The 72,089-nt window shown below is 41.9% G+C and overlaps 3 protein-coding genes and 1 pseudogene across 7 annotated transcripts; 2 read left to right on the top strand and 2 right to left on the bottom strand.

Annotated features, from left to right (window-relative positions):
- Positions 1–32,947: 32,947 nt before the first annotated feature.
- LOC147864048 (protein S-acyltransferase 10-like) lies at positions 32,948–39,020 on the bottom strand. 3 transcript variants are annotated; one of them, XM_087319669.1, is made up of 11 exons: positions 38,886–39,019; positions 38,633–38,747; positions 37,326–37,400; positions 37,061–37,135; positions 36,447–36,524; positions 34,806–34,839; positions 34,599–34,708; positions 33,836–33,928; positions 33,654–33,737; positions 33,453–33,518; positions 32,948–33,348 (listed from the first exon to the last, which is right to left on the bottom strand). In XM_087319669.1, the coding sequence occupies exons 1-11, from the start codon at positions 38,896–38,898 to the stop codon at positions 33,177–33,179; spliced, it is 915 nt and encodes a 304-aa protein (XP_087175795.1). In that variant the 5' UTR covers positions 38,899–39,019; the 3' UTR covers positions 32,948–33,176. The 3 variants fall into 3 exon arrangements, with proteins under 3 accessions (XP_087175795.1, XP_087175796.1, XP_087175797.1); XM_087319670.1 differs by having other exon boundaries at positions 38,882–38,977; XM_087319671.1 differs by lacking the exon at positions 36,447–36,524 and having other exon boundaries at positions 38,886–39,020.
- Positions 39,021–42,597: 3,577 nt separating this feature from the next.
- LOC147864047 (flagellar radial spoke protein 4-like) lies at positions 42,598–47,724 on the bottom strand. The gene is made up of 6 exons (XM_087319668.1): positions 47,558–47,724; positions 46,739–46,893; positions 44,769–45,008; positions 44,400–44,643; positions 43,884–43,994; positions 42,598–43,512 (listed from the first exon to the last, which is right to left on the bottom strand). Exons 1-6 carry the CDS (start codon positions 47,657–47,659, stop codon positions 42,916–42,918), a joined length of 1,449 nt encoding a protein of 482 aa, XP_087175794.1. The 5' UTR covers positions 47,660–47,724; the 3' UTR covers positions 42,598–42,915.
- A 5,569-nt stretch (positions 47,725–53,293) lies between these two features.
- Positions 53,294–58,722, top strand: LOC147864046 (uncharacterized). Of its 3 annotated transcripts, XM_087319665.1 has the most exons (6): positions 53,294–53,506; positions 54,880–54,999; positions 57,192–57,435; positions 57,544–57,736; positions 57,870–57,956; positions 58,045–58,722. In XM_087319665.1, exons 1-6 carry the CDS (start codon positions 53,318–53,320, stop codon positions 58,328–58,330), a joined length of 1,119 nt encoding a protein of 372 aa, XP_087175791.1. In that variant the 5' UTR covers positions 53,294–53,317; the 3' UTR covers positions 58,331–58,722. The 3 variants fall into 3 exon arrangements, with proteins under 3 accessions (XP_087175791.1, XP_087175793.1, XP_087175790.1); XM_087319667.1 differs by having other exon boundaries at positions 54,880–54,946; positions 57,192–57,736; XM_087319664.1 differs by having other exon boundaries at positions 57,192–57,736.
- Positions 58,723–67,184: 8,462 nt separating this feature from the next.
- Positions 67,185–70,189, top strand: LOC147864045 (ABC transporter G family member 10 pseudogene; annotated as a pseudogene).
- Positions 70,190–72,089: the final 1,900 nt, after the last annotated feature.

Below are 72,089 nucleotides of genomic sequence, written 5' to 3'. Positions count from 1 at the left end.
TGCCGCGAGTGCCGTCGTTCCTTTCCGGTCCTGCCCTCGCCGATCCGAACCTCTCCGGTCCGTGGCTCCCCGGTATGCACCGTTTCGCTCCGGTGACTTCTTCGAATCGGTGTCGTCGGCTCCGTTGTCTTTTCGGTAATGCCGACAATTCTTCCGGAAGTGCCCCGGCTTCCCACAGTGGAAGCATGTGGGTCTTCCTCTTGACTGCGACCGGGTCCCCGACTTCTCCCGTCTTTGCGGACTCCGGTTCCATTGTCTTCCCCGTTCCGATTCGGTAAGCAGCGCCTTCGAGTCGGAGGCCGGTTCTTTATCTCTCCGACGCGCTTCTTCGTTCAAAATACTTGTCTTTACCGTTTGTAAAGACAAGTTATCTTCGGTGCAGGAGGTGCTGAGAGTCACCACCAAGTTCTCCCAACTTTCCGGCAATGTACACATCAGAATGATGGCTTGCATTGCATCCTCCAGCGGGAACTTGATCGCCGCAAGCTGGTTCACGAATCCCATAAACGTGTTTACGTGTTCCACCATACTCTCGCCGTCCCGGTACTTGAGGTTCACAATCTTCCTCATCAGGGAGGTCCGGTTCAACGCATTCTTCCTCTCGTAGAGGCCCGACAGCTTCCGCCACATCTCGTATGCGTTGGTGTCGTTCGCCACATGTTGCAGAACACTTACATCGACGTATTGCCGAATGGTTGCAACGGCTTTCCGGTTCAGAAGCCTCCATTCCGACTCAAGTACCCCCTTCGGTATTTCCGACCTGTCAATCGGTTCGTACAGGTCCCGAACAATAAGAAGATCCTCCATCTTGATCTTCCAGTCGGCGTAATTCTGCGCATTCAGCACCATCATCCCCGGCTGCCCGCTGCCGCCGCCTTCCATTTTCTGTGTTACCGTCGCTCTGATACCACTTTGTTGCACACGGTGCTCGGCCACAACCGATAAGTAGGATTAACTCACAGAGAATAGGAAATACAAAGTACCCGAAGACAGTAGAGAGAAGAGTACACAGGATATTTTACGTGGAAAACCCTAAATGGGAAAAACCACGGGAGTTCTCAAACTCCAACTATCACTATGAACAGAGATGTACAATGGTGAAGCTTCAAGGCAACAACCTTGAGCTCACTATCTTCGCCACAAGCGGCGGTAATACACAGAGGCAACGACCTCCTCGTCTCTCTCTCTCTCTCTCTCTCTCTCGGCTGCTCTCTTCACTCTCTCTAAGTGAAAACAGAAAAAAATATGAGCAACAACTTAAACTGTTTGCCCTAAGTCATATTTATACACATATGACTTTCGGACTATTTACACATATAGCCTCAAGGGCCCTTGGCAAACATATTTATAAATATGTCCCCGCATCCGGATCTCTCTCTGGGTACATTCATCATCCGGCTCCGTAGCCGGGTCTTCGTCATCCGGCTCCGTAGCCGGGGTCTTCATCATCCGGCTCCGTAGCCGGGTCTTCGTCATCCGGCTCCGTAGCCGGGGTCTTCATCATCCGGCTCCGTAGCCGGGGCTCCGTCATCCGGCTCCGTAGCCGGGTACTCTTCATATCCGGAGAGTGCGCTCACCGGGCCTGTATCTTCATCCGGTTCCGTAACCGTAACCGGGCTTGCCGTCATTCATATCCGGACATCCCATCCGGAGGGACCGAAAATCCCAACAGGACCAAGGTAGGTTACAGTAGTCGCCAGCTGCCAAGCCGCCGGTCGGGGAGCTCACGGGCTCGTCGCGCCGAGCGGGGTCTTGCGTAGGAGATGAGCTGAAGCAAACCCTAAGCGAACACGAAGGGGGAGAAGAAGAAGAACAAGAAGCAGAAACTAACTCTAAACCTAACGGTATACACTCTAATGCAAAATGGGCAACCCTTTTCACAAAGGGCGTTCCCTTCCTTTTATAGAACAAGGAGAGGGATGCGTTACAATGTGGGATAAATCTCGACTTACATGGCATCGTCTGTCCCGACTTGACTACTCTTCGGCGTGATAAAGGAGCCCTCGTTATTCACCCTAAATGTACATGGGTGCGTACACACGCTACACCCCGCCGATGTAGCCAATGTTTCCCGGTTTCCGCCTCTGGCCGAAATTCTTCACGACAGCGTCTTGGTCCTACAAGATGCACCAGTACCTGCTCGGGCACGGCTACTGGAGTTATGGCGAAGGAGCTAATGACGCGACACCCGAATCGACACACAAAGACTTCCCGTCGTGGGAGCAATCGGTGAGCAGGGTATTATACTGCTTCGCGTCATGTGTGGGGGAATAGCTATTGAGCTATGTTCGGGATGTAAAGACGCCGAAGGGTGCGTGGGAAAATCTGAAGAAGATTTTCGCCACGAGCACCATAGCCAGGAAGCTTCAGGTCCGACAGGAGTTGAGCAACCTACGACAACGCGACTTGTCGGTGGCGGACTATACCTCGAAGATCAAGGATATCTGCGACTCCCTCGCCTCCATAGAGGTGAACATCGAGGAGAGTGAGATGGTCCAGATCTGTCTCGGAGGTTTGGTGTCGAAGTTCGGAGCGTTCCGAACGGCTGTGTGTACCCAGGAGAATACGCCGTCCTTTTTCGATTTACAGTCAATGCTCCTGGTAGAGGAGAACCACGCGGGTGCGTCTACAAGCACGCACACCGACAGTAGAATGTTGTACATGGAGGGAGATAGGCCCCGTGGACGTGGAGGACGAGGCGAGTCGGCGCGCAATGGAGGCGGCCAACGAGATCAAGGAAGAAGGCACCGAAGTGATGCCGACAGCAACTCCGAACCCTCCAGAAACAGGGGGAGTCGAAGCGATGAGAACCGGCAAGGGAAGGCCATCGCCGAGTGTTGGTACTGTGGCAAGAAAGGCCACAGGGAAAGTGAGTGCTGGAAGAAGCGCGCCGATTCGGAGAGAACCGGTTCCGGAAACGGCTCCGGACATACTGACAAGGGAAATCAGCAGCGATCGCACTACGCCAAAGACTCCGGGAGAGCCGGAGAAGGGTCTGCCTTCGTGACGAGACACGAAGCAAACTCAATGAAATGGAACACCCCGAGATCGGACGAGGTGTGGTACGTAGACTCCGGCGCGTCAAACCACATGACGAGCCATAAGGAGTGGTTCTCGTACCTTGAAAAACCGATACAACCTGGATTAGTCGCAACTGGAGACGACACTCCACATCCGATCGCGAATGTCGGAGAAGTTCCCCTTAGCCATGTCGGGCAGAAAGGGAAACTCATGAACGTGCTGCACATTCCGACAATACGAAGAACTTGGTCTCGGTCGGATAGATCGTCGACCAAGGGATGGAGGTTCGGTTTACACACCTCGGGTGCTTCATTGAGGAAGAAGGCCGTGTGATTGCACAAGGGCGCAGAGACGGGAGGATGTTCATCCTCAACTCCACTGACGGCGGCACCGCAATGTTCGCGAAGGGGCAAAAATCCGAGTCGGACATCGACTTGTGGCACAAGCGGATAGGCCACGTCAACTATTAGTGGCTTCAAGATCTGCAATCGAAACAGGTAGTGTTCGGATTGCCCAAATTTAGTGGTTGAAAGGCACAAATTTGTAAAGCCTGCCAGCTCACGAAGCAACACCGACTTCCTTTCCCCAACGAGCGAAACCGGAGCCGGAACAAGCTTGACCTTATACACTCCGATAAATGGGGGCCGACACAAAAGGTTAGTCTTGGCGAGAGCCGATATTTCGTCTCCTTCATCGACGACCACACGCGGCACACGTGGATCTACCTCATTGAGAGGAAGAGCGAAGTCTTCGACTGTTTCCGGGACCTCAAAGGGTTCGTGGAAACGAAAACGGGACAAAAGATCAAGTGCCAGCGGTCGGATGGCGGGAAAGAGTACTTTTCTGGTCAATTCAACGGTTATCTACAACAAATGGGAATTCGACGCGAATTCAGTTGTAGATACACGTCGGAGCAGAACCGCGTGGCCGAGAGGAAGAATCGGTCAGTTGTGGAAGCGGCACGGGCCATGCTGGAGGAGAAGAGCTTGCCCAAGTTCTGCTGGGCCGAGGCGGTAAGGACCACGGTATACATCCAAAACCGGATCGGAGACAAAGTGTCGGCGCACGAACTATATTTCGGAACGAAGCCGAACTTGCGACACTTGAGGGTGTTCGGTAGCATTGCGTATGTGCATGTACCGAAGGAGAAAAGGAGGAAGCTGGACGCAAAGGCCAAGAAATGTATCTTGGTCGGTTACTCGGACGAGCAGAAGGGTTATAAGTGCTATAACCCTCGCACCAAACAAGCGCATGTTAGCCGCGACGTTGTGTTTGACGAGTCCGCGTCCTGGTACCAGCCCCCGACTCCGAACCCCGACTCCAATCCGAGTTCTGACGATGAGGTCAGCGAGGCCGAGGTGCCTCCGGAGGAGCCCGAAATCGAGACCCGCGAAGAGAGTCCGATTTCAATCCGTTTAAGTGGACCGATTGGACGATTGAGTCGGTACGACCAATCCGATGAAGAGCCGGCGAGTAGTGGAGACTCGGCCGTGCATTCCCCGCGTAGGAAGCCGAGGAGATGGCTTATGCGCAAAGAGAAAGGGAAGAAGAAGGTGTCGGATTCCGGCACGGATAGGAACGAGTCAGACTGACGCGAGTCCGACTCCGAGGGAACTGGTGACGGGACTTTAAAGGTGAAGTCCGCGTCGACCGAGAAGGCCTCGACATCGGCTGATGTGAGATTACGCCGATCTACACACCAGAAGAACCCTGTTTTGCGGTTCTGGTACAACGAGTACATGGCGCATCATTATGCGTACATGACTCGTATAGCGGAAGTGCGTGAGCCGGAGAGCTACGCAAAAGCGGCGAAGGACGCGAATTGGCGCGCCGCGATGGAGGAAGAGATGCACGCATTGGCGGAGTACGAGACCTGGGACCTGGTTGACGCACCGAAGGGTGTGAAGCCGATCGGGTGTAGGTGGGTGTACAAGGTCAAGTACAACACCAATGGCTCGGTCAACCAGTACAAGGCACGACTAGTGGCAAAGGGCTACACGCAAAGGACTACGATGAGACGTTTGCGCCGGTCGTGAAAATGACGACCGTCCGTGTTTTGCTCGCAGTAGCTGCGGTGAAGGGGTGGCACTTACATCAGATGGATGTAAAGAATGCATTCCTGCAAGGTGACCTTGAGGAACAAGTGTACATGGTACAGCCCCCTGGATTTCACTCTGGAACAAACTCCTCGGTAGTATGCCGACTGAAGAAGTCCCTTTACGGACTGAAGCAAGCCCCGCGTGCCTAGAACGCGAAGATCACGCAACAACTGCGTCGGATGGGCTTCGTCACGTCAAAATCGGACTCTTCCTTGTTCATCTGGGAAGGTCGACTCGGACCGATTAGTATTTTACTATATGTTGATGACTTGGTCATCACCGGCGCTGACCTAGGTGAAATCGACCGCATGAAGCTCCAGCTTGCGGCATTTTTCGACATGAAGGATCTGGGGGACCTTCATTACTTCCTCGGGATCGAAGTGATCCGTACCCCCGAAGGCATATTGATCAGCCAACGTCATTACGTGTTGAGTATGCTCTTCAAATTCGGGATGGCCGACTGTAAGTCCGTCTCGACTCCTCTAGACAGAACCGTCAAGCTTCGTCCCGATACGGGAAAGGTATGCGACGCGACGAGGTTCCGACAAATTGTCAGAAGCCTCATATACTTGACCATCACCCGACCCAACCTCAGTTACCCGGTCGGAGTGATCAGTCAATTCATGGCGCGACCTACCGAGGAGCACCTTCAGTGTGCGGAACGCATACTTCGGTATGTCAACGGCACTAAGGACCGGGGACTGCTATATCGGACCGGTGCAGCCGCGCAGTTAGTCGACTACATCGACGCTGATTGGGCTGGCAACGCCGCCGATCGCCGATCCACGTCCGGATACGCGTTCTCCCTCGGGTGTGCCGCGATCACGTGGAGCAGTAAGAAGCAGCCGACAGTTGCGTTGTCGAACACCGAAGCTAAGTACCGAGGAGCGGCTGTCGCGACATACAAAGCCATATGGTTGAAGCGGCTACTTAAGGACCTGCAAGAGGAGGTGTCAGATCCGACGACGATCTACTGCGACAACCTCAGCAGCATCCAGCTCGCGAAAAACCCCGTTTTCCACGCACGGACCAAGCACATTGAGGTGCACTACCATTTTGTCCATGAGCGTGTCCTTTCCGGTGAAGTCGAACTTCAGTACATTCCGACGGATCGGCAAACTGCCGACATCTTCACCAAGCCTCTTGGTCTGGACAAGTTGCGGCAATTCTCAGGTGCACTCGGATTGCGTCACCTTGGCGTGCCTAACTTGAGGGGGAGAACAGTCCCGAACGACCAAGCAAGACAGCAGGAAAGTAGTGGAGACCGCAACACCGAGTCGGTTGACTCAGTTGTCGAGTTCGACCTCGGATCGGCTGAAGAAGCCGAGGGCAGACCCGCGGAAAAGTCCGGAAGTGGACAAAAGGGGAGCAGTCGAAGGAGAAAGCCGAAGCCAACCACGCATTGGGAAGATGACGCCATCGAGGGCGAGAAGACCGAAGACAAGTTGGAGACAACCAACTCGGACGAGAGCGAAAACCGATCGGAGGTAGCCGAGTCAGTTCGGATGTTTGATTAAGATACACTGAATCAACCGAGGCCCAAGCGGAAGAAAAGGCAGCAGGAGAAGCGTCAACACCGCAATAGCAGAAGAGCTGATAATGGCCAAATGAGCAGACAAGCCGATCGGAAGGGTCGAAGCGCGCCGAGTCGAACAGGTCGAGGAGCGCGAGCGAGGCGTGAAGCCAGGAGGAACCGGAGCTGTGAGCCCGAAGATCCAGAAGAGCCTCAAGTTGAGCTTGAGGGGGAGTCTTGAGAGACAAGCTCAACATCGGCCGGATCGGCTGAAGAAGCCGAGGACTGGATCGGTTGGGACCGATCGGTTAGGCCGAATGCGTAAACCGGTACGCAGACCGGTGCGTAGGTAGGGCCGGATCGGTGTGTAAACCGAGAGGCCGTTAGGAAAGATATTCCGTGAGGAATATATTTGGGAGTTAGTGTAGGAGCTCTCAATGAGCATTGATGTACTGTCAGTACTTCTGTCAGTCCTTCTAGGACTTGTATAAAAGTGTTCATTGAACACACATATGTATAGAGTCGTGAATAGAGGTTGAATATAGTTCTTGTGTTTTCTCTCTCTCACTCCCTCTGTCTCTCCCGCGTATACTGCGTAAGCTCAAACTCTCCATTAAACCTGAGTTTTATTCCCTCTGTTCGGTCTTCACACTCTCTTCCGCATGCTACTTTTTACGCAATATGTCTCGACTAAGGCTGTGTTCAGATCTGGCTCGGGTGTGGAAGAGGGGCTAGTGGGACATCGTTACTCGAGGTAGTGAGGCTTAAGAGCGGTTGTTCTTGATGTTGCTGCTCTAATGATGCTAGTTTCTGCTCGGCGGTTTGCCATAGCTCGGTGGCCCGTTTGGCTTGTTGTTGTGTCGTTTTGACATGTTGGGTCATGTCCTTGGCTGCCCGAGTTGTGTGGTGCAAATTGCGATATGCCTCGAGTAAGGCCGTGTTCAGATCTGGTAACTCCATGAGGAGGGAAGTATTCTGTGCTTGCTTCTTCTGCCCTATCTTTTGTAAGGGTCGATCCTCGTGAGGTCCAATTTCTCCCATTAGAGCGTGTTAGATCATCTTTGTTTCTGCGTGCTCCTTGGCCATACGAGCAGCGGCAACTACTTGGGCGTGCGCGAGGAAATCCATTAACTCATATGTTGTGCCCAGCCGAAGTAGTGCACTGAACTCGTATGCCTCCGCGGGAAGATCTGTGTAACCAAGGACTTCCTCCTCTGATATCTGACTTGGAACCATGACTCCACTAGTACCATGGTCGTGGAGGTCGTGCTGGCCTCTTTTGATTTCTGATGCTAGGTACCTTCGGTTTCTGTGGTTGACTCTCGCTTGATGCGGCGTCTCTTTTGCGGCTGATCTTGTGAGTCCGGGGCTGGTGGTGTTGGCTCCTCAGTTTGTTTCCTCTTTTGTTGCTGTATCCCGAGGGCTGCTGGTTTGTGGAGCGTGGGCTCGGTTGTGGAGAGGGCATCGATTTCCTTGGTGGCTTCTGTTGTATGGTGACATCCTCAGTGATGGGCTCCTCGGCCTCATTCCATTTGACACGGGTCGTTGTTAATGCCCGTTGCTTCTGTGTTTTTGGTGGGGGTGGTGCCGAGGCGGAAGTAGGGTTCCGAACGGCCGAGGGAGGTGGAGAAGGCGAGGGGTCTTCCCATTCTTCCTGGGTTAACGCCAAAATCTTCTCCCATTGTTTCCGTGGTGGTGGTGGGGAGGTCAGGATGTGACAAGGGGAAACCGAAGGAGGTGGGTAGAGGACTGTGAGGAAATGATTAATCACAGGCAACAATCGCTTATCGGTTTGAAAATATTTGAGCGCCGCACGGACTCCTTCACCGGTGATGATTCCCCAATTGATTTTGTCGCCTTCGTATGCTCTGATGAGGATGGCAGCTTTATTATGTGGCATACTCGTGGGATTTGTATGCACAAATGCATATTCCATCAAAATCAGGGCGATCTCCCCAAAAGCCTTGTTTGGCCCTCCGTATGTGCGGTAAACTTTTCCTGACATCGAATACATCCCAAAATATTCCTTGAGGGTCGAGTGGGGAGGGATTTCGACCTCATGTTCCCCACCTCGCACAAGGTCCAGAGCAACATGAATCATGTTGTTGGTTACGGTGTCAGGGTGGATTCTGCGTGTTATTGCTGGGGCGTTCGGGTGCGCTGGGGTCGATGACTCGTAAGTACCCGCCCAGTCCTCGTTGTTGTAGCCAAGAACGGGTTTCCTACGATGTTGCAAGAGGCATGGTGGAATCGAAGGTTTGCTGACAGGGGGCGTGAGGGGAAGTGAGGAGACGAGGGTGAGACAGAGAGATGGAAGAAGATGGTTGGGGAGGACACCGTTGTTCTGTGCAGGGACTACGCGGGCGAGAGGAGGCCTGTTTGTAGGAGCGATTAGACCAAGAGAGAGCTTGGGAGCTTGAAGGCGGTGAAGGCAAGAATGCTTCTGTGTGAATGGGCGCGTTGTGTGTTGGGTAGTTTCTTTTATGTGACTGCCTAGGGTTTTGTGCAGGAAGAAGATCCTTTCGATTCTTGGTTGTGGCTACCATAATAAGGTATTATGGCCACACATCCCAGGATTGCTATGTCTGGTGTGCATGCTCCTTAAATATTCTATTTTAAAGTGAAGGTGAATAGTTGGTGCGCCTAAGAAAATGTCGTGATAAGGGGTGGTTAGTTAGGTAGTTTTAGGTAAGGCTAATTTAACTGCTAAAAACCATTCCTACTATATACATTTGGTGGATAGGTCATTATTTTACCGAGGGGGACACGTGGCCTCCTTCGTGACGTCATCCGTGCACTGGTCTGTGCCGTGGGACTTGGCGAATGGATTATTTGGGGTAGTTCCATGGTAAGGTCGACGTCGGAATCCATTTACCCAGCTTTTGATGATGTCTCCGGCAAGTGTGCCGAGTTGGAATGTGCCGTTAAACTCGTCAATTATCCAGAAGGGGCCTGTCCACCGGAATCGTAATTTCCCCAGCATAGCACCGAGTCATGTTTGGAAGACTAGTACCAGTTTGCCGATGATCAGTTTTGTCTCCGTACCTTTCCGGTGACGATCGACAAAGGCTTTGCGTTGTCGTTGGCGTTGTTCCAGTTGAGCCATGCTGGTCACTCGATGTTCGCCGAGTTCGAGGAGTTGTTCGAGCCGATATTACTCTGATTGGGCCTCGGGTAGCCTTTCCTTAACCTGAACTTGGAGATTCAGAACTTGGAACTCGATCGGCATGACTGCTTCCAAACCAAAGGCCATCTGAAAGGGTGTAGATTGAATGCTAGTTTTAAATGTGGTGCGATACACCCATAATGCACTCTAGAGCTTGTCATCCCAATCGATGCGGTTCTCATCAATGATCTTTTTCAGGATTGTTTGCAAAATTTTATTAGTAGACTCCACCAATCCGTTTGCCTGAGGATAGTATGGTGACTTTTCTTATGTACGACCACGTATTGTGTAGTGAGCTCGCGAATTATGTGGTTTATAAAATGCCCGCCTTGGTCACTAATGAGCTCGATTGGGCATCCATATCGGCACCATAGATGTTTGTATACGAATTTTGCCGTGGATGCAGCTGTGTTGTCCCTCAGTGCCTTAGCCTCGACCCATTTTGTGCAATAGCCCGTGGCCAATATTATGTATTTGTTACCGGTGCAGGCCGCGACTAGTTTGAAAGGTCCCACAAAATCTAACCCCCACTTTTGAAATGACTCTAACGGAAGAATGGGTTGGTGCAGCATCCGGGCTTGCCCGGTCGGTTGTCCCATGCGTTGACACAGATCGCACTGTCGATAGAATTCATGAGCATCTTTTTTAGTTGTGGGCCACCATAAGCCACTTTGCCATATTTTTCTTGTCGTGGCTTCTCCAGCGTAAGGTCCCCCCGAGATTCCATAATGTGCCTCCTGGAGGATTGCGTGTTTCTCGAATTGACGGATTGCACGGCGCCAGTTGTCGTTCGAGCCTTTGTGGTAGAGGGTGTCGGAGACCAAACAAAAGTTTTGGCTCCTAACCGCTAGTCGTTTCCGAGTGTCGAGGGTCAAGTGGTCGGGAGGAAGGCCGGTGCTAAGAAAATGGGTCATCTCCGTGAGCCATTCATCTTCCTATTCGTTTGGCACCGTTGCGAGACTAAAAAGGGCGGCGTCGGGTAGATCATCGTACGTGGATGCGGTTGGTTCTCCTGACTCGAGACGGCTCCGGTAGTCAGCTACGGCGTGTTGGATTCTGGGCCGGTGCTGGATCTGAAAATCAAACTCTTGTAGCAAGAGCATCCATTGGGCCAGGTGACCTATAAGAGCCTACTTATCAACCAAGTAGAGGAGAGCCGAGTGATCAACATGGAATGTGAACTTCTGGCCCAAGAGGTAATGCCGGAACTTGTTGATGTTGTAGACCATACGGAGGGCCTCGCGTTCCGTTGTTGAGTAGTTCTTTCTGCGGCCGAGAGTCGTCGGCTAGCGTAATACACTAGCTGGTATAAATTTGGTGGTGTGCGTTGCATAAGCGCGCTGCCTATGGCTATATCTGATGCGTCTACGAAGACGTGAAAAGGTTCCGACCAAACTGCTGGCTGTACAACAGGGGCGTGGGAGAGCATGAACTTCAAGGCTTGGTAAGCGTCGTTTTCTTTTGAAGACCACTGAAATGGAAGTCGATGCACAACCGTGTGTAATGGAGTCACGAAATCGGCCAGGTGTCGTAACATCCGGCTATGCCATCTGATCTGGCCCAGGAATCGGTTGAGAGCCTTCGCGGTAGAGGGCGCGGGAGCATTCAGAATGGCATGCACTTTATCCGGGTCCATGGCGATACCTTCTTGGCTGATTATGTGCCCGAGCAGTACCGCTTGTCACCAAGAACGCGCATTTTGCCAAATTTAAGCTCAATTGAGCTTGTCGACATCGCTCGAGACAGAGGCGTAGCTGGGTCATATGCTCCAGCCGCTGGCCATAGACAACAAAGTCGTCGAGGAACACTTGCATGAATGTTGGGATATGCTTGTTGAAAATCTCTGTGATGATGCGTTGGAATGTGGCCGGTGCCATTTTTAATCCGAACATCACTACCTCGGCCATGAAGACACCCCATTCCGTGACAAACGCCGTTTTCTCTTGATCGTCCGGGTGCATTCTGATTTGATTATAGCCACTGAACCCATCGAGGAAACTGTAGCATTCATGACCAGCCACCGTGTCGAGGACACTATCCGTGAACGGGAGAGGAAACCCATCCTTGACTATCGCGGCATTGAGTTTGCGGTAATCAACGCAAACGCAGATTTTCCCGTTTTTCTTGGGGACGACTACGATTGGGCTTAACCATGTGGCTCTTTTTACTGGGCGTATAAAACCTACTCTTTGACCTTAACCGCGTAGTTGGGGTTCATACGGTATCGTCGTTGTTGGACCGGCCGAGTGTCAGGCAGGAGGTGTACTTGGTGTTGGTAATATTGGGGATCCAATCCCTTCATATCAGTGTAAGACCATGTGAATACATTCTGATACTCCGTTAGCAGGCGTATCAGGGCTGAGTGTTCATCGACCGGTAAGTTGTTAGCGATTTGTAATGTGCGTGGGTTCTCGTCGGATCCGAGGTTCAGTGACTCGAGTGTTGATGCTTTGACTCGCTAGGAGATATCGAGTTCTCATTCAAACGCGTCCCGAGCTTGTCGTAATTCCGCGATAGTTGTGGAATCAGCCTCGTCCTGGGGAAGTGAATCTGCCATGACATCCTCGTCCGGTGGTGTGCCGCAGCCCGAAATGGCGTTTATTTCGAAGAGGGGTATGATAGTGGGATGATCTTCCAGGAAGTCATCCACCTCTTCGTCGGCTAAGCCGTCGAGCATGTGTACCCCTTCCGCGTACAAGGGTGTCGTTTTGTGGAGCGTGATTAGGCATTCTTCTGTTATTACCCGTACCTTGGTCTTCCCCCGCCGGAAAGAGATCATATTCCGCTGCCAATGTTGTTTAATATTCGTGGTGCGCAGCCAGGGTCGGCAGGGCAGCATTGGGTAAGCGCTCGGAGATTCAAGGCGTAACACGACTGCCGAGATAGTGAACATGTGGCCTCCTAACGTAAAGTTGAGGTGGCGGATTAACACTATGGGACGAACCGATCGTGTATCGGCCATCATAAGCTGAAAGGGGCAAGGTTCCCATTAGTTTAGACCGAGTGTGTGACATGTGGCCTCGCTGATGACGTTCACGCCGGAGCCACCGTCGATTATGCATCCATGAAGGTCGCGTCCTTTAAGCATAATTTTCACGGCTGGATTCTAGGAATCCATGATGGGTGGGCTCGTCCTTGGGTCTGCAAAGTTGACAAGGGTTGCGGCCAATTTGTCGTTAGTCATGAGCGTAGCCAAGGTACCCTGAAAGTGCGGTAAAAGCTTATGCAATGGCAGCGAGATCCTAGAACTGGTAAGGGCTTCCCACAGATTGTCATCTTCTACCACGGTGGATGGTTCTGCGGGTCGTGGTGCGCCGATGGTCACGTCCTGCATCTCTTCGTGCATCCGCTCCACGTTGCTTTTATTGGCGGTGTCCATCCATTCCTTGGCTGCTTGTCGGACGTCATCTTGTACTTGCCATTGGGTGGCTTGGGTCTTGCTGCGTGTAGTGACATGTTGAACGCCAGCCATAATAGTATTCATAGTTGGGGCTTTGCCGCGGTTTGTGGTTGGACATTGGGTAGCGTACTGGCCGGGTTGGTTACACTTAAAGCAGGTAACTGATGCCGAGTTGTTGGTGTCACCGTGCTCCATGTGTGGGAGAGGGTGTGAGTGGTTCCCAGCCGCTGGTGTAGGCGTGTTGGCCCGTGGCGCGTTATGGTGAAGAGAGTTGTCTGGTACGTTTGGAGGAGGTTCCCGACGACGATTGTCGTTATGCCGTCGCTGGTTCCGCGAACCTCTGTAAGAGTTTTGCCTATCGTTGCGTGAATACAACTGATCGTACCGGTTATCCCGATCTTCTTCATACCGGTCATACTCATCGTTTGCTCTATACTGGTCATCGTGGTATTGGTCACGACGGTCGTCTGATCTCCTACGATTGTCATGACGGTAACGGTCGTCATCACGGCGCTGGTGATCCGGGGTTCGTGGTCACTCATTTGCCTGATGTCGGTATGACTGACGTTCGTCCTACCGTGAGTATGTATTTCGAGGCTCGATCTGGCGAACCGGAGCCATCGTTGTGCGGTTGAGCATGTTGTATTCACATTGTTCGATCGTGTGAGATCGGGACTGACATATTGGACAATGCGGCCGGTGAGAGCACTCGAGAGCCAGATGGCCTGAGCCTGAGCAGGCTGTGCATTGGAGGGCTTGTCGGAAACGATTGTCCTCCTGAGGAAGGGTGCTTTGTAGAGAGCCCATGGAGAAAGCCGTGTTATTTTGTGTCTGATCGATGGCGAGGATGCGTGCGATGACTTGCTTGATTGTCTGGTTAGAGAAATTGGTAAGTGCGAGAGTCGTCCATAGAGGCTCTCGTAGGTTGGATAGGAAGGTATCCGGAATGTGATGAACGGAGACATCATTGGCCAATTGTCGGTAGAGATCTTGAAACCAAATTGTGAACTGGGCGACCGTCTCGTGAGGTTCTTGGCTCATGGAAAAGAACTGGCGGAGCAGTTCGCGCTTCGGAACTTCGCGGTGAAATAATTCTAGAAACTTTGTCCGGACATCCTGGAACGTTGTGACCTCCCCCATGTCGAGGCGGGAGTACCATCGAGCAGTCGGGCCATCGAGGGATAGAGCAAATTCCGTGAGTTTGGAGGACTCGATCTCGGCAGGCGATAACCGCTGCGTCGAGTGTTTGGCCTGCCATGTGGACACGAAAGCATGGGTGTGCGATTCCGCATCAAGGCTGTCTGTATATCGTGGATAAGGGTAAGGCATGGTGTCGAGATCCGGTTCTTCAGGTAAAGCCAAAAAAGGGTTAGGAATCGGTTGGGTGACCTCTAGAGAGCTTGGCAGGGAGGTCGGTGCGGAATCTACTCGCGACTAGGTATCGGGTGGTGAGGATTGCAACCGGTGAGCCTCCGATAGTTCCTAGAAAGATTGGTCAGTGACCGCCGAGTCGGAAGTTCCTTGGACTGGTTCAGGGCGTCGGGCAAGTGGCCGAGACCGCGTGATGCGATTGGGCACTGTAATTGCGGCTGAGGTTTGCCTCCGACGTAGTTCGTTGTGACCTTACAGTCCCACCCGGCGTGCCAAATTGTGTTAACCATTTCTGGGGAAACACCTTCGATGAGCCCACAGGCTATCGGTATCAAGGGATCGTGTTACGTGGAAGCCTCTTCTACAATGAGAAGACGATATGAGAACGAGGAGCGTACACGGGCTACAACCCGTTAGGAATAGACGTAGCTTGGTTGCGAGTACCAGGGAGAATACACAGATGAAGGAACAGTAAGAGCGAGATTTATATTAAATGAAAAGCTCACATTGATTACAGTACACGGCGCTCGGCTGGAAACAGGTCGTGCAGAGCTCAATGCTACGATAGTAATCTTACTAAATATTCTATATCCTCCCCCCTTTGAGGTATGCAGATCTCAGGTTATATAGTTTTCCTCTTCAGACAAAGCCGAGCCATCGGCTGATTGTGAGGGCTAAAAACTCGACTATTTCTAGTTCTACCTATTTCCTCACCTACTATTCTACCTACCGGCGAGTTTACATAATGTATTTATATTTCTGGCCTATGGACAACAACGATCACAGTTCGAATTGTAGTCATCTTTGCCACCAGGGCAAAGGTCTCTTCGTAATCGACACCGTGCATCTGTGCATAGCCCTTCGCCACAAGTCGGGCCTTGTACCAATTGACAGTGTCGTCGGCATTGTGTTTCACTTTGAAGATCCACTGACATCCAATTTCCTTTTGGTGGTGTGAAGAAGGGATGAGATCCCATCTCTCATTCTTGGAGAGTGCTTGCATCTCTTCATGACGCGAAATATGCGGAATATTACTCGGCCACAACCGAGTCTCAGATCGTGTCGTTTAGAATTGAACACCGAGAATGGGAATGGAGGTGAATACATGTACACATAGACAATATGAGAGAGGGTACATATTATGTTAACGTGGAAAACCCTAAATGGGAAAAACCACGGGAGCCCACGAACTCCAAATTATCACTATGTCAAAGAATACAACAGGGGGCACAGAGGCAACGACCTCGTGCTCACACTCTTCCCCTGGCGGAGTTTACAACAGAGAATCTCTCTCTCTCTCTCTCTCTCTCTCTCTCTCTCTCTCTCTCTCTCTCTCTCTCTCTCTCTCTAATGTCATATTTATACTAATATGACATTAGGACTATTTACAGGTATAGCCCCAATGGGCTCTCAGAAACATATTTACCTATATGTTCCTTCATCCAATGAGAGGTTCTCTCCGGGCCTGCATCATCCGGTTCTCATGGGGTCTTCCTTGCCGGGTACTCATAATCCGGGTCTTCCTTGTTGAGTAGTCATCATCTGGTTCTCACCGGGTCTTCCTTGTCAGGTACTCATATCCCATCAGGAGGGACCGAAATCCTAACAAACTCCCCCTTCACTCTGGCATGGGGTGCCTCGTCAATCTGATCTGCTTCCGGCATGCATCCAGTCAGCATATTTGACCCGTTCTCCTCCGTGTGGATCTTCGTCAGCACGAACTCTCGATCTTCTACTCGCTCCCGGATCCAGTGGTACCTGCGCTGGATGTGCTTCGTTTTGGAATGGTATGCCACGTTGTCGCATGGCGCGTGACACACATGCCAAACGTCGAGATGTGCGCGTCACAAGCGTGGACAAGCACCGGGCCTCTATCCGCTAGTGGTTATGGAGGATTGATGATGGGATTTCGATGCCTACGGGTCGGTCGAACGGGACCACCAAGGTCTTTGACTGGCAAGAATGAATCGGGTGAGTTGTGCTTGTAAGGAGTTGTGCTTATCATCTGGTCATCCTTTGTTGTCGAAGACGCACCCGAACCAGACTCAACAGCGAGATGGATTGACGTATAGGCAGCTGAAGTGATGCATTAATGTGGTTGAGAGTGAGAGAGAGAGAAATGAAAATTGAGGAAGTGTTTAAGATAGATAGATAGATAGAGCTGAATTCCAATTTCGGGTTTGAACCCTTGACTTCAATTTCGAGAGACAAGACACGTCATCAATAAGATTAAGTAGGTTTTTTATTATTATTAATTTTTTATTTGATACATAACTTTCTTCCTCCATCAATTGATCCCTTTCTTTCCTTCTTATATAGATGCCCCCATGCATAGGTGCATGTGAGGGTGTAGTACATGCAAACAATGCATGAAATGCATGCGATGCATGAGCGCCATTTGGCGCTCATGCATCACATGTGATGCATGATGACCATGTACCTTATCTAAGCTCTCATGTGCGAGCAGTTTCGTGTGAAATGTACAATGAATAAAAATAACTTTCAAATGAAACAACCTAGTCTAATGGTATGTCTATTGCCTCCTATCTTGGAGGTGTAAGGTTCAAAACCCTTAGTTACACCTCATTGTATATGTTAGGCTTATTATATATATGTGTGTGTGTGTGTGTGTAATACACACATTACATGTGCACATTAACCATCACCCCTTTCATACATGTGCATATTGCACCTTCTCGATTTTCCTCATTCCACGTGATTTTCACACCATTGCCAAAAATCTTCACGACAGTGTTCTTTGCAAGGTGGATGGCACTTTGACTGTCGCAGTAGAGTCGGTATTCCTCTTGCCGGATCCCTAGCTCTCCGATGAATTCCTTCATCCATAATATTTCCTTGTTGGCTTCCACGGCTGCCATGTACTCCAGCTCTGTGGTTGACAACGCAACCGTCTTCTGCAGCCTCGACTATCACGAAACAGCTCCCCCTCCATATGTCAAAACATATCCCAATATTGACCGGTTGGTATCCGCATCAGCCGACATATCTGAATCGGTGAAACCATCAAGTTGGGGTTTACCGGAGCCGAATCGGAGACATACTTGAGGTGCCTCTCAAGTACCGGCGTATCCATTTTACCGCATTCCAATGCTCCTTGCCGGGATTGCTCATAAACTGGCTCACCACTCCAACTGCGTATCTGATATCCGGTCGGGTACACAGCATTGCGTACATTAAGATCCCAAAGGCAAAGGCATATGGTATCTTCATCATATCCATCATCTCTGCCTTCGTCTTCAGGCTTTGCTTACCGGATAACCTGCAGTTTGCCGAGAGTATCAATCCGACCGGTTTCGCATCTGACATGTTGAACCGTTGAAGCACCTTTGTCACATACTTCTCCTGTGACAGCCACAATTGCTTTTTTGACCAGTCCCAGATGATATGCATCCCCAGTATTTGTCTTGCTGGACCCAAGTCTTTCATTGAGAAGATCTGGTTCAGAGCCTTCTTCAGCGTCCGTATCTTGACTTGGTCTCGTCCGACGATCAACATGTCATCCATGTACAGGAGGAGTATCAGGAAGTCTCCACCTTCAAACTTCTTCACAAACACGCAATGATCGGCATGTGTCTTGTGGTATCCTTGATCCTTCATGAAGGAGTCGAACTTCCGGTACCATTGCCGGGGAGCCTGCTTCAAACCGTAGAGGCTCTTCTTCAAACAGCAAACCACGTGCTCCTTCCCTTTCTTCACAAATCCTTCCGTCTGCATCATGTAGATCTCCTCTTCGAGGTCACCGTGGAGGAATGTCATCTTCACGTCTAACTACTCTACCTCGAAGTCCATGCTTGCCGCTATGCTTAGCACCGTCCGGATGGAAGTCATCTTTACTATTGGGGCAAATATCTCATCGAAGTTCACACCCTTCTTCTGTTGGAACCCCTTCACCACGATCCTGGCTTTGTATCTCGGGGGGTTGCCGGCATCTTCTGGTTTCAGCTTGTACACCCACTTGTTTCGGAGTGCCCTCTTTCCTTTCGGAAACTCCACCAATTCATAGGTGTGGTTCTCATGCAGGGAGTCCATCTCATCCTGCATGGCACTCAACCACTTGTGGTTGTGGGTGTCTCTCTTAGCTTCTTCGAAGCTTTCCAGCTCCCCCTCATCGGTTAGCAGTACATGCTCTGGATCCGGAAATCTCCGGGGGACCCTTCTCTCTCTGAGAGGATATCTGCGTCCTTGGTTTCCGGCAACCGACTCCTCTATTTGTTCTTCATCCGAATCTGATTCGGGATCTTCGCCGGTTCCGGTTTCTGTTTCCTCTTCTTCTTCTGCCGGTTCGATGTCCTCTCCGTAACCAGTCGGTTCTTCGAGTGTTAACCGGCTCTTTGCCGGTTGAGTTTGCATCTCATCAAACCGGTCTTTGCCAGTCGACTCGGAGTTCATTATCTTCTTCTCCGACTCCCAGTCAGCAAGTGTCTTGTCCTCCATGAAGATAATATCTCGACTCCGGAATACTTTCTTGTCGACCGGGTCCCACACTCGGTAGTCGAACTCATCATCGCCGTATCCGAGGAATATGCATGGTCGGGTCTTTGGATCCAACTTTCCTCTCTGGTTCTTAGCAACATGCACGTACACGAGACACCCGAACACCTTCAAATGTCGGTAGGACACTTCCTTACCGATTCACACTCTCTACGGCGTGTCTCCATCCAAGGGTACTGAGGGTGACCTGTTTATCACATATGTCATTGTCGACAGCGCCTCAACCCAAAACGTCTTGGGTAACTTTGCATGTGCCAGCATACTCCGGACCCTCTCCATTATGGTCCGGTTCATCCTCTCGGCCAGCCCGTTTAGTTCTGGCGTCTTCAGCACGATAAATTCGAGTCGGATTCCCTTCGAGCGGCAGTACTCCTCAAACTGTCCCCGGTATTCTCATCCGTTATCTACGCGAACCGCCTTCAGCTTCCGACCGGTTTCTCTTTCCACTCTTGCGTTGAGCTCCTTGAAGACGGATAACACCTGGTCCTTCGTCTTCAACGGTGAGACCCACAGCTTCCGGTTGTGGTCGTCTATGAACGTTACGAAGTACTGCGATCCGGCATGTGACTTCGTGTCCACTTGACACACATCGGTATGCACTAGCTCCAATGGTCCATTATGTCTCATCGGTGGCCTTGAGCGGAAGGAGGTCCGGTTTTGCTTACCGACAAGGCAGTCGGTGCACTTCTCAAGATGCACATCTTTCACCAGAATGAGGTTGTCATCGGCAAGCCTCCTCATCCCCTTCTCGCTCATGTGACACAGTCTCTTGTGCCACAGCTCACCGGCAGTGTCGGATGCCACGCTCACTTCTGTTGGGATTACGGTCCCTCCGGATGGGATGGTCGGATGTCCGGGAGCCGGATGATGAAGACCCGTTTCCGGATCCGGATGATGAAGACACGGTTCCGGATCCGGATGATGAAGACCCGGTTCCGGATCCGGATGATGAAGACCCCGGCTACGGAGCCGGATGACGAATGTACCCGGAGAGAGATCCGGATGCGGGGACATATTTGTGAATATGTTTGCCAAGGGCCCTTGAGGCTATATTTGTAAATAGCCCGAAAGTCATATGTGTATAAATATGACTTAGGGCAAACAGTTTGTTTTTTTTGTTGTTACTCATTTTTCTGGTTTTCCACTTAGAGGGAGCTAAGTGAGCAGCCGAGAGAGAGAGAGAGAGAGAGAGAGAGAGAGACGAAGAGGTCGTTGCCTCTGTGTATTACCGCCGCCTGTGGCGAAGACAGTGAGCTCAAGGTTGTTGCCTTGTAGCTTCACCATTGTACATCTCTGTTTATAGTGATAGTTGGAGTTTGAGGACTCCCGTGGTTTTTCCCATTTAGGGTTTTCCACGTAAAACATCCTGTGTACTCTTCTCTCTATTGTCTTCGTGCATTTTGTATTTCCTGTTTTCTGTGAGTTGATCCTATTCCTCGGTGGTGGCCGAGCACTGTGTTCAACAACTTCTTCCTAGCATAACCGGGCATTCATCAAGTACAATGTGTTGACTTTCTAGGCCCGAGCCACTATCAGGCTCCCCTTGTTGAACTCCATGACACTGTTCCGGATGCTACCCATGTACCCTTCATCATCTAGCCAACCGGCTGATATCAGGTTCAGTCGAACCTCCAGAACGTGTCGGACATCCTTCAGCAGCAACTTGCATCCGGTCGATGTTGTCAACAACACATTTTCTATGCCGATAATTCGGCATGTCCCTTCATTCCCCATCCGGACACAACCGTGCTCACTGGCTATGTAGGATGAGAAGCATTTATGGTTCGGGGTAAGGTGGGACGACGCTCCGGAATCGACAACCCACGTTGTCTCGTCGCCAGCAAGGTTCAACTCACTCTCCTCAGTGATGAGCATCGACTCTTCTTCACTTGCCGCAATTGCCGTCATTCCCTTCCGGTCCGGTCTTTGTCGTTCCGATCCAGTGACCGCTTCGAATCAGTATTTTCAGTTTCCTTTTCTTTCCAGAAATGCTGACAGTTCTTCTGAAAGTGCCCCGGTTTCCCACAGTAGAAGCAAGTGGGCCTTCCTCTTGACTATGACTGTGTCCCCGACTTTTCCCGGTTCTGGGGACTCCGGTTCCTTTCTCTTCCGCGTTCCGATTCGGTAAGGAGCGCTTTGGAGTCGGAGCTCGTATCCTTGTCTTTCCGACGCGCCTCCTCATTTAGCAAGCTCGATATATTCTTGCTAAGGATAATTGTTTTCCTTCCGGCCCGGCGTTGCCCAAAGTGACAACTAACGTCTCCCAGCTATCTGGGAGGGAATCGAGCAGGAGCAATGCTAGTACCTCATCTGCGAGAGGTACTTCCAACGACGTTGCCTGGTGAATCAGCCCCTAGAAGGCATTCGTGTGCTCCACCATACTGGAGCCATCTTGGTACCGATGTCTTACTAGCTTCCGGAATACCGAAACCCGATTAACAACATTTTTGTTCTGAAACATAATGCCGATCTTCTCTCGGAGCTCATGAGCCTTGCTCTCTTCATTGAAGTTGTTGTACAGGCTCATGTCGATGAAGCACCGTATGTATGCCGTTGTCTTCATGTGCATTACCTCCCACACCGTGGCGTCAATCTTATCCGGCCTCTTGTCCCCGAACTGAACCGGCAACCAAAGATCTTTAACCACAAGCATGTCCATCATCTTCGACTTCCACATTGAGTAGAGTGAGCCGATGAGCTTGAACATGCCTCCCAACGAATCTTCCATTTTCTATGTCGTTTTGCTCTGATACCATATTGATGCGAAATATGTGGAATATTTCTCGGCCACAACCGAGTCTCAGATCGTGTCGTTTAGAATACACGTAGACACAGACAATATGAGAGAGGGTACACAGTATGTTAATGTGGAAAACCCTAAATGGGAAAAACCACAGGAGCCCACGGACTCCAAACTATCACTATGTCAAAGAATACAACAAGGGGCACAGAGGCAACGACCTCGTGCTCACACTCTTCGCCTAGCGGCGGTTACAACAGAGAATCACTCTGTATCTCTCTCTCTCTCTCTCTCTCTCTCTCTCTCTCTCTCTCTCTCTCTCTCTCTCTCTCTCTCTCTCTCTCTCTCAACTACGCTCTATACAGTAGTTACAACTACAACGCAAAGAATGACCAACACTACAAAAGTGTTTGCCCTAGGTCATATTTATACTAATATGACATTAGGACTATTTACATGTATAGCCCCAATGGGATCTCAGAAACATATTTACCTATATGTCCCTTCATCCGGTGAGAGGTACTCACCGGGCCTGCATCATCCGGTTCTCACCGAGTCTTCCTTGCCGGGTACTCATCATCCGGTTCTCACCGGGTCTTCCTTGCCGGGTACTCATCATCCGGTTCTCACCGGGTCTTCCTTGCCGAGTACTCGTCATCCGGTTCTCACCGGGTCTTCCTTGCCGGGTACTCATATCCCATCCGGAGGGACCGAAATCCTAACACTTCATTCATCACTTTGACCCATTTGGGGTTCTTCGTGGCTTCAGAAAAGGTTTCCGGTTCTCGGACTGTCGCCATCTTCATCATGAATGCATAATGATATGTCATGTAGTCGTTGTAGCTAAAGCGGCTAACTACATTCTTCTCTCGGGTGGAGCGACGAGGTGCCCCTAGTGTCCCCATACTAGGAACGTCCAATCCACCATACTCACTTTCGGGTGAGTGAATCGATTCATTTCCGTCTGAGTCTTCGTACTCAAGCATTTTGGCCTTACCTTTGATATCCGTCTTCAAACTTGGCTGTGACGTGCTTTGGTCGCTTGGAGGCTCTTGTGGTCCACTCAACCTGGTTGAGATTGGACTTTCCTCTTATGTGAGCCTCGGTCGATCATCCTCCTCTGCATATGTGTTGAACTCACTAGTACCTTCTTGGTGGAAGGGTTGAAACACTTATACCGTTTTTGCTTGAATGGGTACCCTACAAGTATACATTTCTCCAACTTGGGATCGAGCTTCTATTCCTTCTCATCAAGAATATGTACATATGCTATTGAACTGAATATCCTAACGTGGGATAGATCCAGTTTCTTCCCATAGAACTTTTCGCAGGGGGTAATATCGTGCACTCCTAATGTTGTGCAGCGATTCATCAGATAGTCGACCATATTCACCACTTCAGCCCAATATGATATAGGCAGATGTTTCTCGTTCATCATTGCCCTTGCCACTTCGAGTATGTGCCGGTTCTTTCATTCGGCTACTCCGTTCTGCTGAGGTGTGTTTTAGCAAGTAAACTCCCACCAGATTACTTCTTGTCGAAGGTATACGGTACAGGCGTCAGAGAAGTACTCTTTGCCATCGTCCGATCAAAGTCATCGTACATGAAGATTGGCCTCTCGGATATAGCCAAGCATGTGATCATGGACGCATGATGCAAGGCAATACAACACACGACTCACCGCTTGCTCCCAAGCTAGGTAGATGATGTTGAGAACTCGACGTTCCTTATGTCCGACGCTCGGCCACAACCGAGCTTCTTTTCATACACAGAAAAACAGGTCATAAAACGCGACACAAAAGAGGAGAAATGGTGCACAGGAGGTATACGTGGAAAACCCCAAAGTAGGGGAAAAACCACGGCAGCCCACAAGCTCGTCTTCGCCACAGGCGGCGGTTACAACAGAGGCTACGACCTCGTCTCTCTCTCTCTCTCTCTGTACAGTTATGCGCTCTAGTTTCTTCTTGCACCAACAAGGAAGAATAATAATAACAACAACACTAAAAGTTTGCCCTAAGTCATATTTATACTAATATGACTTTTCGGCTATTTACAAATGTAGCCTTGATGGGCTTCATCCGGTTCTCCGCAGTCGGGTACTCCTCATCCGGTTCATACCAGGCCTACACCATCCGACTCTCTGCAGTCGGGTACTCCTCATCCGGTTCATACCGGGCCTACACCATCCGACTCTCCGAAGTCGGGTTCTCCCCATACCGTTTCGGCCTCGGCCTGTCGGCCTCGGCCAAGTTTGTTCGTCGGCACTGTTCTTCTCCTTTCCCATCCGGAGGGACCTGTCTACCAACAGATGACATGTGTTGGGTTGGGTTGATTTTCATTTGCTCCTTTGACATAACTCCAATAGCCTTGGCCGACAAGGTATTGGTGCATCTTATACTCCCAAGATGCAAAGTTGTTTCTGTCGAGCTTCTCGGTAGGAAGAGTTATTCCTATCTGAGTGTTCATTGTCGAATCTTCTCTTTGATACGAACTGTGCAAATTGTTGATACATCGATAAGTCGATTCTTTCCGAACGTGGGCTTGGGCACAACACATATAAAGGCGATGGACTTGAATCAAGCTACCACGCACTCTGATACCATGTAAAGAATCGAATGAATTATGTGCAGCGGAAGAACTGTGTGTGTGTGTGTGTGTGTGTGTGTAGAGAGAGAGAGAGAGAGAGAGAGAGAACTTAATATTATAGAGAAAAGAAGAAAATTGTATTAATAAGGAGACAAGAATGACCAACAGTTACAAAGAGAAGGAGAAAGTGTTTATGTAGTCACCTTCTCTCTAAGTTCTCTCACTATGATCGTTGTCATGGACACACCAATCGAGGACTCGGACGGAGCACGGATGTTGGGGCTATATGAGCATGGAACTTAAGAAGCTAGGAATGACACAAGAGCATGAACATAGAGATGAAGAACGAGACAATATGGCATGAAACGATAATACTAGATTGATGTGTCAATGACTGGTGTTGAATCCCCTGAAAGGGACCAAGGATGTTACAAGTATTTATACAATTTCTGAGATTGAATATCTCTAGAATATACTCGAGAAATATCTCGAGAATATACCCGTTTAGAATATACCACAGAATAATTCTAGAATATACTAACGACTAAAATATTCTCAGATGTACTATACACTAGATTCTACAATATATACAAGTTCACAATCGAATGTGAACAGTTCACAAGAGTTTCCATATGGTTAACACAACACAATGTATTGTGTGTGTTAAAAGTCAGAGGTTCGAGTTTAGAATGTGACATTATTCCCCCTCTTACACTGCCTTCCCAAACCGGTCCTTGGCTTAAGGGGATATTGTTAATGAAAATCTTAGACCACCTCTAAAGTATTTTGTAAATCCTAGACAAGGAGTAACCCTTCCAGAAGACGAGGTATTGAACACCAACGGGCATGAGCGACCATGTGCGGTCCTCGCCCAGAACTGGAACACGAATACCAACGGGCATGAGCAACCATGTGCGGTCGTCATGGGGAGCAAGAACACCAACGGGCATGAGCGACCATGTCGATCCTCGCCAAGAGTTGGAACACAACCACCAACAGGCGTGAGCGACCATGTGTGATCCTCACCGAGAACTAGAACACGAACGGGAGTGAGTAACATTGCGGACCTCACCGAGAACAGAACACCAACGGATGTGGGTGACCATGCGGCCCTCACCGAGAACTGGAACAACAACAGGCGAAGGAGTGCAAGTGAAGTAGTCGACTCGACTTCTTCTATTATGAGAGGGCAAATAGTCGATGTTGACCCAAGACACAACACAAATGGTAGCGCTAGCGAGAAACCCACGTGATCCCCACCAAGAAAGTGAGCGGTTGTGACCCCCACCGAAACTAGAAGGTGAGCGATCGAAATCGGTCCTCGCCAACAGAATAATTCTAGAATATACTAACGACCAGAATATTCTCGAATGTACTATACACTAGACCCTACAATATATACAAGTTCACAATCGAATGTGGAAAGTTCACAAGAGTTTCCGTATGGTTAACACAACACAATGTACGTGTTAAAAGTCAAAGGTTCGAGTCTAGAATGTGACAACCGCCTCTTGGGAAAGAGGTCGTGTCTTAACTACTTAAAGCATATGTGCCATAGAACATTAACTTCTATGACACACTAGTTACTATTCAAGAAGGTGGGGTGTTCACACACTTGAGTAACCTAGAATGTGTTCCCACACACAGGAAGTTGAATTTGATTCTCAACAATAAAGAATTCCATAAAGCTCGAAAGGGCCTTATGATTTTGGATGTAGTTAAGCATAAAGAAATTATAAAGAGCATTTGCATGAGTACAAAATTTTTATTCAAAGAAAGAAAAGAATATTTGAAGTTACTCAACAACATTTACAATTGAAGATATATGCATAGAACTTACGAAATTTACCTCTCAAATAGTAAGTGATATTCATTGTATAAAGGTTGAAATTCTCGAATGGATGGGAAAAGAAGCACATGCATGGATAAGTGATATGATTAATCATACATTGCAACATGGTATGCCCTACGATTAGACTGCAAATTGCATCAAACCTTTATATAACGGTGGAGATGTAGATAATGTAAACAAGTATCGAACGAGCATGGTTGGCTCGCCAATGGCAAAACTATTTAGATGTATAATGGGGGTATGATGTAATCAAAGATAAGTACAGGGGCTAGAAAAATGGTAAGAGAGCTTATGGACAAGTTGGGTTACAAAAACACCATAGCACCATTAATCGCCATGTCACTCTTCAAGTATTAATGGAGGAAAGTCGCTTGAGAGGTAAAGTTGTATATCCTTGCTTTATAGACTTCAAGAAAGCTTTTGATATGGTACCTCATGAGCATCTTTCGAGGCGAATGTAAGAACTCGAGATGCCAAATGAATATATGCTTGCAAATTCCCGAATCTATGAGAAGGTTATATGTTTTGAGTTACTTTATGTAGAAGCTGACCGTGGAGCACCTTCAGTGCGCGCACCAAATACTAAGGTATGTTAGCGGCACTAATGACCGGGGACTATTATACCAACATGGTATAACTGAAAAGCTAGTCAGTTATACAAACGCCGATTGGGCCGGTGACGCGTTGGATCATCGGCCCACTTCCAGTTATATGTTTTCTCTGGGTAGTGTGGTTGTTGCGTGGAGCCGCAAAAAGTAGCCAACAATGGCTCTGTCGAGCACTAAGGCTAAGTATCGGGGCGCTATCATCACCACCTGTGAAGCCATTTGGCTTCGGCGGCTGCTGCAAGACCTCCCGGTCGAAGTACCGACTCCGATCCTGATCTACTGCGACAACATGAGTAGCATGCAACTCGCCCGTCTTCCATGCTCGCACAAAGCATATAGAAGTATATTATCACTTTGTGCGTGAGCGGGTCCTGAGCGGTAAAGTCAAACTTCGGTATGTTCACACAGATCGGCAGGTTGTCGACATCTTCACCAAGCCACTCGGATTGGACAAGTTGCAGCAATTTTCGAAGATGCTTGGGCTACAACATCTCGACATGCCGCACTTGAGGGGGAGAACCAGTACTGGCACGGGAAAAACGGAATAGAAATCGGAAAAATAGGCAAAGGCACCGGACAATTAACCGGAGAGAAGGAAACAACCGAAATAGGAGGAGTCCGGAAGAAGACCAAGACTTGGACTCGAACACGATCTGATGTTGTGAAGAGCCTGAAGATCGAGAATGAGTTGGAGACAGCCAACTCGGACAAGCGTGGGAACGAATCAGAGGTCGTTGATTCAGTTCAATAGTTTGATTTGGAGGAGCCATATTAGTTGAAGGCCAAGCGAACAAGAAGGCAGCGGAAGTTGACACCGACACGAAGGAGCCAACGGGTCGAAAAGCGTCAAAGTCATAGCTGTCAGGGAGCTGACTTGGGCCTTATGAGTAGGCAAGCTGACCGAGAGGGTTGAGGTGCTCGGAACTGAACAAGTCGTGGAAAGCGGGACCGGATGGGTCGAGGAGCGCGAACAAGGTGGGAGGACGCCAGGAGGAGCCGGAGGGAAGGACCGTAAAACCCAACACCACGATCCGACCTCAAGTTGAGCTTGAGGGGGAGTGTTGAGCGGACAAGCTCATCTAGATCCGGATGAGTTGAGTAAGCCAAAGCCAGATCGATTTCTGGATCAGTGTTTGGATCAGCATCTGGAACCAAGAGCCAAATCGGTGTTCGGAATAGGGAGCCGGATCAGAGTGTAACTGGTAGGCCGTTATAGGCCTACGATCCTAACCTAGTACGTAGGCATATTTTTAGGAGTTAGTGCCAGTCATCCGTATGGGCATTGAAGTACATATCAGTACTTCTATCAATCCTTTTAAGGACTTGTATAAAAGTGCTCACTGAGCACATTGTATGTACAAAGTGATATTTTTTAATTGAGTTTATGTTGTCCTGCTCTCTCTGTCTCTCCCGCGTACTCTGTGTGTAATTTAAGCTTTCCATTCAACCTTTGCTTTGTTTTTTTGTTGCCATCCAGCTGAGCCGGTTTGTCTAAGCTTCCGCACATTAACTTTCTCATTGGTAAACTTGGGGAGCTTATAGAACTAGATGATGCGCTTTTGGAGGACCCCACCGTAGCCAGTCCAACTAGAGTGGATGCCGATGCACAGAATTCTAAGGACGGTTCTTAAAAGGAAGACGAAGAGAATGATGAACTTAATATAGCAATGTAATGAATTTTGTATTTTATAAAAAACATTGTAATCAAAGTTTTATTTTCCGTAAAGTAAGTTTGATTCCATGTTTATATTGTTTCTTTAAATATGTCTACCGATGTTTATATTGTTACATTTGTGTTGTTGTTATCGACGTTATAACATTACTAAGCTTTACTAAGCTGCATGTTTTAATCGACATACTTGTTATAATCGTTTTAATCTAAGCTTCACTTTTGATCATCGAATATGTTCTACAATTCGGACCCACCTTACTTTTGGGTGTGACCATAATGAGTGTCCAAGTGTATCCATTATATGATACTTGTGTATGGGTGTCCTCTCTCATAGGTGTGTATTGGGGAAACTCTCTCATGGGTGTGTATATCAGGCAACATTCACTAAGTATTAGAGTGCATAACACATATCACTAACTATAGCTATCACTTGCATAACACATAATCACTAACTATAGCTATCACTTCCATTTCTTCTCCCTACACCCCTCCACACGATGGTTAAACCTGGAGATTAATTGTTGTATAGACCATGTTCATAATTTGTAATTTAACTACATTTTATGTCTGAAGATCATGATTTTCTCAACATTTCAACCAACTTTGCAAATTGCATCATACAGTCTGAAAGTTTAACTATTGTCAATTGAATAAAGAATTGTCATATGATATAATTTTAAATAAGTTTCATATTTGGAGATCATCAACTTTAACAATGTTCAAAAAAATACATATTTTTTACTTTGAAACTTGTTAAATATTAATAATTTAGCAAATTCTATATGGGTTGACGAACATGTGACAATGGTGTAACAAGTTTCTATATATTGCATAAATTTGCACAATTGTGAAAGGAATCTAAAAGTGGAATGCGTGATCCTTCCACTTCTGAACGCGACTGTGTTATTGGTGGGCTCCCTCCCATATGCTTCTTTTGCACCAATCCGTTGGAGGACAATATGCATAGGTTCATTAAATTTCCTATTGTGCATAGTACATACCATTTGGAAGTGATTATCGGATATTTGGCAAGTTTTAACCTGTTGTTATTTGAGACCTCCATAATGGGTTTTTGCTCAATGTGTTCAAAATGGCCCAAATGATGAAATGGAGATATTGTTCCAATTTTTATGATATTGAGGCCTGCAACACAATTAGAACATGCATAATGCTTTCATATTTGATTGTAAACATGGGGTGAAAGCCTATGTGAAAAAGTTCAAAGGCATTCTCATGTGAAATTTTTGGATGTTAGAGCATGTGGGGATATTTGACATAGGTAGGTAGAGGACTAAGAAGTTATAATAAGTGGCATTATTACAGTTAATATAATTGCATTCTTTGACTAAGAGAGGGGAAGGGAGGGAGAGAAAGGAAGAAAGGAAGAAAAATATATTAATGTCTTCTAAGACCAAATTTGGCCCATGAGACAATTGATTGCAATAATGGGATGTGTACCCAATCATTGAAAATAAAAACAAAGTCAACATAAATAAAAGAATTTTAGAATGGTGCAAAAATGTTATTGGGTGTAGCATATTCTATAAAGTTATGGTTGCGTTGAAGGGTTTCGATGCAAGTGTGGCCCATGGTCTCAATGTAATGTTATCCTAACCATAGCTTCTAGGTGGGGTAACTCACGTTCCATTATCTTCTTAATGTCTCCCATACGAAAATGAGTAACTTTAAAGCCTTGTGTCCAAGGGCATTTGGTTGCACTTTGGTTTTTACTTTAGCAAGGGAGAGACTAAGTGATACAAGTGTGTCCATGTTCATCATCCTTCCCGGTCCCTCAAAAAAATCAGTGGTTATGTGTTGGTGAATATTAGAAAGTTGAGGTTAACATTTAATAGTTTACTTTCTCTATGCCATTTTAGCTCTAAGATATACTTACCGAGTGTCTTTATGTCCTAGGTATCCAATAATTGAAAGAGAGTGGGTGAGAGTGAAGTATGTCTTGGTATTTTCCTCTTATCGCGACATAAGTTGGACATTTGCATGTAAAATGGTGCTCATCCTCTATCTCTATGTGACATAATATCTACACATATCATTTCCTCTCTAGGAACTAACCCTGTTATACGACCATTTTCAATCTCAACTTGGTGAATTTGATCGTCTAAGTTATCCAATGGCAACCCTTAGTGTATGTGATAAGAATAATATGTATATATGTTTTGGTTGTATAATAAAACCTAAATTGGAGAAATGTTCCTTGCAGTAAAACATTTTAGATGGGAGTGATTCTAGTGGGTTGATCCATATATGTTCAGTATAAAATTGTCATATTTCTTGGTGTATCACTTTATTATGGTACCCATGAGAGATTAAAGTTATATCTATCTCATGGTGCTACCCAAGAGGAGGTAGATTATTAATCTCTAAGCCGTCTACAAAAAGCCAACTTACCACAATCCTATACCAAGAGCTAGTATCTCTAGACGCAGAGAGTGATTGACACATTGCCTTGAAAGATTGACCTGATATCCTATAAATAAAAACTACTAGTTGAAAAAGTGCTTTTACTAGCATGGGGGTAAAGTGAACTCTTCTCTAACGATTTTATGTGGCATGGTTAATTTGCTTTAGATTTGTCATTATAGCATCGTGACCAATGGTTTCTCCAATTGTGACTATATAAAAGGTGGTAATCGTGGAGCCCAAACCACCACTTCATACATGAAGGAAAGGTTTACTAATGAGTCAAAGAGCCAACCCTTTGTTTGTGCCTCTTGGAAGTATGGCTAGTGGCATTTTCTCTATAGGAGAGAGGGACGCATATCCTCTTGTTAGTCTCTCTTTTGTTGCTTGTGTCATCGAAAATTTACCAAAGCAAGCCTTAAAAGTTACTCCAAGATATACATATGATCCGACTACCTCGAGTTGTCGATTAGAGAGCATTAGGTGACATTTGGTCCTAACCTAAAAAATTGTGTGGAGATAAGGACTTCAGTTTTCCCTAGACTCACTATCAATCCTCTTTGTGTAAAAGTCATCTAAGGCATTAAGGTGCATTTGTAGGTCGTGTTCAGATTGAGCGATTAAAACTACATCATCTGCATAAAGCCAAATATTCACTTGCATACCCCCTAGTCTCCTCCGTTACCTCCATTACTACTAATAAAATCAATAGTCTTATCAATATAGAGCCCAAAAAGAATCAATGGTAGGGAACAACCTTGTTTTACACCAATGGTGCTAGTGAAGCAATTGGATACACTGCATGGACATCGTATGCGTATGGAGACTTGCGCATAGAAGGCATAGATGGCCCAAATCATGTCATCTAGTATCTCCAAACTTTTAAGATGATCAAACAACCATTCTATAGGGACTATGTTGAAGGCTTTGTGAAAGTCTAGAAAACAACAATATTATTTCCTCTTCCGAGCCTTGGTCTGGTCAATTGAGCATCCCCTCCTTTATGTATTCAGGGCATATAGCAAGCATAATTCGGGACTATATGTATTCGGGGCCATGGCATCCCCTCCTTTATGTATAAGGGTCATTGTGTTCATGGTCCACTATTGCGAAAAACCCTCTTCAAGGGCAAGGTTAAAGAGTAAAGTGAGAAAAGGGGCTAGGCACTCTCAAGCATATATGATGTGATCAACTCACAATCATGTGTGACCCATGGACTTTCTATGTTGTAATTTCTTTATGACGTTACACACACACAAAGGGGGGTAGAAGAGAGAGGGGGAGAGAGAGAGAGAGAGTAACAAAAAGAGACATGCCAAGAAATATAACACGATTATTATATAGGTTTTCTTGACACTTAGCGTTTGTTCTCTTAATTCATGTTAACATGGGTTCTTCCAATGCTTTGTCTTATACCACATTATCCATTCTTCTATCTTGGAATGTCATGATTCATTGCACAATTTGTACACGTCACATGATCCTCAATATTCATTCATCATCTTCTGAATCAGTAATAAATCATCATTCTTGAATATGCACATAACACATTTATGAATACATTAATGTATCCATATTAGAGATCGCAGGAAATAAAGACACATAAATTACAAACTTTGCATTATCTAGTTTTGGGATGCAAGTTAGAAACCATGAAAGAAACGAACCAACTGTTTCCTAACTTGTGGTTTTTACTATAATCCTGATTGCATGTACTTATGTGTAGCCATGGTGAACATTTTGCATCATTCAGGATGTTAAATTGCTACTTTGAATTGATGGTGATCAGTGATGACCAATTACTCTATGTATACATATATATATGTGAGCATGTCTTTTCCACCATTTATTTTCTAGAAAAATATAACAATGAGGCAATGGCCATAAGCTTATTTTGTGTTTGGGGGTTAAATGAACCAAGAGAAATTAAGAACGAATATTTGAAAGAAAAAAACCTGACAAATCAATACATGTAACGAATCGGGATCAAATAATATATGAGCTTCTAACCCATTTATATAGAAGCTTCCAAATTTGTATTACACAATAGCTTTAGTGTTTTTACTACCTCAGCCTCGGCAAAAATAAGACTGGATCATTTCTAAATCAAGATTATATCCAGTCTTATCAATACACCCACTCTTTGTGAAAGAATCATTTCCAAACAATCGATCAATTTGCCTACGAATTGCATAACAAACATCGTAAGGAAGAATCAACAGCAGTTAAAATAGAGAGTATCCAATAGAGATTGATTCGCTCGTTTTTCTAAGATGTTGAGACTTGGCATTTTCTCAATGGCATAGAGTCCTCGAGGAGCACAGCAAAAAGAATACAAATTTCTAATACAACCTTGACTGTAAGGTCTCACATTTTCTGGTATATTCCTGGAAATATGAAAATAAAACATCAAATCAATTAGAAATCATGATTAAACTCAATACTGAAAAAATAAAACATGCAGCACACACGTCATATAACATGTAAGAACCTGAATTCCAGAATGCGCTTTCTCCTTATCAACTCATGAGTTGTTTGATTTGTTAATACCAAGTAGCTGCAAAATGTTTCAAACGGTGTTTTTTATTTATTTTCCCTTTTTAATTCAAAGGAACAAGCCTACAGGAAAGAAGAATGGCCTACCCCTAAAGATTGTCAAATAGAACATTTTAAAACTTTGTAACCACCTTACCTATGAAACACAAGAAGCAACAACAAAAATGAGAATGCAGCTGTAAGTATAATGAGTATGATAACAACAACCGTCGTGTGCAACCTGGGAAAAGAAAGAAAAAAGAAGACGAATAAATTATTATTTCAATATAAAACCTTTCACATATATTATTTTTAACATGGACAGCAGAATAATCATACCATGATGAGCTCGAGCCCTTTGTATTATTGAAAGACATTGCATAGATGACCCACGTCCATAGGCAGAGCGCTGCCTCCTCAAATATGTACCACCTGTGGTGTGTACACATCATAACAGAATTATCAAATCAATAGATCACCAAATAAAAGGGTTTCACCATATATTGTGTGCATACACATCCATTACTAGAATAGAAACCAGTTTCCTCATTTTTGACAAATATATGTTATCCGATACCAAGTTAATAAAAGGTAAAAGGATAGAAAGTTCATAGGCCTTTTACACCCCCCCATCACAAATTTCAACAAACAAATGGAGAATCATTTCAATAAACAATTTTATTCAGGCCCATATTAAGCAAACGAGTCATCCCCTTACTTAGTGTTTCAGCAGTTAGATTGATCAGAATTGTGTATTCTAAGGTAAACCAAAACAAAAATTAGAATACCTATTTGGTTCTGAAATTATTTCAGTCTGATGAAACTTATCCTCAACATATGGGAAAACCAAAATGGTGAATCTGTTATTGGCCAGAGGTATATTACATTTCTTATCTTCACTAGAAGCCTGAACTCGCTATAAAGACATTAACATTCTGTGGTGGTGGTGGTACAATTGTCCTTACAATTCTCAACATGTCAAGGTTCTTTGACAAAATTATAGTATGTTTTAACAATCATAAAATGAGCCATTAATACTACGCTAATAATGATAATAAATACAGTAGCCAACTACATTTTTCCAGACAGTTGCCATGCTTACCAAAACCTGCAATGGTTCCCATATCCTATACAAGTGCCAAGCCAAGCACAATAATGATCGAACCGTAGGACACATTTGTTACAATCATGGCAATGCTTTGAGCGTGGAGGCTGCGGAGTGTCATAGCATTAATAAGTTAACAGAATAACAGATACTTTACACAAAATACACTCAAGAAGAGTTAACATCAAAAGTCTCGTAAGTAACCTGAAATACACGGCATGTAGGACATGTTCTGTTGCTGAAAAATAAAAAATGACTTCAGAATAAGAATTTTCACCTAATACTTGAACAACTTTCATGCTCAAAAATATCATTATATCTCAATCAAAAACTTTTATATATATAACCTCAAATGATTTCAATCTCACTCTTGCAGAGAAATACTTCATTACTAAACAATAACTATGAATGAATGTTTCTAAAAGCAATACAGACGAGCAAAGAATTGGGACTTATGATTTCCTCGGTGATTTCCTCGGTCCTAAGCAGAGCAACTAATATGCCTTAAGACTACTCTCTCCCTCTATCCACCAAAGCTGCACTATGAGACTGTTATGTCTTCTTAGAGAATCATGTTGCCCACATAAATTCATGCATATCCTAATAATGATGCAGACCCATGATGAGCAAATGATAAAAAGTCATCTGTGCCTGTAAGTTCCAATCTGGTATTTTGATAATGGGTATCAACTCTACTCCAGTATACAGACCTCACAAATAATGAACTGAGTGGCCACTGATTGGGTAATTTGGTCCCATGTTAGTAAGTATGTTATATATGTGACTGCAGAATCATCCAAACTCTGCTAAGCGCAGAGATTATATAAAACATATACTTATATCTCAATCCCCAAACACATCACCATGAATAACTAATGCTCTTCATTCATATATATTTCATGCTGAAGTCTTCTCCAATACATTAATGGTCCATTTCTAGGAGATTCTACGTAATATATAACATCAATCCCAAAGAAACCTTTATAATCTATACAGTACTAGCCAAGATCTCCATTTCATTTTTCTCCACCTCCCCTAGCCACCTCATGATGAAGCCATGAGCCACTCTGACATGGAAAGACAAACAGACCATATGCATGAACACACCATGTATACATGCCCACAAAGAGTTCAGGGATCAAATAATTGGAGACAAGTACAGAAATCAGAATACAGCCTGTTAGCATTTGTTCGTTATCATAAAGAATTAATCTTGGTGATTCTGTTCTTGGGAATGTCCTGCAAGGGTTTTTATAATTACGGGATTAAAATCTAAATAGTATTTAAGCAAATACTGATGGGAGTGCCACACCTTGGGGGATATCAGTGATGGATGTTGCTGCTTTCATCAGTGTTTAGTAAGATGAAAACCATTTTCAGTTCTACTACCCTTAATGTATTTCCAGGCCTGTTTCATTTTCTAGATGTCAAAAAATGCTAATACTGTACTGCAACATGAGCTTTTCCAAAATAGAATCAATTACAAGCGTAGGTTGCATGATCATAGTTTAGAATCAGTTGTCTACATTTTGTAGTAGCTGTGATGAATGTTATTAATAGCACTGTTGAGACCGTTGGCAACGGATAAAGGGTGTAGTGGCTGACCCTAGCTTGCGGGATCCACGGGGCATAGGATACCGGTTCACCGAACTTGCTCAAACAAGTCGATATAATTCCTAAACAGGTTTTCTGGCACATGCAAGAATGTTTTATGCTCATTTTAGGGCACAATAAATTAACTACCTCACCACCATTGTACAATCGCATCATCTAAAGAAGCTCAATATTTCAAACAGAGATTCAAAATAGCTTGTATAGAAAATCTAAAGACAACATTTTTCTTACATTGAACTACTGCTAGCACCAAGCCAAAGAGTTGGCCTTGAATTGGAAATCCCTCGAGCTCGGTCCAGTTTTTGTGAACTGCCTAACAAAGATGATGTTATAATCAGAACCTTGTATGATAAGAGAAATGCATGAGATTATAGAAGGAAACGTTTAAGCTGATGTCTTGAAGATGCATTAGAAGTTTGGCTATAGGCATGTTCCAATCCAGCAAAGATATTATATCGTTAAAACATTTTCTTTGCCATTAAGGAAGAAAACACAAATTCCTAAGAGTTTATTTGAGCCAACCGGGCCTAGCTTCACAATTGAAACCAAGAAACCATTCAAAATATACAAAACTTGGTTCTTTCTATAAAGAGCATTATCATCCCTTAAAGTTTCAAATGTTCACAGTGGTTCCCCCATATCAATTTTGTTTGAATGTGTAACATCTTTCAACAACTTCTTACTCTGATTTGCACTTATTAACAATTGTTAATAGTGATTGTGTGCCAGCCAACCTTTCTTATCACACTATTGCAGCCTAATATATACCATGACACTCCTGAATCCAATTTTGGGAATTAACTGCAAATCTTTTAAATAGTATAATGACAGAATCAACAAATTACCCTGCCGATACATCCCTAGATCGTTTCATGTCAATTTCAGCTATTTGCTCGTCCCTCAACATATCTGTAACATATCTGGGAAAAAGGACAGTTGGATCAACAAAATGGTGAAGGTCAAATATGTGACATCTTATCTCACATATGTGAAGAAGACCATAACTTTTCAACAAACCACCAAAGACCGAACGGAAACATAGATATACGACTACATGAAAAATATAGGACCAAAAAAACGTAAAGAGTATCAACTTGGTAGTTTACATACCCTGGGTTAGACCCTGCAGTAAATAGATACTGGCAGAGTGTCAAAGCAACGAGGAGTAAGTAGCAAGTGGTATACCTGTAAAATAGCAGATACATGTTATGAACCATAACTATTTATATACACATAAAGCAGTATCCCTATCAACTATTGCTACTAATAAATTAAGAAGATGGACAATGCAAATTTTTCCTTCCCTTCTTTTGTTTAAAAAAATTCTCCAAAGTAAGAGACAACATTAAAGACCTCTTTTTTAAATGATAAATTTGAAATAACAAATACAATTTTCTCCTGTAATTTAGATTCTTGATGCGTTAGATTTCATCTTTTAGAGATGATGCTAATAAAAGAAATATAATCAAAACATAAAGGTAGCATAGTTAAATGGCCATTAAGAAAATTCACTTTCCATGACTTAATGGTAGTAAGTGATAGCACTTTCCCTCTAAGATAGTGTTAATATACATATATATATATATATATATATATGATACTGTAAGATATTAAAAACACAATTCTTAGTCTGCCCAATCACTAATTGTGTGGGAAAAACGGAAGCATGGCATTGAACCTCTACTGTTTTAGAGGAGATTCCATATTAATTTTCAAAAGGTCCTTTACAGCTTTCTATGGTGATCAACATAGGGGATCACTTATCTAACATTAGACTGCAATAACTTCGTAGTTTAATGCATTTTAGCCATATCTCAACAAGGTCATGAAGGTTGTGCGTGAAGACCACCTTTATCTTATCAATCAAGACATTTCATAACTCATTAAACACACGAGGGAGTAGTAGCCTTAGCATCCAAAGTTCATTGAAACCTTCTAGATCTTGTTTATCTAGACATTTCACGTTTACTTCAACGTCTAAAATTTAATTAAACTCGTGAAGAGCATTGCAATCGTAACATATAAGACCCATGGAGACCTTGTCAATCTTGTCAATCAAGATAGTTCATATAAACTTCAATGAATAAAATCTATTAAACCCATAAAATGCATTACAAGTCGTAAAACACAAACTCCATATACACCTCGTTGATCTCGTCACTCAAGACATTTCACATAGATTTCAACGTCTAAAATTCGTTAAACTCATCAAGGGCATTTATACAATCTAAGTTTTATCAAACAAAGTCCATATACTGCTTCTTGATCTTAGCCATTTTATCATATGCTTTAATTGCAAGGCCTCATTAAACGTGTGAAGTACATTGCATTTTTTTAACCATAAGTAAAGACGCAGATTTGAAAAGAAACTAAAAGAATTATGTTTTTTGTAAAAGGCAGAAAAGGAAGGAACTTACCATGGATGTTGAACAGTTTGAAGAATCAAGTCGTGATCGAGTAGAACTAAGCATCCTACAAACAGGATGTGCAATGCGATCATGAGGATCCTTACCCTCCATCGTGAAAGGAGAGCTGAGGAAGAAGAAGAAGAAGAAGAAGAAGAAGAAGAAGAAAACAAATAGCGTTTGAAAAAGGTTAAGCATACGTGACAGCGGAAAACAAAGAAATAAACTTTTGATGTTGTTACTCTTTTAGAATCAACATACATACAGATGATCCTCATGTCATTGGAAGATTAGGGTTTTGCTCATAAGATCTGGACGACAGTCTGTGTATCGAGGTATTTGAAAAAAGGTTATGGCGTGATGGATGAGGGGATAAATAGTACAGCCCTGCTTATGAAAAGAAAGAAAGACACAGAGACAGAGAGAGAAAATAGAGGAATAAATCGCCCACATAGAAAAAGCCGATATTATGGCTTTTTTGTTTTTGGGCTTCAACGCACAATCAAGAAGAAACTTTAGCGTTTTCGATCCCTTTTGGATGCCTAAGGGAAATCTAACAACATATATATATATATATATATCTCTCTCTCTCTCACAGAGATCCCAGAGAGATCCATATCCACATAAATACTTTCTTCTGGTTCCTCATAAATCCTTTCACACACACACACATCATCTCTCTCTCTCTCTCTCTCTCTCTCCCTCAGATCAAGAGATCAGCACTTGTTTGCCTGTCTAGATCGACAATCATATTCCGCTTCGTGTTGCGCTTATGTCTCCTCGCCATTACATGGGCACCATACGTGCATACCATGTGTGTATGGGATGGCTGTCGGGAAGCTCACATACAATCCTTCCTATATAGTCACATCAAACCTAAGCATTGGACAGTGCCCATGGTATAGTTGGCGATTATTGTCATGATTCTCTTTTGAAGTTTTGCTACTAGATGGGGTCAACACGCTTGTTCCGAGCCCCCCCCCCCCCCCCCCTTGGAGTTCTGTTTTCTTTGGTGGTTGTTAGTACGTGATGTTTGACGTACATGGAAAGATCTAGTAAACTAAGGGGATTGTACAAGGTTTAGGTTTTGGATCATCCCGAGACCATATAGTTTTTCATTTCTTCAATCAATGCAAAATCTGAGTCATGCCAATTGTTTGATAAATGTGTTAATTAAAACCATAGACTTGGAAGACAAATGCCTTAAGAGGGAATTTCCTTTGGAGCATGACAATCCCTGATCATATACAAAGTCAAATACAACTTGGTTTTTGTCTTCCACCCTCATGATGCACATACATCGTGAGTAGCTTATTGGCCATCTACCGATTGCCTCACTTAGCCTTTGAAAGGAAATTTCATATCCCTTATTATACTCTACCTCTAATAAACAAATATATTGGCAACCATGCTCTCTCACACACATGTATTGAATTAGAGCATGGCAAATATAGGTCCAAGACAATTTCACATTGCCTCCATGCATGTAAACTAAAAAATATTGTATTAGAATGTTTAGAACTCATCCCATGTAAGATTATTTACATCATATCTCATTTCGTATTTGTGAGACAAATGTATATTGTACATGAGAATGAAACGGTAGCACCTAACATGATAATTGACCGAGCGTGACTACAAACGACAGTTTGTATTGTAAGTAAATTACTTTAAAATTTGATCATCTTGAAGTTGATGTTGAAGTAAGCCTCCAAGACTTTACCCCAATATCGTTCATTCCTACAAATGTGAGATGCATGAGACAATTAAATATTGGGTGATGCAATCTAGATTCTAAAGATAAAGGCTATGTATCTAAGAGTGATGATCTCAAACATTTTCATCTTACTATATCGAGCAATTGATGTTGAAGATAGGAACCTTTGTTTAATTATTGCCAAAATAATCATTTGCATCCTCTCTATTTTTTCCATAGATCAATCTATGGTGTTCGTTAAAAAGATATCTATCTATCCGCCAAGTTGTTGATCATATTTCTTCACCAAAATTGTGCAAGTGCATTGAACCTATAGCACAAGTTATGAAGATGTTAATAACAAATTTTCTTAATTTGGCAAAAATGATTGAAGACAACAAGAATATTTAGTGTGCATTGGGTAATGTATGCTCAAAGTTCTTACTACCAAAAGGGGTTCTAAAAGACGAGCTCTTATAACTAACCATTTTTTGTTTCCTAGATAGTAAGCCTATATTTGAAAGTTAGTTTTGAGGATGAACAAATTTGACTTGGTGTTTCTATTTTATTTTATTTAGCTAGTGAATTGTCGCCTTTCTTGAAATAGCGTGATTGTTCTAAGTATAGTGAAGCTATTTGCACATTTTAACATGATTTATTGACAATTTTCTCTCTCACTCAAAATCCTATATTAAGAGAATGGGGTAATTTCTGTTCATATCTAGAATTATTTATGTTATACACATGTATTGAGTAATGATTGATGCCACGAGTATCTTCTCTAGTTGTGAAAACCTAATAAAATCATAAATGTTATTTTTCTTATTGTCTAACTCATTTAGTGTGGTCAATCAATTGTTCTTATTTGCTCAATAAAGCTCACCAAATAGTTAGGTCCATTGTGATCTCATTTATTATGGAAGGACGTCACTTTTGAATCGAAAAGGTTGGCGATAACATGTAACTTCCACTCATAGAGTTTCTAAAGAAACAAAAAACATGGTTATTTAAGCGACAAGTGAACTTGTAACATTATAGTTTTAGCCTTTAGGAGAAACTTGTTGTCTAGTTGTATTAGGATAAAGAAAAATCACACAAGATTGTTGTAGACATGGGAAACGTGATTGAACTAATGAATTTGTAAACCATATAAATTTGTCAAACTACATGAGCCCCAATAAGAAAAAACCATGGATTTTTAAAGATGTAGAGAAACTAGAATTTTGCATGCTCTTGAATAAGAAAGTTCATGAAGGACTTTGTGCAAACATGTGAAATATATTCAATACATCATGGACTCGAATTATAAACATCCAAGAATATGAAGGGGATCTATAGATGTACCAAAAGGAAGTACTGGAGTTATGGATGTTAATAAAATAATATTTGCACCAACCACCATGTACAAGAATTGTAGTTTGACAAAATGATGGTATAAAGATGATAGCATGTGCATTTCATGATAGTTGTTGATTCTCACTTCGATACCAAGCACTATTTCTTGGAAACATAAATATTCATATATTTGAGGAGGAGATTTACAAAGTGACGCTAATGCATAGAACTTGATTCGTTTCTCCCAAAACAAAATATAACATGAAAGACAAATAAAATGAACTTGCTACTATATTAAATTAATCGTATGTCCTTCCACAACATGAATACATCAAAATATGAAGGTCTATACAAACATAAGTGTAAATTCGTGGTTGCGTGACGTGCTTACACATAGAAACAACTTCACTTTTATTAGGATGCGCTTGATATATTTCCCAATCCAAGTATTACAAATCTTTTTGGACATTCTCCATGAGCCACTCAATCTCAAACTCAACAAGCACACACTATATGAAAGCCTCCATTAATAACATAGCTTTCCCATTTTTTCCAAGTCTTGTACATGCCATCTAGCATTACCAAGAATATTTTGCAAAGACAACAATTTCATGCGACTTTGTTTTTGATGGTATCCCAATAAACATTTTCCCTCGATCTCCAATTAATTTACTAATGATATCTATTATCCCTAATTTATCCTTGTTCTATACTAGTGATTTGTCAAAGAGATATGAATGCCTAGCTTTTTACCATATCACTTCATCGTAACACTTACTTACATTGCTCTCACAATCTGAATTCCTTTCATAACATGCTTGCGTTTGAAATCATTAGGAAATTTGATAATCTCAAGGGGAATTACCCATTAAATTGGATTGGAAATGTAAATGTGACACATGGGGGAGTACATAGAATTTTCATTTTTACCAAGAGAAGCTATATACAATGGCAAACTAAACATGGGAACATAATAACTTGATGAAGTTACAAGTATGCATATAAATAGTCAACCTAATGGGAGCTTACATTCTCAAGAAGAAGATATATCATGAAGAACCACACACTCGCACAAAGACTACAAAGTGCAAAATGTACGTTTCAGGTGAAGGAACAATTATGCCTTGTTTGGCTTTATAAAAAACAAATATTTCTTAGCATGATTTGATACACTGCCTAAAATAAGGTCTTTTATTGGATCAAATTCTTGGTGTGCAGGCTCAACAAGATTTTGGGTTGTGGCATCTCTATGTAACACAAAAATTTAGTCTTCTTCCTCCTCTTCTTGTTCCCCTTCTTCGTCATGCTCTGCCTCACTTTCTGTAGGCACCTCTGGTGCTGGTATAGGAGGTAACTCCACACTTTCAACTAATTCTCCTTCATACTCTTTTTGTACCTCTGGTGGTAGTGGAGGCTCATAAGGAGCATTCTTTATACCCCATCCAATATATATATTGCTATATCCATTCTTAGTTGAAACTGTATATGCCCCTGGCCATAGAAGAGATCTCAAACATACAACTTTGTGCTTCAAACCTTCTACACAAGAACTGAATGAGATTGACCACGGCTTTATTTCATCTATTATGTTTGCATCATTATCCACCGAGCTCAAGATCTCTGGACTTTCATCGGGTTCTTCCTCTTCTTTGGGAATTTCTTCATCAACCTCTTCTTCTTCGGCTTCTTCATCGGGTTCAGCCTCAGGAATATATAAGGAACATCTTCCTTGTCTCTTGATATGAGGATTTTGATGCACCCATGCATCTAACTGGCCAAGTTCAGCCAGTGGTGGCATTGTCCATTCTTCATTTCTCTCAATCTTCTCGCTTGGTTCTGCTCCTTCCTCTGCCTCCTCAGGCTGCAAAAGTAGAGAGAGAAGAAAGGAAACTAGTATTAAGCGGAATAAACCATGTACAATAAGAAAAAAAATGATAGAGCCCCATTTGAGTACTTAAAATAATGAGTTGAATGGATACCAAAGCTCTATGAGATAATGTAAATAACTTACAAAATCTAAAATGTATTTTATAGTTTAAAACCACAGAAAGATTGTGTGAAAATATGTCATCAATAAAGATTTTTGCTTTTATATACACACTCATTTACAAACTAATTTACAAAAAGCAAAAAGGTGATTTCACATCAGAAATAATGAAACATTATCAAGCATCCATAAAGATGAAATTTTTTATATATGTGCCGAATTATGGGTAATATTCAGTAGCTCACCACAAAGTAATCCTTCGGAGCCAAAACCGTAGTTGCTGATATGCGCGCGATCTGTGCTCTCAAATAGTTTTTCTCCACTCCAGGGAAAGGAGGATAAGCAGACACCTCAGCCTTCATTCAAGAAACAAAAACATTATTGATTAAATACGAAATCCTGAATCCTCAAATTACATACACACACCATATAGAAGCCAATTTTGATAAAACTGCATCTCATTTTATAACGGTCTGTGTTGAAGTTCCAGTATTCCCCCTAAAATCTACCATTGAATTTCACAGCTATCCTATTGTAAAAGCATTTAATTTTTCTTTGCTTCTAGATATCCGCTTGTACTCATGGCTATCATACAATTGTAACGATACCTGCCCTTGCTAATATACACTCATATCAATTTTGGCAGTATTATAGTTTTTTGTGTTTGACAAAATACACTATTTTCTTAAATGCATTGTGGTTTGTCTGTACATTTTAAAAACTTGCAGCATGTCAATGAAGTAAGAGGAAAGCTGTAATACATCAAGGTTCCCAGTTAGGAACTTTGTGAGAGCTCTAGCCGTCTTGATTTGCAATGGTGTGACATCCGGCAACCGCATAAATTCTTCACCTAATCTGGTACAAGCCCAATATAAATATGCATTTGTTCCTTCTATCTCTTTTGGTATAGGATCAATTGGTCTACCAAACTCTGGTGGATTTTCGTTCATCTCTGATTCTGTCTCCTCATCCCCAATTTTGTTTGTTTCAAATATGAAGTAATTTCTGCAGAAGCCAATATTTTAAAACCCTACCAAATACAGGTTTTTCGAAAGGGATATCTTAAATGCAAACTTAAGGATTCTCAATGACAATTTGTTGAAAGAAAGAGTTATTAATAGCATACATACCCTTGTGTTCCATAGAACTTCCCAAAGAACCTAACTTTTGATATCCCAGGTTTCGATGAAAGTTGCTTAATAGCCAAAACAATGTAATAGCTTTCTGTCTGCCCGACACCAACACCCACAGCTTCAAAAAAAGTACTTTCATTCCAAAAATCAGCCACCTCAGCATTGTTTTCATCAGCTGATGCCTCCTCTTCTTCTTCTTCCCCTCCCCCTGGATCAGCTGGAGGTTTGATTTTGATGCTGATAAAGTCAAATATATATCAATATTTAGCCATTCCACTCTCTCTAGCACCTGTAATACTTACTCAATAGACAAAAAGCATGTTCTACTGAGCACAAATATTTGTTCTATAAGTGAAATCAATGAGATTATGAGAGCATTAGAGGCATAATAAAAGGAGATGAAGGTCATGCATCCTCAACACAACCAAGGGTCATGTCTTGCATGCTCATGCTTCTACATATGGTAATTTTGTACGCTCACTTAATGCATCAACCAAACTTGCAGAAAAGCTTTGATTGAAGCCTGCCACATTAACAAACTTCTAAATCTTTAGGATGTCTATATATGATAAACATCAGGAACTACAACCAATTGTCCAGTACAAACGAGAAATGCCCTTCACCATAGGAGGCTTCCTGGCAAGGGTGGGGAATGTAAACAAGCATAATGAAGTTACAATTCATTTTAATACAATAATATAATAACTTCATGTGGGGAATCAATCATAACCACAATGAGCTTTATGTCAGGAACACAACCGCATCAAAATGTGCATATAATAGAACCATCGAAAGAAACACCTAGGAAGGAACCAATGCCAGTTTTAGGCTTGCTCCATCTCTCTAAATATCTCATCCCACAACAAATTCTATAGCATACTTACAAGTGACCATATCTAACATCTTGCAAAAATCAACCAGACATTACATTTGTTTCACCATGATTGGAGAATTTTCTTTGTGAGGATTTGTATACACTCATCTCCCATTGTTGCAAAGCAAAGATAGCACTGTCATGGTATTACTAACGATAAAGAAAAATATCAATTCATTCGCAGTAAATTTTATGCATGTGCATGCTACCATATTTGTGTTAGCTTTAGAATCCTATCTACAATATTATTGCATCATGTTTTCTAAAAGCCTAACACAAAAATATATCCTGTCAAGGTACCAAACTAGGTTCAGTATATCTTTCTTTCTTTTCCTATTAATCAGAAATCATCTTTCAACATTAAAAAGGTGGAAAAAAGCAAGCTAAAGAGGATCAAATTTAGGTATAAAACCCAGCCATCAGTTATCTACATTTTCTCTTGCATAAGCCTTTCTACAGCCATTATGATGTGACATTGTCACTAAAATTTTAATCTGCATACTTAATTTTGTTTACAGCATATGAATAGTTGATGAGATCCTTTGCATTGCCCTTTTTTGGAAACTTGAGAACTCGTTTCTGTTTTCATTGTTTCCTTATTATACAGGTAACAACAATTAAAACTTCGTACTCATTGAACATCGTATCATTGCTGAGAAAACGGTGAGAACAAAGAAAACCTCAATCCAAAATAAGATTCCAGTAATCCTAACCAACTTAACAAATTGGTCACATATACTTTCTGCTAAGGGACAAGCTATTCTTATTTATGGTAGAGATTAGTTAAAATTTGAGACATGCTAAAGTGATAACTGGACTAACAGCTTTAAGAAAAAAGAGCAAAGACAAAGCAATGTTTGGTGACATAGCTCATTTCAAATTTCTTTAATCTACAAAGAAACCAATATATAAAGTATTTATGTTTTACCACAAGAAATACATATACCAAAATATTGTTAGATATGTACTGGACATGGAAACTTTACTTGGTTTACTACTTTCTAGGATGACATTTGTTTCTTCTTTACACATATGTAACCTTAATCTTAAACCAAAATTAAGTTTTGATCGTTACAATTTGTTAGCTATTTACTTGAAGAGTTGTAGAAAAGATTGCACCAACTTCTCTTCATCAGGAGTCCTTACTAAACTTGGCACGATTTTCTCTTCTGTCAAAAATCTTGTTTGCTTCAAAAGCATACTAGTCTCCAAAAGATCAACCGCATCTTCGGCTTTTGTTTCTAGAATCTAATACATGTAAAAATCATTCAATCTCTCTCTCACGGAGCTAGATTATATATCACTTCTCCTAAACAACATGTCATATTGGGTGTATCAACACACGACCCCATGATCTCATCACAGTTGGCACAAACATCTACATCATAGCCTGATTGGATCTCTCTCTCATGGAACTAGACCATACATCACTTCTCCTAATTCGCATGCTATATCAGGCATATTGAACACATAAATTCATGATCTCCACACAGTTGACATAGACATCTCAAAGTATCAACTCTCTCTCTCTCTGGTGAAAACACACAATTATAATAGTTGCATGTGAAAAAAACTACATTGGTAGTTTCTCCGCCACATGGGTGATGGGACATGCTGAATCCCCAATAGACAGGAAAAAGAACACACTGCCAAGGAATTCAATAAACACAATGGACAAATAAATGCTCCTTTAAACTTCCGTAGATATGCCTAGTCTACCATCAAACACGAAAGCATTGCTGATATCTAAATTATGGCAGGATTACCCAATACCTCAAGAAGAGAAAAATGAACTCCCTCTCTGAATTCAGGTCATTCTGTGGGAATTGAGCATACACCCATTTTCCCTCTCTCAATCTCTCTCTCTCTCGATCGATCGATAAATCACAGAGAAAGTGTTCTGTATGCTTACCTGTTGGATGAGATGGGAGAAGTGCAGGAAAACAGAGTCTCCGCTGGTGGTGCTTTTCTTCTGCAGGAAAGCGATGGCTTCTTCGACAGTTCGAGGAGCCATCGCTCGTTTGCCGGTTAACGGCAGACACGGGAGCAGAAAACAAAACAAAGAAGAAGAAGAGGAGGAGGAAGGAACAACGTCTTTCATAGAAAGAAACGAAACGAAACAACCTGCGCCTGAGGTTTTCCTTTATTTCCCCAACATATGCCCTCCCACGCTTTCCTCTATTTCCCGAAAATGCCCTTTTTAGTATGGGCTAAAATATATCTCTTAATTTACTAGAGAGATACCACTACGGAAGGTGTGTTCTTAATGTGTGTCAAAAGAACTACTTACAATGGGTGTCACAATGGAGTATGGTCACCCACTAACTAACTACATGGGTAGTGGAACATCTTGAATTGCCAGTAGGCAAGATGAACACTCCATTAAGGAAAGAATTTCCAACTGCTTCGATAAAGAAAAATGGCACATTAGTACTCCCTTCAACTTTCGTATATATGCTTTAACTCTATACCTGCCATCAAATACAAAAGCATTGTACATATCCCAGTTATAACGCAATCTCCAATACCTTAGAAATAGGAAAAGAATATCCATCTTTGATTTTGGGTCAACTTGTGTGAATTGTGCAAACACACACTGTCTATGCATCAAATAACACCATGATAAAACTTGCCAATTTTGAGAAATGCAACTCCAAATATGACAAAGCAATCAGACATTGTATGAAACCATGAGTACTATCTTTCATTTGAATTGTGCAAAATAAGCAATTGCCCATTGTCAGTCCACATCACTTTAGAGCTAATCCCAAAGACAATCCCCCAATCAATAATCTCCAAATGAAGGCCTTTGCTACAAGTGACAATTTAGAATGCCAACTACGTTTTAAGATATGTCACCATCCATGATCCGAGTTATGTATTTTCCATTCTTCTCTCAACCTTAGTTGATAGCCATCGAAGAGACTTAAGGGAACAATGATACAAAAAAATTCATAGTCACTTGTAAAAACGTCGTTTGACCCCACCTCTACACACCCCCATATAATTTGAGAAAAGCGTGGTGCACTTATCGTATAATTGGCTCCAACATGGTGTGGTGTATACAATGGCCTAACATGTGGCTAACTCGATCAGACTCTGGGATTAGCCTCCACCCTTTTATATGATGTGGTTGTAGTTTGAGAAATGGCCCAATGTTGTTCTTTTATGGGTCTTCTTAGGAGTAGCACAGTTGGTCTATATGCTAAAATGGAAGCTGGATTTTGTAATCCGCGCAACTTAAGCTTTTTGCAAGCAACTTGTCCTCGTAGGAGTCGGCTTTATATGTTGATTATTGGCTACTCTTACAACTCCCTAGAGGGTTGTTTACCTTACCATAAGATTCTCATTATTGTAGGGATGAACTTTTCTTTTTTCTTTTGTCATGTTGTTTTTATGTATAAATCCAAGTTTATCAAGAAAACCGAAGGAAGATGAATGCATTTCAAAATAATGAGGAGAGTTTGGGAAGCTACAATTGCGAATTTCATGAACAATCAAGGCCCAATGACTCTTCCCTTTTTGAGATTTGTAGTTATTGTACCGAAATTTTAACCAAATGCTCAAAAAATCCCAATGGGCTTTCACAACTACGAGTTATATGTTCATAAAAATACCATGACTATTTTGAGATGCCACTAATATATGTTTTCAAATATGCTACTCAATTATAACCTCTGTTTCTCAATGAGTACAAAATGGTCACGTATCGGCTCCTGGTTCAACCACATCCAATTCAATTCAATGGTGAGAAACAACCTAGCATGGAGGTAGTAGCTTAATAATAGTAGCCCCAATTTGTTGGCATATTTATCAAAATATCCATAACTTTTCACAAAAATCCCTAGGGTTTAGTATAAGAGAAGTATTTGGTGTATTTCGAGAACTTGAAGGTGTTTGAGTAAGTAATGAATATGTTTAGGGGGTACTCTCGTGCTTTCGTTATATCATCATTATAATTATCTCAATAAACTCGAAATATTGGCTTTAGTACCCGCCATGTTCTACAACAAATCCTTCACCATTGTCGAGAGGGGGATTGGGTCTGGTTGATCCCCTCTCACAATCAAAAACCTTACTTGCCAAATTTGTGGTGCGAGAACTCCAACCAAGAAATGATTGTTGGAAAATGCTACTATGGTTACGTTTCATTTACTTTAGGCCATGAAAAGGGGTTAATTGGCCCCCCCAAACGGGATGGATTCTAAACATGGATCTCAAACCTAGTTTCTCCCGCCAATTGGAGGATAGATTCAGTGCATCCATGTGGAAGGCATGGTGTGACATTAGACGAGGGCTCAAGTGCGATCAATCGAGTTCCGAACTTGCCTGGCTTAGTCAATGTATCCTATGGAACCCATGTATCAAGGATGAATCTAATTAACTACTTGGATCAAGTAAGGGGTTGTCATGGGGATACATTGCAGAAGGTTCAGTGAAAAGTATAGAATGTTGGAGATGGTTTATGTCATTGCCACTACAAGATCAAGCCAACATACTCCATGGCATCAGGGGCTGATGGACTATGAGATTGGAAATCAATAATGCTCTACTGATTAGGGAAGCCACTACTCATAGGATGACAATGGAGAAATGGATAGGCTATGAGGAGGAGGGATCTTTGATCCCGAGAGGTAGGGGATCACGAGACAGGATCGAAGGCTCTGAATTGCAAGACGCTAAGACACCAACACAGAATAACGCAATTCGGGTACTCGCATATACTGGTCATAAATGGATTGTAGATCTCGATTCGATCAAAGTACAACCCGATTGGCACATATGTAATCATGAAAACACATGGCTACGTAAGGTCAGTTGGGACCCTTTGCAATGGACATGGCGTGATCCTTACGCCGAGTTGGGAAGCAAACCCATCCCTTTCTTCCAATTCACAACTAGATTGGGTCGCCACATCCTAGCTGCTCAAACTGCCCGAGAGCCGGCTATTGCAAAGGTCTAGCACACATATCAAGTTCCTCACACAATTGTCACCAAGATTTGGCAGAAAATCTGGAAACAACAACACGTGAGGCGAATTACCACGTTCCAATGGCTATTAATACATAAGTCACCACCGGTGGGAGCATGGCAACGTGGGAACCTTAGCTCTCCTAATTGTGTAGAGTGTCCAAATGCAGTAGAATCAATAAGACACGCTCTGTGGGACTGCCCAGGGTCCCATCGAATATGGCAGGGGGTTGGCCGCTTGTTGCAATTATGCCAGGTGCAAGGCTCCATCAAGTGGGGAAATATATGTTGGCTATCATGGCAGACCCTAGTTGACAGATACGAGCATCAAGAGGAGGGGATGACTTTGGTGATAAAAGCACAAGAGGTTTTTTTCTCCACCATCGGCAATGTCCACTCAACTCCTCTTAATGGCAAATCTCAAGTTGTGCTGGAATTGGTCATCCCAATAACTCTTTGGATTCTATGGAAACAACGGTGTAGACGGGTCTTCTCCAACCAAACCGCACATCCAACACTGTTATTGCAAGAGATATGGAGTGAAATTGTAGCCACTCTAAAGAGCCAATATGATGGCCTCAAGGGCAGCTCCGATGGAGTTGAGAGATAACGAATAGCCTTCATCCAACAATGGTCGTCCTCTCCCTTTCTTGAGTCAATGGGCATCCACATAAGATGGAACTATTGCGTCCCTACAGGGATTTGTACATAATCATCTCATTTGTAAAATTTTATAACGAATGGAAGGAGTTTTTTTTTGGAAAAAAAAAAACAAACAAATCCTTCACCATATCTCGTGTGACATTATAGGAGTTACAAGGTGGAGAATAAGTGAAAGGAAAACAAGGAAAACAGTTCTCATTATGGAGCTGGAGGACATGGTCACATTCGAACGGAGGACAACGTTCTATGTTCAATACATATACAATGTCTCATCTCATTCCTTTTTTGTCTTTTACTACCCTTATTTGTGGTTTTCATAGGTAATCATGGCTAGAGCCATCGTAATGTTTTTTAGCCTAATCATTTTAGTCACGTATGCAGAAATCTACAAATGAAGATTTTTTTTTTCGAAAAAATAAATTTAATTGGCTTTAGTAACCATAGAAAGCACATGGCTTGACAACTAGTACATCCACTACTAAAAGTCTAAAAAATAGTGACAAGATGGTTCCATTGTTGTATCCACCAATTTATGTGGGACACCTATGTTAAGTGTTGTTGGCCAGTTCGGATGATCAAGTATGAAAAGACTAAGAAACTGTTACGAACCGAACTGAAGCAGTAAAGAAGGCCAAACTTAAAACGACAATAATTATTATTAGTAGTAGCGGTTCACGCCCTGTTCGTAACCACTGATGAACCCTATAAAAAGGGACATGGAAAGCCTGTAAAGAGGAATCGAATAGCCTTGTATCAAGTGTTTTGAATATATAAATATGTTTGTTGATACTCCATCTTTGTGTTCTGTGCCGAAGTTTATATGTGTTGAGTTTTTCCTATGTGTTTTGTTTAGCGTATACGTAACCATTCGATTGTACTCGGCTCGGTTTTAATCTCCACAATCCCCACAGTCACAACAATTCGAGTCATACTGAGTTTGTGCGATCAAATCTCACTAAACAACGTGACACTACCACCCTTCCCCGACCATAAGACCTTGAATCGGATACCAAAGGAACGAGTATCCGACACCATGTTACCCTAAGCCGGTAACACCTTTGGCACGCATGGTGGAAAGCATGTGTCGACTGGCATTGGCACGACAACGAGAAATCATTTGGAGTCGGCAAAGGTTATTCCCTCACGTTCTAGTTTCCCAATGTTTATAATGTATTGTGTTTACAGAGAAAAAATCTTGATAAATAATATATTACTATGCATATGTCGCGTGATCCATTTAATCTCAACATTTTATAGCACTGGTCTTGAATTTTATTTTGTCACTAAACTCCACAGACAAGAAAAAAGAATGTGAGATTAAAGTTATATATTTACTAATCATGGTTACCATCTCGTAGAATCACAACTATAAATTTATCATGGAAGTTCGTACTATGTTAAACAAAGAGAGCGAACCACTAGAATTTTTAATGTTGTGAAAGCGGTATCAAAGAAAGTCTCTCGAATTCTACCATGCTATGAAATGCAACAAACGCGATAATCGCAAAGGATCATAAATTGTTATTTAGGCTTTTTACACGTAAGAAGTGGCTGGTTGGTGTTTGATATGATGAGAATTTGTCTTTGAAAAAAACAAAAACAAAAATACCATTAAGCTCAGGCAACTATGAACCAAAGGCTGGGCAATTATGAACCAAAGGCTTCTTCTATATCTTTGATTGAGGCAATCGGGAACGATCGGAGCGACCAATACATCCGAGTTTTGAAGCAAATCTACCCGAAGAATACCAACACTAGTAGTAGTTAGTAGATAGTAGTTAATAACTTAATAGTTAGAACTTAGTAGTGAGAGGGAGTGCTTGTTAGGATAGTATAGTATGGAGGTCGAGACTTCCAAATTAGGAAACTGTAGTATGTACGGTTTTGGGCGGCTATCCAAAAGTGGAAGGCGGATGTTATTTTATTTCTCCCTTGTGTGGTGCGAATGTTTTTTTATTTATTCCTTCCATTTTCTTTCATTCGCGCTTGAAGAAAAGAAGCTTCGCAGTGACTGAAGGAAGAAACGCGATCTCTTTCGATGGACAGCAGAGCGATGCAGAATCGACGGGCCGAAGCTAAATCCGCGAGGAGACGCGAATCTCCCATCACCTTCTGCAGGACCGTGTCTCCGCTCCTTCTGCTCCTTCCATGGGGTTATTTGTACCTCCTCTCCAGCCCTTCTTGTTCTCCTGTCTCATCTGAAGATGCGCGCATCAGGAACCTGCAGGTATGTATAAGATTGCTCGTCTTATGGCTTTTCAGATTTCCAAATCCCGAACTTGGCTAGAAATTTGTTTCTGCTTTGACCTGAAGAAATGTACGGTATGGTTGGATCACAGTCCATGAAGACATATATGGTTTCTTCAGAGAAGAAATTCCTTTAGAAATATATGGCTATGTATTTCCTTCAGAAAAGGGTATTCACGTAGAAACATATGATCTGGTCGTTTCGTTTTCCTTAAGAGAAGAATTTCTGAAAAAATAAATGGTTGGTTCAAAGAGAATTCATGAACAAACGTGGTTTGATATGGTTGTTTCGTTCTTCATGATGAAATATATTGTCAGATCATTTCTTCAGCGAGGAATTCACGAAGAAATATGCAAATAAATAATATCTTCATGAAGAAATTGTTACATATAATCAATGATCAGCCCCAAGTTGTAAATCTATCCCCATATGTGCTCTTAGAGTGCACATTTTGTGATAGCGCCGCAAATGAGGAGCCACTAGTGTGCAACTCGACCATATGGGTCGATAAGGTGTTAATCTAGGAAACCGTAGATGCGTAGAACACAATGGATTTAGGAAAGAGCGAAATAGGTAATAGGATTGGCTAATCAAGTTAACTAGAATATTTTGTGGGCAAGTTACAATATACTTAGTCTTGAAGTATGTGCCATTGACTTAAAGATAAGTACTATCTATCACTAGCCTATATCTAGGGAGTTGGGTCATATTAAATGACAAGTCAATTGACAGAAAAGGAATATCTCCACTACTATCAACTGACATGCACATTTAATGTTACACTCAGACCAAACAGAGAATATAATCCACTCTCTTATATAGTGGTGTATCGATCATCAGTCCCCACTAATTTTGTAGTGAGCTGGTCCAGATCCCATCTAAGCTCTAAGGTGTGAGCGCATGGGTGAACTACCATTGTGAGCTACTCTCATATGTAATAGAAGTTTTGTTTTCATATATCCATCTCTGTGGTTGTAACTCTATATACCTATCTAATCGATTCTCAATATTTCTAACAGAAATATATGCCTAGATTTTTTCTTCATGATTTTCCTCATGAAGAAATATACTGTCAGATTGTTTCTTCATGAATAATTTTCTGGTTTTCATGAAGAAATATATGGTCAGATCACTTCTTCAGGAAGGCCTTCATGAAGAAATTTTTTGTTAGGTTGCTTCGTCATGGAGAATTGTATGGTTGGATCATGTTGTCAAAGAGGCTTCATGAGGAAATACATGGTCAAATTGTTTCTTCACAAAGAAATATATGGTTGGATAGTTTGTTCAGAGAGGTTTTGTGAATAATCTCTCCACAGCACATTATTTTATGTTTCGGTTTCTGTAATGTGTAGGTAAATACTGATGATGATCAGCTTAAGGCTATGGTGGTGGCAGATCTTCACCTTACTGGACCAGGAAGTGCGTGGTTCGATCGTAGTGTCAGAGAATCGTTCATGGAGTTTTCCTTCCATGTAGCCATATATTATGTCTTGGTTTATTTAATATGTATACCTGCCTATGTGGTTTTCTATTAGATTTCATGAATTAGATCTGTTTGTCTTGTCACATGATACGTATTAATGGTTGTTCACATGTATGTATGAGCTCTAGTCTAATTTAGAAATAAATAGGCAGCATTTACTATTGTCCATGGAGTTGAATATGACTGAAGGCCCAAAGGAGACATTTTCGTGTAGTGTTTGTGGAGGTGATAAGTGACTATTAATTCTCTAGGATTTTTACTAATTAACATTGCAATTAAGAGACCACATTGTGTTTGGGAAATGGGATAGATCATGAATGAAATTTTGAAAAAAGCAAGCTCGAATCCATTTTAAGGATAATCATTCATGAAAATGCAAGCTTCAATGTGTGACCAATGCCCAAACACTCAAGTAGAATTTGACAGTCACGTTCTTGCCCCATACATAGTATCAAACTCCACTCCAGTGTCCCACTATCACATTTCTCATTGAAGAGGTTTTATAGATCACGGTAAACAAGTTAAAAAAAAAAAAGAAAAAGTTAATTGTACCTAAACTATCTAGCTTCCCTATGTAACTAGTCTGTAATCTTAGTACAATGATATTGGAACCATGGATTTTACATAGTCTATAATAATAATGTAGGAAGATCAGCCTATGAACACTTTCATAGCATGATTGGCTCATCCACTGGAGCTTATATTATTGGAAAAAGTTCTTAAGGGGAGCAGCTGTAGCAAATATGAACGATCATATGGTTGTTCAAAGATTAAAGCACTTAAATGGTATTCGTGTTGGAACTCAACCTCAGGCGGAGAGAATATGTTATTTTGTAGAAAAGGTTGGAATCTACCATGGACGAGGATTGAACCTTTTAAATGCTTAAAATGTAGTATGGTTCAACGCTTTACAATCTTTTGGCAACAAAGCTTGAGATTGGTCAAGTGCAACTGCCAAAGTGCAGATAATATAATAACCCTCTGCCAAGAGAGAGACTCTCATCCTCATGTCTCCTGCATTGAGATGACAAAGAAAATTCAATTGTATGTCAAACTTGCCTTGGTAATTTTGCAAAATGCTACTTTAGAGGCACTCAAGCAGACGATGGCATTTGAGACTGTGCAGACTAGGTTTCATATACCTCATGGATATGATGATCATATGTGGCCATCATTTTCTGCTTTAACTATTCTTGTGGTCCCTATTCTGGAATCGGTGGCAGATTAACCAGGGACAGAATGATTATTTGATCATAAAAAATCGACTCGCATGGTGCACATAATCACATCCATAAAATCTGATTGAAGATAGAGCTTAGTGGTGAAGTTATTGCTGTCATTGCACATTATATGATGGTGGCATGGACGGAAGATTGCAACTCATCTTTGATTTTGTGCAAGGGTGGCCATGTTGAGGGGTTACATTTGGGCATGGTGCCTTTGAAAAGCTGACATTTCAGATGGTACATGTTTTTTTTGTAAAATGATTTAGGAAGATGCAAGCACAAATTCCTTACATGCTCAGTTGCTAAAGCCATTTAGATTGTTGTGTAGTACATTGGGTGTCGTTACTTAGGAAAATCTTGTCACCCTTTCATTGGGTTTTCGCTCAGGGAGATAGAGCTTTACCCTCCCCATCATATAAGGTAGCATTTGACTACATTGGATATTGGGGTCTATGGCACAATTGGAATATGAGAAATTGGTTCTTGTTTAATGGTCTCCGTGGAGTACTACAGCAAGGATGCTGAATGAAAGGAACATTGATTTGGCAAATTTCTTAACCGAGCTGTACTGGCACCTTGATCTCTGTGGATTTGCCTTCATGGAATTTAATCTTACTGCATTAGATATTCGGGTCTATGGCATAATTGGAATATGAGAAATTGGTTTTTGTTTGATGGTCTCCATGGAGTACTACAGCAAGTATGTCGAATGAAAGGAAATTTGATTTGGCAAATTTCTTAACCGAGCTGTACTGACACCTTGATCTTGTGGGTTTGCCTTCATGGAAGTTGATCTTAGAACATATTAGAGGGTTTATCTTGCCATAAAATCCTCACCATTGTAGTATGGATAGCAAGTTTTATTTGTATTATCATGTTGTTTTAATATATACACTACTTTTATGGGCAAATGAAAATAATAAAAGAGCGAGAATGAGAGAAATTTCTTCTGCAGAGAGCATATATAATGCTAAAGCCTCACACATTACTTATACTTGGAGATCTCTCTGATTGGGGAAGGAAGTCCACAGATGAGCAGTGGAAGTCGGTTGTGCATCGTTTTATAAAGGTTGCGAAACCTTTTCTTGGATTGCCATATCATGTGTCTGTTGGTAATCACGACATAGGAGACTTCTACCAGGTAACTCCAGCCTTGATACATCGATTCTCAAGATCCTTCCCTGGGTTAGATGAAACAGGTAGCTCTACTATTATGATAAAAAATGTCTCCTTTGTGTCTCTCAATGCAATGGCTCTTGCTTGTGATGGTTGTCCCATGCATGCTTCCATGCAAAATGTTGTGGAAGATGTGAAAAAGAATTTGCAATTCCCAACTGTTAAAGGACTCAGTGCAAGCAGATTTCGAAAACCGATATTACTCTCGCATCTTCCATTATATAGGGAAGATGAAAGCGTATGCAACACTTTAGACATCCCAAGATGTGCTCCATGGCATGAACTAGAGGGAGATTGTTTGCCATTATTTACTTCGAGTCAAAGGTAAAGTGATGATGTTTAGATTAACATGAAGACCAAACTTCCATGATTCTTTTATTGATGAATCAGGAAAGAAAGAGCTCAAATCCTAGAGAACTATGGTTATAGCTGTTAGCTGTGTGTGTTGTTTTTACAGGCCTCTTAAGTTAACAACTTACAGGAGTATGATGGACATGCTGTCCATCAACACTTCAAGATATTTGGTCTCAACGTTAAGACCAAGGTGAGTCTGACCTACATACCTCTTTGTTCATTAATGAGTTGGGTTATTTTCCTTGGCATCATTATGTTATCTGATTGCTTTTGTGCAGTTTGGTTTTGAGTGCACATGCACACCATTTCTGTGATAGGCTCTTTGAAGATGGCACGAGAGAGGTAACTGTCTCTACCTTCACATGGCGAAATAGAGATGATCCAAGTTTTCTTCTTGTATATGTGTACAAAGATGGATCCCACAGTATCGATCAATGCTTCTTACCTCGAGAATCCTTTACCATGCTGCTCCTTCTTATCTTAGGAGCTGCCATTATAGGATTATTAATTTTGGGCATCTCTCAATGTCGAGTGAAACTGAGGACAGAAATCAGGTTGCACTAAATCTATGTGAAAACAGAAATATATTGCTTAGGATAGATGCATATATGAAGAAGACACATCATGTGGTAGTTCAGGGTATGTCTATGTTCATATGTAAGGAGGAAGACAAAATCTACCTTTGAGCTGGTGGTTACCATCATATGTATGTTTCTTTAAGGAGAAAACTGTTGGAGAAAAGTTTTTTTTAAAGTCTATCCCCCTCGCTATTGGGAACAAGGCTGCATTCAGTACTACCATTCTTTATAAAGGCACATTTTTGTTTTACTTTTCCTTCAATCATAAGAGTTCAGAACCCTAAGCTACCTTTGAGTTGGCATTTGGTGATATAAATAAGGACGCTTGAACTCCAATAACTATATATGCATATTGTGAAAGAAAATCATAAGTTGACATAGTTGGTTTCGTATAAAGACAGCAAGTTGTTGTGTTATATCTTGATGTTTCATTGATTTCATCACCAAGATTAAATAGTGGCAAAATTATTGCTCATTTAACCCTTGATCATGCAACGAAACTGTAGTTAGGAAGGGAGAAAGGCACATTCTTTGTAGCAATTCCAACATCATAAAATTGCATACCATGTAATGGTGAATTAATGTCATTGAGATCTTGACAAGTTGTTTTTGCCCAAATTTCTGAGATATCCACAAATTATGGAACATTGTTGAGACATCTTTGTAAAATAAATTATTCACATGTTCATGGTTAAGAAAAATCACATTTGAAGAACATAAATTTGTAGAAGATACAATGTTTTTGCACACGATGATAAGGTTTGTTTATGGTCCATTTAACGTACTATTAAGCTTTTGCTTAAGCCTTAGATAGTTCTAGCTTGGATCTTGCTATTATTTCAATTGTACAACATCAATATTTTTTGGGCGGAGATTGGCATTCTATTGGTTGTATATATTGCAATTGTATGTTAGAAGTTTGACCCATCTCTAAATGTGTGTAAATTTTTATACTTTAATATAATATTATGATAATTCCAAGCAACTTCCATGTTTTGAGGATTTTATGACTTGTAAAGTAATCTAAGATGTAGTAAAGAAACAACCCTTCTCACATGTTAACTACAAGAAAATTCCAATGAAACAAATTATCTTAGGGAAGTATGTGCATGTCAAATTACTAGTGTGACTCTAATCCTCTCTCCTCGGATCAAGAATCCATGGATGGTGGTTTTAAGTTGTGAAATTACAACTTTAGGTTGGCTATTAGGGTTACCTTAATTTGTAATGATTTGATATGTCAATTTTGTTCGTATCTTAATGGGTCTTGACATCAAATCGTATGTAATTGACATTGATATTGATTATTCATTCTTTTAACAAATCTATGGTAAGAAAATATGGATAAAGAACATTCTCCTAGAAGTTGAATATCTAGCTATAACAATCTTAATGCATCGTTAGTAATATAGCATTTACTTGCACTTATGGAAGCCTTGCAAGATGACATGGGACGAAAAGCATATCATCTCTTCTACCTATAGTGGTCAAGACCTTGATAGAAAAGGCATAATATCTTAGTCATGATAGTGGGAATTTAATTTTAGTTTACATCAACTGATCTAACGGCAAGAAGATACCTATCTGTCTATCTATCTATCTATTTGTGTGTATATGTGCACGTGCACGTGCACACACACACACACACACACACACACACACACACACACACAACCCTTTTGGACATGAACATGGAAAATGTTCATCATATCTTGTTAAAGCATGTTTGGTAGCAAGGCGTCTATAATCAAGAAATTGAAGCTTTTACCGTTTTATCAAGTTAATGACATAAATTCCATCATAGAAGACTTGGCATGAATATTGTTGAAATGGGGGGGAGAGGGAGAGGGAGGGGAGGAAGTTTTAACTACTCTAAGGTTTGTCGTGATTTTATGAATTGGATATAGGTGTCTTTCTATTCTCATATTTACATTAACTTGTATCTACTACAGCAGATACAAGTACATAGTATATAGTAGATGTATCATAATTAAATAGCTAGATAGTACTAAGTACATAGTAGTAGATGCCAATAATTTAAATAAAATTTGTCCTCATAGTTTTAGCTACATCCCCTTTCCAAGCTACTAGAAATTGTAGATACATTGTTTTCTCTTACAATGAAACTTGCATATGGTATTAGTGATGAGTAAAACCCCTTTTTCATGTCATTATCTCCACTAAACCCATCATTTGATGTGAGGACACCTTGTGCATTAATGCTTGTATGTGTTAAAGCTATACAAAATGTTGTATGACGCCAAGCATATATGTAGTTACTAGTAATATATTAATCAATTGTACCAGAATTCACTCAATTGAAATACGACTAAAACAAAATCTTTGAATTGGTGCATCTAGGTTTTGACAAATATAACGTATCGATGTGCATACAAATGCCTAGTTTTGTGTTAACATTGATTACTAATGCATGTATGTATACTAACATGACACTATAGATTTATTTTGTCAAGTACAGGTTGCAACCTTTATTGTACTTGACAATACAAACTTAAGTTGTGATATATTGAGTTTGAAGTGACTATGGATTTACAGGTTATTGAATACTAAAGTTCATGGACATTTAAAAGATAACAAGTAATTCACATTTAGGAAATTCTATTATGTTTGACAATTACATCACATTTTACATGATTGTTTGGGCATTTATATCTCCCTTTCAACACTCGTTGTAGTGTGTCCTCACAATGTTTTTTGGTGATGCTCATGTTCATAATTTATACCCATTCAAACAATCGATCAATCCATCATATCCATTCCAATGTTCCAAACATTAATGATTCACAAGAGAGGAGTGGCGTGAGGACACATACATAAGACTTTGGCTTTTGATAATTGATTACAAAAAATAAAAAGGATGGAGACTTGTAGGCACTACACACATTAACCCAAGGGAACCACAAAAAACATTAAAACATTTGTCGCATCTAAAGCAACTTAGGCATCAAGATTGCATTTTTTTGAGCTTTTGTTAGGGTGAAATGGTGCATACAAAGTGAGTTGTTGATGATAATACATAGGACAAATAATGCAACTACGCAGGGCTAAGAAGGGAAAAGAGGATACTACAAGAACTAGAGGCATAGAGGGAAACAATTGATTAGGGGAGATTTTCTCAAATGCATTTAGTCTTATGTATGAATCCACAAACGACAAAAGTGATGGAACATGACACACTCGGGATGGTGGAGTAAGCCTAGGTGAAGAAGAAAGGATTCCTTACAACATTATCAACTATTTGATATGCAATGAACAAATAGGCGTGAAAGGTTGGATAGAAATGACAGTGAATCAATGACCGAGAGTGAGAGGGAGTCACGGGTGCATTTGGGGAGTATGCTAAAAATATTGTACAACTATTTTTCAAAATATTGTGTTTGGTTAAAAGAGATTCATCATGAGAGGCTCAAAATGTTTCATACTTTCTTTGTGGTTGTGTGTGTGCATGGGGTGAAGTGACAAATTATCTTTCTCACCTCATCCTCTCCATCCTTGCGTTATTTGATTCTTCTCAATCATCTTTACCTTCGTCTTTTGTTTAAAAAGAAGAAGGAGATAAAAGATAAGAGTCACGGGCTTCACCTCTTCACCTCCATCGAATCATTTCTAGCCTCAAATAATGACTGTCCATCTCTGTCCGTTTCTTCATAGCCACATTCTCTTTTTTAACATTTCACACATTTTTACTCCATATTCCAAGGCTCCTAGGACATCCCAACATTTTTTTACAATGTTTTCTAAGGCTCACATTTCATAGTCACCATTGACCACATGATTGTTCCATAATTACACCAATACCGAGCCCAACCATGGATGCAACTTTCTTTTTGATCATTCCAACATCACCACAAGTCAGCATTTACCTTATGTATTATTGCTATTTCTTCTTCTCCTTCTTTGTCGTCTTGGACTTCTCTCATTCTCTTGTTGTCATGGGTTCTCATAGAGTCATATACTCCCTTCCCCCCCTTCCTTAAGAAAATCATTTAATATAAACTAACAATTATTTACTCATACAAAAAGTTGTTTTGCTGAAATTTGTCAGGTGCACATGTTGTTCGAACGATAAGTTTTTGTCCATAATGGCTCAATGGATAAATTGATATAAGCTCAAATCCGTTACGATATTGTTGTCGAAGTATGATTATAACATTCACGATAAGGTCAAGTAAGAGATTGCGATCACTCAATGAATATTGTACTAGGTATGTTGTACATATTTTTTATTTACCAAAGCAAGGGAGTGTTCTAGTTTAGATTCCATGTTAATGACCATATTCTCATTTAAAGTAGATTCACGTCCATATATTTTAAAAACAAATTATCCCAAAATATAGATGATTGATGCATCACATATGATTCATGAAGAAACGATTTTCATTGGTTAGTGGAATGTTCTACCAACCTTTAGTTTTGACATTACAAATACATATGAGTGCCAAATTCTTCGATGTTTATTGAAAAGGCAAAAACTTCTAGCACGCATCTAGACATTTTCAACACCACTAACACAAACTATGCAACAATCAAATCAAGAACCACTTACTTTTTTATCACATTCAAAAAAATTGCTTAATAATATTGATAATCACTCAAGCGTGACTTGGAGGTAAATATATGAAACTTTGATGTAATTAGTAAAGAGGTTGAAGTTTTGAAGTCGCAAACATCATGGTATGCTTTTATGAGATATGTGTTTTTTTCTGGAATTGCAAATTCAGTGTATACTTCACATACACATGTAGGTGGAAATCCTTTGATGTAATTCATCAATCACGACACACCCTTCCATCGATGTAGACATAACCTTAAAATTATAAATCAAAGCTCAACCTTTACATATGTCTCCAGAAGTTCGATGTTCAATCACATGTGAATATATGAAGTTTTTGTCCTTCCTACTAGGTTAATGGTTTGGAAATGAGCCTTCATAGAGTTAGTTGCGTCTATCAAGATGGTATAAAACATCAACAAAAGACAAGCATATGGATATGTCAATAAAAGAAGCTTTAATTATACAAGATACCATGCATTATAGTGATACAAACATCTCTTTCCATGAATACAAGTTTACAACCATATAGGTTACAAAAAGATCATTGAGAAAAGGTTTAAGGAAACATAAAGCATTCATACATACCATAAACACATGCGCCAAAATTTGATGTAGTAGTGATTAGGTACTTAACAATGTTTTGCATATTGACGTGAGAAATGAATATTGAGCATAGAAAGCATTAAAAAATCAATTGAAAGAAAATTGCCAATTTTCAAGCTACAAAGAGGCCATGAAAAAGGTACAAAAAACTAAACAAAAAAAGCAACGCTACCAATGAAAGCGTTGATATAGCGTAAACACGCAATTTAGTTTCTACATATCAATAACAAAATGAATGATATCACTCCCAAGGGAAAAAGGGATCTTAATAACTTCATACATTGATATGGTGTAAAATGCACAATTGTGTTTACAAATGTCAATGATAAACTGAAATCTAGCTCTTCCAATAGATAGAAAGATGATAATGTCATGAAGGATTTGCATGTAGATATTCAATGCAAAATAGTGACGGTAATGTTCCTTGGGTGTAGTGAGACAAAGTGCCTTGATTAGGCCATGGAGTTGGAAGAAGGCATTCACCTCAACTTAAAAGAACCAAAACATGACTCGTGACATAATAGTTCCTAATTGTCATTAATTCTTGATTATTTTCTATTATTTGGCCAACCCCAAAGAGAGGAAGAGGATGAAATTATTGTATCGTTGCTTGAGAAAGGATTGACCAAGAGCACCGAGAGAAATATAGCTCTTTGAGGTATTTTGGAGTATTTCCCTATGTAAAACATTGTTCTTATTTTAATGAAATGTATAGGAGGTAGTCTTCACTAAGAATTGATAACTAAAGCTCATTTGAATAGATATATGTACTACTAGGTTTTGTAGGTTGTAGGAATGAATGATCATTTGTTTGTTACACAAGAATCCCCTAGGTGGCTAAATACAAAGGGCTTCCAACACTCAAACATGACGATCAATAAGAAGCATGGTACACAAATACCTATCTCATCCCACTTCGTATTAAGAAGGCCAAAACACATTTTACATCAAAATAGTGAAGCCAAACGGGTTAACAAACAAAACACGTGGAATTATAAGGACTAGTAGTTTTGAATGGTGAAGGAAATAAGACAACAACTAGTCTCAATAAGTGGTTATATAAATATCTAAATAAACGACATGTACATACTAAAGTAGTTATAATCAACTAAAATGAAGGATCATAGGAAGGGATGTTAAGAATATGTGAATGGTTGTAAGATGATGGTATTGTTGTAGGAAATCTATTCAAGCATGCAATAATATTTCATGGTTGTTATAATTTGAATTCATCATCGATATAAGCTATTTTTCTTTTTGTCGATTGTGTCTTGACTCTCTTTTTTTTCCCAAAAAAACTCCTTCCATCGGTTATAAAAATTTACAAATGAGAGTGTTATATACAAATCCCTGTAGGGACGCGATAGTTCCACCTTATGTGGATGCCAACTGACTCAAGAAAGGGAGAGTACGACCATTGTTGGATGAATGCTAGTCGTCTTTCAACTCCATCGGATCCACCCATGATGCCTTCATATTGGCTCTTTAGAGTGGCTACAACTTCACTACATATCTCTTGCATTAACATTACGGGATGCACAGTTTGGTTGGAGAAGACCAATCTACACTACTGTTTCCATTGAAACCCCCCGCCATGTTCTTTGGTTCTCTGGGCAGTCCCATAGAGCGTGTCAGATTGATTTTGTTGCATTTGGGCACGCCACACAATTAGGAGAGCTAAGGTTCCCACACTGCCACGCTCCAACCGGTAGTGACTTATGTGTTAATAGCCATTGGAACGTGGTAATTCACCTAGTGTGTTGTTGTTTCCAGATTTTATGCCAAAACTTAGTGATAATTGTATGAGGAACATGATATGTTTGAGTATAAATTGTGGTTAAGTAAGTTAATAAGTAAAGGAATAAAGTTTTTGATGCCAACAATATAAAGTTCCATATAAGAGCAAAAATGGTTTAGTTGTTGCCTAAATGACCTAAATTGCCTATATAAGAACCTAGATTGTTTTTCTATCATAATCACCTTAGTCAACATTAGATAGGGCTTCATGAATAGTTGCAACATGTGTTTGAAATAATATTAAGATAAAATTAAGGTATATTATACAAATTCATGAATTCATGGGTTTACATTGAAATATTTGCAAAACATAATATGTTGCCTTCTAAATTGGACAACATCATAAAACTCGAAGTTGATCTACGTTAGGACATTTTCTAGAGGATTAGGTTCATCTTATACAATTAAGATATGTAACTTCAACAATCATATACAAGTAGGTCAAGCTACCGAGGTTTGAAGAGCACAAAGATTCCATCCATTACTTAGCATGTGCTATTTCAAAAACTTACAATCTTCTTGTTTGTTTACAAAAGAGAGTCACTTGTGAGCCGATGAGCAACACATCGAAATGCATTATGGACACCATATAAGTCGACAAAATGTTGAATTTCTGCACACATAACATGTATAGAAATAGATTTTGTAGCCTATGTCATTGAATCATAGGCATGAACTATGTATATGATAATTCTTTTTATTTATTCCCTACAAAAAATGTGACCTTTGTTATGAGAATTTGTTTGAAGACATGCTAAGTAAGAGACTCCAACTTAAAAGAAAACCTTGAGTGACGATAAGTAAACATATGACTCAAAGTTACAAATAATCCTGAAGTTGGAATACTCCCAAGATCTATTGTTATGTGTGAAATTCGTATAATAGTGAATTGTCCTATTATAGATTATAGCATGAGAGTTATTCTAACATTTTTGGTATGTCGACTCCATTTAGAGTGTTGTATCCATTTACTTTGATACGTGCCCTACAATCTTATCGTTTTTATGAATAATCTAGCGCAAAACCCATTCTTCCTATTGATTGGAAGGGGCGTAAATAGGCCTACATAATTACAATGGGATGGGGTAGCCTTATTACACCATGCTTGACAAAGATAGTGACAATATCCTTGGTTCAATACATATAAAAGGTTTATTCCCACATGAAGAATCATATTTCCTCCTCCCCTTGGTTTGTGGGAATAATGATGAGAAGGGCAGATAGTTAGTTTGGATGAGTACAAAATTTTATAATCACCAAAGGTCATGAAGATCAAATGAACATTGCACTAGTTAATAACCTTGAAGCCATTCATCATTATGGTGCTTCTGCATGATTCCAATGCGGAGCATTTAAAAGAACTCCACGACTTCATAAATTTGTCCATAAGAAAACTCTTGGACAATTACAAGGCCTATTTGCATAATGGCACACCCTAAAGGCATCAAGAACAAAAGGGCTTGTCTTGTCATTTTAATTTCACGTAATGAGTTACCGTTTGTCGGTAGTGTATTTTAAACACATTCAACAAATGCATGGGACCCGAAGATAATGTAAGTTTTCCCTATGGGTGTTTTAAAACTACCAAGTCCTTAACTACCCCAAGCCATGCCAAAAGTGTTTGTCGCCCATGTGTGTGCATGTATGAAAGTAAAAGCTTGTTAGGTTCTATTTGAAAGAATATAACCCAAGGAATGCTCATGACATATTTACACACACACACACACACACACACACACACACACACACACACATGACGTGGGTACTAAGAAGAGTGTACTAGGATTTTACCATGAGCAAGTTGGGTAAACTTAAGGTATGCTCGTGAACGTCTAATTGTACATGGACAATAAATAGAGAGGAATACATCCTTTTGAGAAAGAGAAAGGGGGATCCACAAGATGGTGTGGGGTTCAAATCCAAACACGCACTTGGGTGTTAACATGTGTGTATGTATTATAATTTATATTTCTTCTATATATTACAATGAAAGACCCCATACTATGAGTAGTAAGAAGTAGTTAAATTTTCTTCTCTACTTCTATCTATCTCAACCTCTACCTTTAGCCATGTCTAGTGCTCCACTATCATGCATGAATGGCAAGTCGAGCAATGATCCTCATGATAAGCATGTTATCCCTAGCCTTGATCAAATTGGCAATGGCAAGCCCCTCCAGATGGCGCTAGATATGCTGGATCGACTCGACCCTCACCATACTACTAATAATAAGGATTTAGTTCCCGATACCTTCGAAATCCAAGCAATCAACCTCTCCTACAAAGCACCCGCACAAGTGTCCCTAGGCGACCAAGTAACAAGGTTTTGTAAGAAATTAAGTGTCACCTCATCCTCACTAAACCATAGTGAGATTAGAGCTACCAATGATGATAGTAAGGACATGCAAATGTGTGACAATGCAGCCACAAACAACAACAACAACAACAACAACAACAACAGTAGATGGATAGTGAAGAATGTGAGCTTCAGAGCAAAGTCTGGACAAGTGTTGGCCATAGCTGGGCCTAGTGGGGCAGGCAAGTCCACCCTCTTGGAGCTCCTGGCGGGGAAGATTCGGCCGACCAGCCCGGCCGAGAGCATCCTCGTGAACCGAACCCCGATGAATGTAGCCGCATTCCGACGGATCTCCGGGTACATCCCACAGAGCGATGCTCTATTCCCGCTCCTCACGGTCCGGGAGACGCTACTCTTCAGCGCGCAGCTGCGCCTCCCGAATTCGGTGGCGTCTTCGGGGGCGGAGAGGGAGCGGAGGGTGAGGGACCTAATGGTCGAGCTCCGGCTGGAGCACGTGGGGGATTCACGCATAGGGAATGAGAGCGTGCGCGGGATCTCGGGCGGGGAGAGGAGGAGGGTCTCGATCGGAGTGGACGTCATCCACGACCCCGCGGTCTTGTTGCTCGACGAGCCGACCTCGGGCCTCGACAGCGCGTCCGCACTAAATGTGGTGGAAATGCTACACTCCATGGCGAAGGCGAGGTCGAGGACCATCATCTTGAGCATACACCAGCCCGGGTACAAGATCATTCAGCTCATCCATTCCTTCCTGGTCTTGGCCAATGGCATGGTCGCGCACCACGGCACATTACAGTCGATGCAGCGCGAGCTCATCGCGTCGGGCCACCGGATACCCCCCCATGTGAATGCTTTAGAATTCGCTATCGAGGCCATCGCATCTTCGAGCTACGGTCCCCTGCCATTGCCCCAAAAGATGCAATACATTACCGTTGTCCCTGGCCCCGTCAAGAAAGCCGACCGGTCGATTCCCTTGATCGACCACCTGGCTATGTCCCCGAGAGTACCGAATGCAATGCTGGTGTCCGGCCCAACAACAAAAGGGGATCGGGAAGCCGCTACACACCTGAGCATGCCTGCGTTCGCACGCGGACACTTGAGCGAAGTGGCCATATTGTCGCGACGGTTCGCGAAGAACGTGTTCCGCACGTACGAGCTCTTCACCGCACGGACATTGCAAGCCCTATTCGCAGGGATCGCTCTAGGGACACTCTACATAAACGTGGGTAACAATGAGCGCGGAGTTGCGGAGCGCCTCGGCTTCTTTGCGTTCACACTCACGTTCCTCCTGTCGTCGACCGTGGAGGCGCTCCCCATATTCCTACAAGAGAGGCAAGTGTTTGTGAGGGAGACATCAAGGGGGGCATATAGGATCTCATCCTATTTGGTGGCAAACTTTGCTATCTTTGTGCCCTTTCTACTATTGTTGGCCTTGCTCTTCACAATCCCAGTGTATTGGTTGGTAGGCCTAAACCCAGAGCCAGAGGCATTTGCCTTCTTTGTCCTCATAGTGTGGCTAGTGCTCCTAACAGCCAACTCCTTTGTGGCTTTCTTTGGGGCCCTTGTCCCAGACTACATTATGGGCAACTCTATCATATCAGGGTGTATGGGGGCCTTCTTCTTGTTTTCTGGATACTTTATTGCCAAGCAAGACATGCCCCCTTATTGGAGATTCATGCACTATATCTCTCTCTTTAAGTACCCCTTAGATGGTCTCCTCATCAATGAATACAACACGGGGCCCTTCTCGGACCATAAGTGCTTTGGGCCGATATTGGCCGGTGGAGTCTGCACCTTCACGTCCCATGATGTGCTCGCACAACTAGGCCTTCAAGACATCTCTAAATGGTGTACCCTCCTCATGATGGTCACCTTCATTTGCTTCTATCGCCTCCTTTGTTACATGGTCCTTCGTTTCAAGGTTTGTCGAAGGGAGCGGTGACTTTTGGCGTAATTGTCCCTCGATCTCCTACTAGTGTGTGTTAAGGGTTGAAAGTTCCTGACCTTCGTTCAACTTTTAAGTTTGTTTGTAATCCCAAACCCCCCTTTCCCCCCCCTCTCGTCTTCCAACTTTTGTTCAACAAAGACGAGTTATCAACTCTTGCACTAAAAAGTTGTCGCATTTCTCTTGGTTACCTTATAATGTACATCAAGAGCCTTCTCAACCACCTTGCCAAAATGGTCAAATTCCTTCAATCTTCCTTATTTCGATCATCATGTACATGAAGGGGCCTGTGTAGGTATCAAACTAAAATGGCCATGTTCCGCAAATCTTCCTTGTGTTCATCATGTATATCACTACTTACTATTAAATTGGGCAAATTCCTCGAATTTTCCATATTAGCTCGTCATGTGTGTGGGACTTTCTCTTGAATATATCTAGATCCCCCCACCCCTTCTTTTATGTTAACTTATCTCATTATGCCTTGTAAGTTGTCAACAATCGCAAGAGAATGAGAAGATTCCTTCAATCTCTTTGGATGTTGGCTCACTATGTACACAGTTTATGTTTCAATCCATCCCAAGACATTTTCATCATTTAAAATATTTATCGTCAATTGATTTTGTTGCTCCATGAAATTTTCTTTCTCAAGTTAATTTCTCACTTGCATTTGTTCACTTTCTTTGTAAACTCGGGAAGTTCTTCAATATGTTTTCCAAAGGACATTCTTTAGTGGATTTAGCGTATGTTAATTTCAAGTTAATTTATCAATTGCATTCACTTGCTCACTTTGTAAACATCAAGCATGTTTTGCAAAGGACATTCTTTGGTGGATTTAGTGTATGCTAATTTCAAGTTAAATTATGAATTGCATTCGCTTGCTCGCTTTGTAAACATCAAGCATGTATAATTTACTAAAGCAACCTCCATTATGTTTTTCAAGGGATTGTCTGGGGTGGATTTTGTGTCAAGCTTAACAATGATAACCTAACATTAAGGACATTGATTTCATTGTGTATTAGAATTTCTGTTTCTCATACTTTACCAAAATAGTTGACATCATGAATATCCTTTCACCTTCCAACATGTGGAAGATCTCATAGAGCTTTCAAGTGATGCTATGAATTATGTAGTTATTGAGGAAAGAGTAATGGACCCATGAAGGAAGAAGTGGAACTTAAAAGGAAAAAATTAGAATATCACATTACAAACATCAATCCCGAATGTTGGGTTCTATGGATCGTATTCAACTTTACCTCTATATATAGTAGGGCATGTAAGATATGCAATGAAGGCCTAGTAGGGGATGAGTATCACTTGCTTTTTACATGCTCTGTATATAGTGCAATTTGTGATTTAGCTATGACGATATATTAAGAGGGGGTGATGACTTGAGTGTCACAATAAATAGAACACCTAGAAGGTTGAGCTCACATATGTATGCCTTATTCACACATCGAAACTTGACGCTTCAAAGTATGAATATCCCTTCTTAGGAAGGAGACACGCCTCAAGATAACTTTTGTATTTAGGTTCCATGGATCAATCAATATTAGCCTCTCTATGTACACTAAAAATATCTATCTATCTTACATATTTATCATTCGATGTGTCAAAAAGTAATCTCACTATTGTAGAGGTGACAAACGCTCTTGAGTTAACTCGTCGGTCATACACTTAATTTTTCAAGCATCAACCAATTTGATTTAACGTGCCTTTCTTCTTGTATGCCTTTGTAACATTGCAAGTTATTGAATTTGCATTAGGTTTCTATTTGCCCACAACACTCAACGTTGCAAACATAAAATGTGATCTTTATTCTACATTTGTGGCATTGTGGATCACAGCTTGTGTTTTCTCATTAACTACCAAGTCATTTCTACATCTTGACTAGTTTCCTCTCAGTGTCAATAGGAGTCTTGTACTTAACAATGGTAGTCAACATTGTTGGATAAGTACGTATTGATTAGTTTCCAAGCACATGAAATGGTTGGAATGTAGTGATTCATCGTCGAAGTCATATTTGAGGAATGAAGAGTGCACTAAATAATAAATATTATCATGATAAAAACTTGGAAACAATACTATCTATAGATTAAACAATAATATCTTAATTACATTCACTTGGTGTTTCCAAACATTTATGTCACTTTTCAATATACTAATTTGGTTGTAAGCACCACGGCACTAAAGAGTGCCTTACTTCCTACATATTGATTTTGATTCTATGTTATTTAATTACCATTCATGATGTGGCAATTTGTGCATTTCAACCATTTCCTTTCTTTGGAGAAAATCACATGTTCTCATTGGTTCTTCTAAGTATATGGACAACATTCCTCACATGTTTTACAAGGAAGAAACATTTGTTTGTCCCTTTACCCGAAAAAATGGTGAGGTGTTTTCTTGCCAAGCACATGAAATTGTTCCAACTAGTTTGGATGTTTTGGGAGATTTGACTCCTTTGTCTATGTGGAAACCTAGTGGCTAGAAAGTGGTAGAGACATGAACTTGGT

The sequence above is a fragment of the Azolla caroliniana genome, unplaced genomic scaffold (assembly GCF_043228905.1).
Source record: "Azolla caroliniana isolate FFs.n. ecotype wild unplaced genomic scaffold, voAzoCaro1.0.p SCAF_5, whole genome shotgun sequence".
NCBI classification, from domain to species: Eukaryota; Viridiplantae; Streptophyta; class Polypodiopsida; order Salviniales; family Salviniaceae; genus Azolla; species Azolla caroliniana.
This window is presented reverse-complemented; position numbering and strand designations above follow the sequence as displayed.

Bases quoted from the DNA above. Each gene is read 5' to 3' on its own strand.
- LOC147864048 (XM_087319669.1), bottom strand. The intron at 37,136-37,325 runs GTATGTAAACTA...CCTTTTTCCCAG, and splicing joins ACTGCAGGGTCTAACCCAGG to ATATGTTACAGATATGTTGA. The intron at 34,840-36,446 runs GTAAGAAAAATG...TTTATTTTTCAG, and splicing joins GGTGCTAGCAGTAGTTCAAT to CAACAGAACATGTCCTACAT.
- LOC147864047 (XM_087319668.1), bottom strand. From the start codon at position 47,659: ATGGCTCCTCGAACTGTCGAAGAAGCCATCGCTTTCCTGCAGAAGAAA. The intron at 44,644-44,768 runs GTATGTATGCTA...TGGCTTCTGCAG, and splicing joins AAGTTCTATGGAACACAAGG to AAATTACTTCATATTTGAAA. The intron at 43,995-44,399 runs GTATTACAGCTT...TCTTGAATGAAG, and splicing joins TCCTAACTGGGAACCTTGAT to GCTGAGGTGTCTGCTTATCC.
- LOC147864046 (XM_087319664.1), top strand. From the start codon at position 53,318: ATGGACAGCAGAGCGATGCAGAATCGACGGGCCGAAGCTAAATCCGCG. The intron at 55,000-57,191 runs GTAGCCATATAT...TTTCTTCTGCAG, and splicing joins TCATGGAGTTTTCCTTCCAT to AGAGCATATATAATGCTAAA. The intron at 57,737-57,869 runs GTAAAGTGATGA...TTGTTTTTACAG, and splicing joins TTATTTACTTCGAGTCAAAG to GCCTCTTAAGTTAACAACTT.